Source organism: Camelus ferus, chromosome 10, assembly GCF_009834535.1.
Source record: "Camelus ferus isolate YT-003-E chromosome 10, BCGSAC_Cfer_1.0, whole genome shotgun sequence".
In the NCBI taxonomy this organism is placed as follows: domain Eukaryota; kingdom Metazoa; phylum Chordata; class Mammalia; order Artiodactyla; family Camelidae; genus Camelus; species Camelus ferus.
The window spans coordinates 10,862,441-10,934,529 of record NC_045705.1 but is presented as its reverse complement, the minus strand read 5'-3'; the positions used below and the strand labels follow the sequence as shown (position 1 = coordinate 10,934,529).

The 72,089-nt window shown below is 37.1% G+C and overlaps 2 protein-coding genes across 3 annotated transcripts in view; one reads left to right on the top strand and one right to left on the bottom strand.

The window, feature by feature from the left end:
• CHORDC1 (cysteine and histidine rich domain containing 1) overlaps positions 1-17,441 on the top strand; it is a 22,823-nt gene extending 5,382 nt beyond the window's left edge. The window contains exons 3-11 of the mRNA XM_032488367.1: positions 1,286-1,342; positions 2,607-2,764; positions 4,730-4,833; positions 5,572-5,630; positions 9,306-9,376; positions 10,072-10,177; positions 12,129-12,248; positions 12,683-12,745; positions 13,039-17,441. Of these exons, the coding sequence (XP_032344258.1) occupies positions 1,286-1,342; positions 2,607-2,764; positions 4,730-4,833; positions 5,572-5,630; positions 9,306-9,376; positions 10,072-10,177; positions 12,129-12,248; positions 12,683-12,745; positions 13,039-13,185 (885 nt within the window). The 3' untranslated portion in view covers positions 13,186-17,441. The remainder of the gene's footprint in view (positions 1-1,285; positions 1,343-2,606; positions 2,765-4,729; positions 4,834-5,571; positions 5,631-9,305; positions 9,377-10,071; positions 10,178-12,128; positions 12,249-12,682; positions 12,746-13,038) is intronic.
• An 8,034-nt stretch (positions 17,442-25,475) lies between these two features.
• On the bottom strand, positions 25,476-71,366 carry LOC102520257 (N-acetylated-alpha-linked acidic dipeptidase 2). Of its 2 annotated transcripts, none has more exons than XM_032488365.1 (19): positions 70,986-71,366; positions 70,166-70,277; positions 62,209-62,395; positions 59,150-59,251; positions 58,318-58,443; positions 56,223-56,409; positions 53,020-53,113; positions 51,961-52,059; positions 48,109-48,194; positions 47,710-47,829; positions 47,527-47,609; positions 45,253-45,316; positions 43,832-43,899; positions 40,991-41,082; positions 39,686-39,776; positions 38,680-38,944; positions 35,784-35,865; positions 34,515-34,607; positions 25,476-27,882 (listed from the first exon to the last, which is right to left on the bottom strand). In XM_032488365.1, exons 1-19 carry the CDS (start codon positions 71,347-71,349, stop codon positions 27,693-27,695), a joined length of 2,505 nt encoding a protein of 834 aa, XP_032344256.1. In that variant the 5' UTR covers positions 71,350-71,366; the 3' UTR covers positions 25,476-27,692. The 2 variants fall into 2 exon arrangements, with proteins under 2 accessions (XP_032344256.1, XP_032344257.1); XM_032488366.1 differs by having other exon boundaries at positions 70,982-71,196.
• Between the last annotated feature and the right edge of the window lie 723 nt (positions 71,367-72,089).

Here is a 72,089-nt window from a genome sequence, read left to right as displayed (position 1 = left end):
TGTAAATCAGTGTAGTGTCTACTGTTGCCAGTTTTCTGTTTAACCAAGTAAGAAGTTACATTACATTAACAGAAGAAAAACCACTTTAATATTCCAACTAGAAGAGGCAGAAGGAAGAGGACAGTCCTTCTTAAGAAAAGGCAGTTGGCAACCCTGTACTCACATACTTAAATTTATCCTTCCTTTACACATTTTACGGGAACTACCATAGATACCAGAATGGCATTTGGGAACAGCTAGTCTGTATCATGTATGTATCCCAATATTCCTAGAATACCTAATGTAATTCTTCATATAGGATTAAGACAATAAAGCTTTTTTTCCATATAGAATAATTTTTCTAGTGACTATATTCTCAACACCAATTAAACTTTCTATTTAAGTTTATAGTAATTTTCCATCTATATCTTTATTCAGAGTAAAAAAACCTAAATTTTAAAGTAAAGGAAAATTTGAATTACAGAATATTTAACATTTTCTTTTAAAAATTTACATACTGTGAAAAAAGTCCCTACCAAATTCTTCATGCATACATGTATTGAGTAAAACAGTGAAACCCAGATAGACTCATGCAAAGCTGGCTCTTAGACATCGCAAGCCTTGAGACTGCTGCCTTTTTACTTCCTTCTCTATACTCCATTGGGATTGTAGGCAACGACTTAAAGCCATGTTTTGGTTAACCACTTGATACTTTGTTCAGAAACCACACACACTGCAGTACAGTGTCTGTATTTGTGTGCTTCCAACTGAGAAGATCATTTAACCTTGATCTCTAACTGTGCTTAGACTGCTATATTAATTAATCTGTGTTATTCTGAAAATAGAGTACTTATTGTTGAGGAACAGCTATGCTGAGTTTGCTTAGAAACTAAATTATGATGATTACTGTCTCTAACTTACTGAATTTTTTAAGTATAGCACTTTACTTACTCCATAGATCCTTTAAAGTATCTAATGCTTTTAGAAATGATAATATCTTTTTCTTCTAGAATAAAATACTATTCTTGAAAACAGAAGTAGTTTGTTTCCGTATTTTCAAGAGCTTCCTTTCGTGATAGACTATAACACAAATCACTTTTAACATTAGTTAATTTTGTTTTGTTTTAATCAAAGACTAAAAATCATATCACTTGATAAGATGAGTTATTTACAACACTTTAAAACTATGATGTTATATACATGCAGGTCCCTTCGGGATTCAAGGAGATAAGTGCAATACAGTGTTTAGTGGGTTGTGGTTTTCATGTGGATGGTTTTCATTTTTTTTCCCTTTTATGTTTCTTAGGGTTGGTCTTGCTGTAAGAGACGAACAACTGATTTTTCTGATTTTTTAAGCATTGTAGTAAGTATTAATATTTTTTTCTAGATTGTCTCCTAAAAAGTACATATTATGGGGAGCTCCAAATTTGAGGAGACTGATTTTGGACACCTATCGACTAGTCCCTGTTAACTTACAGATAGTAACTTTCTTTTAAAAGCTCTGTTTTATGACCTTTAAAATAAGAAATATCTGTTTTAGAATTTAAAGTTCCAAAATACTAATTAACCACTTGTCAGTTTAGGTTTGTTTTTGGTGTTAGTAGTCAGTCTTAAAAGAACATCAAGAAAAAGGAAGCTATATGCAGCAATTTAAAGCATTTTCAGTTAGGAATAGCAAATTTTATCGTATCTAAGATACCATTGAGATGCACCATTATTTTATATACCGTTAATAAAGAAAACTAAAGTTGTTAATTAAATGACATGCCATTGATCTTAGGATTTCAGGGAAGTTAAAATGTATGTATGACTCAGTGGAATATGGAAAAGGTAGCTAATATTTATTAAATGTTTGCCAACTTCCAGATGTGGGAAATACTCTTGTTTTATTTAATCCTCTAGCTAGCGTAGTAGGAGAACTGAGGCTCAAATTGAGACCCTTTTGTGTAAATAATTTGTGGAATTCTCTCTTTTTTTTTTTAATTGAAGTATAGTCAGTTACAACGTGTCAATTTCTGATATACAACATAATGTCCCAGTCAGTATATATATACGCGCACACACACACATACATATTCGTTTTCATTGAAGGTTATTACAAGATAATGAATATAGTTCCCTGTGCTGTACAGAAGAAATTTGTTTTTTGTCTATTTTTATAGTGGTTAACATTTGCAAATCTCAAACTCCTAAATTTATCCCTTCCCACCCCCTTTCCCCAGTAACCATAAGATTGTTTACTACATCTGCAAGTCTGTTTCTTTTGTAGATGAGTTCATTAGTGTCCTCTTAGAATTCTCTTTGTGAGATCTCCAGAATTTGTTTCCTGTAAACAAGTTTATGCTGTGTGTTTAATAGAATGAGTAAAGTAGATATTTATTAAGTGTAATTCAAAGGCTTTTTTTTTCAAGCATTATTCATATGTAAGAACTCATTTACATATATAGTAAGTTTGGAGTTCTTAGTAAGTTTAGAGTTCTGTGTTTAGTTTCTTAAAATAAGTCAATGTGTTAAAAGTGGAGAAAACATACAATTGAGTTTATTAATAAAGAACTGAAAAACTGTCTGTCATGACATGTGAAATAGATGATAGGATAACTCAGTGAATGAACACCTTTCACTAACAGGGCTGTACGAAGGGGAGGCATAATAGTGAGAAGCCACCGGAGCCTGTCAAACCTGAGGTCAAGACTTCTGAGAAGAAAGAACTATCTGAACTAAAACCCAGATTTCAGGAGCACATCATTCAAGCCCCTAAACCAGTAGAAGCAATAAAAAGGCCAAGGTACACTTTATACAGTCGTATATTTTTGTCACACTTGAATAAAAGCATTTGTTCCTGGTATTTCCTTTTACGATTTTGCATAATACCATTTGTAGCTAACTTTTGAACCATTTGGTTTTTCTTAGATAATACTTTTCCTTTTTATTCCCCCTCAACTTGAGAGCCTGTACACAAAAAACCTTCACTGCAGATTTGTTCACTGTACCATCACAGTTATGCTCAGGGTTGGGCAGCCACGTCTCTTCCTTGTGCCTTGGTTTGTGTCTTCACCATGGCACAGTGGAATTCGAGAAAGGAATTGTCCTATTCAGGGAATGGGTTTGAGCTGAAAAAGAACTTAGAGGTTTTTCTTTCCATTCCGCCACTGTTTCTTGAATATTTTTTAGGACATTCTTGGTCGAAAAATATTTAGTATCCTTTCAGATAATTCTAGTGAAGAACAACTTTATTTAAAGCAGTTTATTTTATCTTTACTAGGTCAGTATATAATTTTTCCTTGTATTATGCCAAATTCTGTCTCTTTTGTCCATATTTTGCCACTTAAAACAAGCTTAGTCCACTCACCTTTTACTTTCAGTTGCTTGAAAACTGTTAATCTCATTACTGATAAATTTTTAATGTATTTGATTTAGATGTCAGATCTGTTTAAGTACTTTTAAAATACCTTTTGTTCATTTTGCAGAACTGGACATTCTTTATACTCACCTTCTGATCTACTAGACTCTGTTTTACATCCCCACACATGCATGTTGGGTTCCACTGTTAGACAAGGTTTTCTTCATGTTGTATTTGAGTATTGAATTATTTTAGAACCAAAATACAGGACATAAAAACCAGATAGTTTTTGGCCTCAAGTACGGCTTTATTCATATTTCTATTCACACTATAGACTCATGGTTTTTCCCACTTTTTCTTTATTGATCTTACTCAAATAAATTTATAGCATATTGAATAATACTGGACCAAGCTAAGAACCCTAAGAAACTTTTCGATGTTTATTTAACAAAACTACTTAGGATGACTTTATTGTTTCCACCTTATTCATAATCATGAGAGGTTTTATCAAGTGTTTTGCTGGCTTATTTGCCAGTGAAACAAAATTATCAGAAAAAGATAACAATTCTGGCATGACTCACTGTTAAATATTACAGTGGAATCTACTATAATTGACAGTATGAGTCAAATTTTTTTAAATAATGAGCTAATTTCACTAAAGAGAAAATGAGAAATTATTTTATCCTAAATTCATTTGTCAGTATTGTAGGGATTATGAGGATATAAGTTTTTATGTACTTTTTTAATGTCTCTTATGTCAGTAGTTATGTTTTCATTAAGGATATAGTATGAGTATATAGTTTTATTGATGCATTTATTAATATTCTTAGTACTTACGGCCTTAAACAAATTGTGCACATAATATTTAACCATTATGAAATGTTAGGGGATATTGTTACTGCTTTTTTAACCCTAGCTAAAATTGCCTTGTGAAGTAACTGATTCTGAATTTTTAGATGCATATACTAGTGTCCACATAAAGGGAACGCTCTCCACCGGTAGGAATGTAGATTCACTTAGTACGTATTTATTGCCTGTTTATTCCATGCTCATTGTTTTACTTAGGCGTGGAATGTAGAGGTACTTCATAGACCCTTCCTTGGAGTTACTTATCTTGACAAATTTGGATTGTTAGTCTTTACTTCCTTCCCATTAACCCTACTGATTTATAATTTAATGTGACAATAGCATGATTATTTGAGACTTAATTATGATATTAATTTTTTCCACTAAAACTTAGAAATGTAGATACATTATAGCAGTTATTTGTAAAATACTTTTTAATGAGAAAAACTTGGTTCACGAGGCATTCAGCTTTTTTCATAAGTAGGCCCTTAAGTATATTTATTTTTAGTACAGAGAAATATTTTGGTACATCAGTAATGGTAATAAAATTTCCAAATTCTCCAGCCCAGATGAACCAATGACAAATTTGGAATTAAAAATATCTGCCTCCCTAAAACAAGCACTTGATAAACTTAAACTGTCATCAGGGAATGAAGAGAGTAAGAAAGGTAAGATTTGTTTTGTATTTTAAAATTTTTTCTATTCAATTAATTATCTAAAAGAGACAGGAGCAGTTTAGTTCACTGTATATAAATATGAAAAAGTAGCATGTTACAGTGAAGATTTTTTTTGTTTATTAAATGCCAGTAATACCACAGAATATGTATGTGATTTATTCCATTATGTCCTCATTAAAAATGAAAATCAAATGTTAATTAAAATTGTTTTTCTTTCCTGACTCATTACTTTTTAACAGTGAGTTAAATTTCTTTGATAATTGTGTATGTTTCATTGTGTGTGATATAAAATATATTCAGTATTCTCTGATCTGTATTTGGTATCATGGGAGAAAAGTCCTCTTTCATGATTTCTTGTACAAGGTTATTTATTGGATGTAATATTACGTTGTAGAATAGAAATGTGTCATATTATGTATCATTCTGAGGCTATAGGGAAGACCTGTTCACAGTAGTTGGTTTCCTGTTAACATTTAAATATGATACCCAGAAGGTCACATGGAAAACTTAGTTACCTGAATTGTTTTAACGTATCAGTGTTTTTTGTGTTTAGATTATTTTTTCTTTTTTTTAGGATGTAGATATGGTTATTTTATTTTATTTTATTTTATTTTAGATTATTTTTTAAATATTTTTTTATGGAAAAGTTACCTTTTAAGAATGTCACCTGCAGTAAAGTGTTCTGTTTTAATGTTTCTAATTTGATTTTTTTTTTCTTCTTCGTTTTAGAAGAAGACAGTGATGAAATTAAGATTGGGACTGCATGTAAAAATGGAGGGTGTTCTAAGGTATATATTGTAAAATTTGTGTCATAAAAGTAAAATTTCAATTTTGAGAAAAGAGAGTACAATTTAATGACTCAATTCAACAAACATTTTGGTGCCTATTATGTGTTGGACACTGTGCTGTGGAGCGAGGCTGTGAGTGTGGATGGATAAGAGACACTGTGAGGAGCACCATATCATAGGAATAAGTAATTCTAATTTAGTCAGCATTTATGGAACACTGGCTATGTGCCAGACATTGTTTTAGGGGCTGGGATTATAGTGTTTAATAAAGCAAAAATCTCTCTTCTTGTGGAGCTGTAATTTGAAGTGAGGGAAGGATAACAAATAGGTAATTAAGTGCTAAGAATTCAGGTAAACATGAAGAAAATGAAGCAGACAAGGTGATAGAGTAAAGCTATTTAGATAGGCTTGTCAGGGAAGTCCTTCATGAAGTGATGACACTAAATCAGGAATGTAAGTACTGTCGCAGATCAGTTACGTAAACCTTGCGGTAGATGTGGGGGCAGTATGTGTAGAGGCTTCGGAGCTTGACTACTCAGGGAATTATGAGAAAGGTCAGTGGGCTTGGCCAAGGGTGTGAAAGTAGGGGTAAGAGAAATAGGCAAGATTGTGGAGTCTTTACAAGCCACAGTGAGGGGTTTGGGCTTTATTCTAAGTGTAATAAGCCATTATTTGTTTGAGGGAGGGGTTTTTGAAAGATACCTTTGGCTGATAAGTGGAACTTTTAATGGGGCAGGAGTGGAATCAGGAAGGAAAACCAGCTGGGATGCTGTTGTGGAGGTGCATGCAGTGGGGTATGTTTTTGAGAAGTGGTAAATGTGGGATGTAGTCAGACATGTCCGTGAGGCCTCTCTCTACCTACTCTGTGTAACGTTGCACTCCCTCCAGTGTTTCCACACTCTGGTTTTTGCTCCACAGCAGTAACCACCTTACAACACACTTCTTATTCTGCACATTTATTTTGCTTGCAGTCTGTCCCATCTAACTATCCCTTCCCTTTCTTCACTCATGTAAGGTTTACAAGGAAAGAATTTTGTTTTGCTCTCTGCTAAATCTTGAATGCTTAGAACAGTTCCTGGCACATGACAGACACGTGTGAAACGAATGATACTCAGCAGTATTAGCAGGACTTGCTAATTATGAACTGCAGGTGAAGCATGGAGGTGATTGGTACAGCGTTAACTGAGAAGGAGAAAATGGAGTTGGGGGTGGGGACAAGTTTGTAGTTTCCTACATTTGAGATCACCTTGCTCATTTAGGGATGGACTGAGCAGGTATTCACAGTTGTATGAGGTCGAAGCAGTAGATAAAAGAGTCGTTAATTCTTGGGGTGAGGGAGACGGTGAAAGCGGTAGGTTAGTGGAGGAAGATCAGAGAGCAGGTGTCCCAGGTGAATTTTGAGAAGTAAATGTCAGTTCTATAAAGGACAGAAAGGAGAAGGATATCCCAAGCAAAGGTAATGCAGCAGTAGTATACAGAAGGCAAAAGTATGCAGTAGTCATGGTGCACAGCTTGTTGATGTAAAGTTGAGATTAAAAGAGATGAGTAGGGGTTAGATCCTGAAAGGCTTTTATAGTGCTCAAAGGTTAGACTTCCCTTAGGTCCTGGAGGCTGTTGAAGAAATTTTAAGTTTTTCATTGAAATATAACTTACATGTAAATTAATTTTTATAGCTTAAGGGGGTTTCACAAAGCAGAGCCCTCCTTTTGCCTCCTCTCATTCAACATAGCCTAGTTTTGCCTACTTTTGAACTTAATGCGAATAGAGTAAATAATAGAATAGATACTCTTGTTTTTGTTTTCCTTTGCTTAATAAAATGTTTGTTGGTTATCTTGGTTGCATGTAGCTGTAATTTATGTTCACTACTTTAAAACATGCCGTTGCTTGAATGTGCCAGTTTTCCTTTGTACTGTTCTTTAATCTTTTTTTTTTGATTAATGCTACTATGAACATTTTTGTGCATGACTTTTGGGATACATACACGTATTTCTTTTAGGCATGTGACTAGAAATGAAGTTGGTGGTTCACTGTGTATGTCTGAACTCAGCTTTAGCACATAGTCCCACACAGTTGTACAAAGTAATTGTATTTACACACTCTCACCGGCAGTGAATGAGGCTGATTCCATCTGTTCTATGCCATGGTAACACTTCGTAATATCAGTCATTTATATTGTAGCCATTCTGGTGAAGTGTTCCTATTGTGGTTTTAATTTTCACTTTCCTGATGATGATGTTGACTACCTTTTTGTATGTTTATTAGCCATTTGGATATTCTCTTTTGTGAAAGTCCAAGATCTTTTTTATCTGCTTTTCTATTGACTTTTTAATTTTAGGAATTCTTTATACATTTTAGCTACAAGTCTTTTGTCAGAGATACGCTGTACCTTTTCACTGTCTTAATAATGGCTTTTGATACACAGAGGCTCTTTAATTTTAATGAAATTCAATTTGTCCAGCTTTTCCTTTATGACTAGGGATTTCTGTGTCCTATGTAAGAAATCTGTTTATTTCAGAGCCATGCATATTTTCTCATAATACAGGCACATTTAAAGGTGCAGACTACCTGGAACTGCTTATTGTATAACTGTATATGATGTGAGGTAGATGTAATTAAAAGACTTTAAACAAGAGAGTGATACATATTTTAATTAGCTAGTAGAGTACAGAAATTGAAGGCAGAGAAATTAATTAGAACCAGTTAGCATAGTTTCATTGCCTATCTGCTAGTGATCATGAGGAAGTTTAGCTGACATTTTTAAGTCAAATTGACAGGATTTTGTGATAAGTACATATGGGTAGAGGGTAAAGAGAAACTGAAGAGGACTTAGAGAATTTTTGCTTAGACAGTGGATATGGTGCCATCAAATAAGATGGGAAGAAGAGTAGAAGGTTTGGGGGCAATAATGATAAGTTCAGAATTTAACATACTGAGTTTTGTGTGCTTATGAAATATCTTTAAGAGATATACATACCCAGTAGCTTGAACTTACGAAAAGTAAACATGCAGAGTTTTTATTTTCTGTACTTTTAGGTGGTTGCTATAAATGCCAAAATAGACAGAAAATATACTACTGGCTGCATCTGTGTTTTATTAACATAACTTTTTGTGAATTCATCTGTAGAGCCTTCATCTACAGCAGCAATGGGGCCCGGATCTTCCAGACAAACCCTGGATATATATATAGGTCTGCAGCTCATTTTTCCCTTCGTAGGGATAAGAAATGACCACTGTAGAGCTTTCAGAATTGCATATTAGATTTTCCATATTAATTCATAATGTTCACACAGAGTTTACTGTGCATATAAGTCATGCTATAACTGTGTATCTGTTTAGAGAGCTACCCTGGTTTCAGTATTCTGTAAGTTTATAGAATATACCTGAGTATGTTCAGATGTGTCCTCATAACCAGAAGCCTGAAAGTATCTTAATATATGCTATTGCCTACTTTTCTGTTTGCCTTTTTCACAGGGAACTGAAACTTAAGTATGTCCAAAAAGGAATCATTTTTCATTCCTTATTGGAATGGCCTGGGCTAAATATGTGAATGTTCTAGGAAATTGTTATTATCTCATTGGCATTTTCATAGTTCATAGAGGTCACCAATACTACAGATATGTGTGAAATATAACATTGAGATGTGAAACTAATTTATTTCCTCCTTTTTCTCTTTAGACGTATCAGGGTCCACAGAGTCTAGAAGAAGTCTGTGTATATCATGCTGGAGTGCCTATTTTCCATGAAGGGTAACTTATTCATGACTAATAAAAACTTTATGGTAGAAGTTAGAAATATTAATTTGCCTTTAAACATTACTTGTCATGCAGCAATATTAAGTATTTTACTTACATGGTCATATAATCTTTAACCTCAAAATGTGGGTGTTGTCTTTTATTACACATGGGAAAACAAACAAGATTACAATTAAGTGGTCATTTTGATTCAAACCTCATGTTTTTCCTTATTCCTTTAATTACTAACAGTGTCATACTCTTTCTGTTTGAGCTGAATAGGTTTTTATTTGAAGAACTGTCCAGGGCATTGTAGGACATCCAGAATTTGGGTTCCTGGGGCACTAAGCCACCAACATTGTGTCATTTGAGAAAACTCATACTTTTCCACAGCTCCCAGTTGAGAGCCTCTCAGTATATTACACTGTAGCTTATAGAACCACAGTGCTGTGTTAAAATCGTCCTCTGCCTCCTTTGGACTTTGTGATGGTTGTAGGCATCTTCCTCAGGAACTCCAAAATTGCTATAATAAATGGCATTCTGGTGTTAAAGCTTTTAGTCTTGTAGTTTTAACTGTATAGTAACTTAGATACTTGTAAGATAACTCAAGTTGCACACTTACTGATTTTTCTTAAGTCACTTATCACTATAATACTTTGGACTTAATTTAAGGTGAGATTTTATTTCTCAAACTTTTCTATAATTTAAAGGATGAAATACTGGAGCTGTTGTAGAAGAAAAACTTCTGATTTTAATACATTCTTAGCCCAAGAGGGTTGTACAACAGGAAAACACATGTGGACTAAAAAGGATGCTGTAAGTAGCCTTTTTAAAATAGTGCATTGGAGTGTATATATATGAGTCATTTTGAAGAGATTTGAGATTATTCTGTCTTAATATTTTAAAAACAGTTTTTCTGTCCCTCACATGGTAAAATTTCATGGGCCTGAAAACTTAAAGTTTATCTGAGTCAAGCTCACAAAGCACACTGCTCTTTGATCAAAATCGCCATTGTGTATGTTGATGCAAATATGTAGGGTTTCGTGGAATATCTAAGCCTGCCAAAATTGAAGCGTTTTTTTCTGTAATTCCATAGCCTGTTCCTCCTTTTTGTTTTTTAGAAGTCTCTTTATATATTTGATTAATCTAGACCTCAGATTCTCTTTTGGCTACTTAATATTCAACTATTTACAGATGCACAAATACTTCACCTAGTGGCCAAAGAGGAGGGTTGCAGACTTCTTTCATTGGAATTGTTTTGAAAGCCTCTGCTAGCTACCAGGAAATTTATCAAAAGAAAAGGGAAAGCATCCCTTCCTACTTCCCTGACAGCATTTTTAAAAGCCTTGTAACTATGCAGATAATCCCCCAAAATCTCAGTAAGTTCTAAGAAGGCAAGCAATTTATTGCTAAGTAAGTGTTTGCTAACTATTGTTAATGTATCTTATGTTAAATTAGTTGTATGTGCTGTATTGATGCTAATAACCCCAGGACAATGAACCTTTTCAGTTTGTGTCTTTATATTTAAATTACTTTGGGAATTCATTTAGTCTACATTTGCATATTTTATAGTTTCTGCTTTTTATAACACATGGGTTGGGTATTATAAATATATCCAGGGGAAGGGTATAGCTCAAGTGGTAGAATGCATGCCTTGCATGCATGAGGTCCTGGGTTCTATCACCTGTATCTCCTCTAAAAATAAATAAACCTAATTACCTCTCCCCCCACCACTGCCAAAACAAAATAAATAATACAGTAATAAATAAATAAAGTATAAATATATGCATTAAGTTACAATAATTTATCTACCACAAAACTTCTAGGATTGTTGTATTAGTAAAAATAAGATCTCTTTGTATTTTCTCCAAAAGTTTGAAAGTTTTGCTTTGAAAAAATAAAATGTTATTTTATTTGCAAAAAGTTTTTAGAGTATGACCCTTGATGAAACTTTTTAAAAAAGTTTTTAATGCATGTAGTTATCAAATATTGAGAGTCTAAGCTAGTAGCTAAGGGCAAAAAATGTAAATGATAGAAGTAATTTAAATTTAGTGTAACTATGAAAATACAAATAATGCTTTTTAAAACAGTAGTATCTCACAGTTTCCTGCATTAAATTCCTCTCAGTTGTAGAATAAATCACAAGTCACCTCTTTAAAATAGTTATCAATGTAGCAGTATACCACTCATAGATAATAATTATTTCCATAATGGTAATCAAAAAATTGCTTCCACAAATTCTCACCTTTTTTAGTATATTATTATAAGAGGAAAGTAATCAATAACAACAGAAGATAGTTATAACTAGTCAGTTTTTTTCCCCCATATTTCAAATTGTAGAAAATAAATAGAAGGTTCCTTTGCATGGGGTTAAGATGTAGTCTGGTTTATCCTGCTAAGCAAATGGATTTCTTACTTCAGTCTTGAGAGAATGTTTTTATGACCCTACTTAGTGGATTGCAGAATGTCAGAATTGGGTAGTAGTTCTTAAGTTGTTTTTTTTCAAGGTGTATTAATACTGTGGCCCTAAAAAAAAGTTGGTGGAAAAAAAATGTTCTCAGATCATAAAACTGTAAAGATTCTTTGTATTGTGATTTATTTTATTGTTTAAACTTCTTGATGGGAGTTTTAGAAGTTGTTTGTGCTTAAAAACATTGAGAGCTCAGTTGTACATGATAATTTTTTCTTCAATTTAGATGGGTCGAATTTCTCTTAAGAAATTAATTATGTGGTACTTTGTAAATTCGTTGTTTCTTTTTCATTACAGGGAAAAAAAGCTGTTCCATGTAGACATGACTGGCATCAGACTGGGGGTGAAGTCACCATTTCAGTATATGCTAAAAATTCACTTCCAGAACTTAGTCAAGTTGTAGCAAATAGTACCTTGGTAAGTATACCAGATGTCTTTGAGTAAAAATTATCTTTATACATTATTCTTAATGTATTATATAATATTGATCTTATCTGAGCTGTTTTTAAGATCTTTTCATCTTTCCCATTTGAAAAAATAGTTTGAAATTACTTCACAGAAACTATTTTAAAGAAAATTTCTATGTAGTAATTTCTGAAGCATTATGGAGATTGTGTAGTAGCTTAGAAGATTTATCAAATAATAATGGTGCTTAGTTCTCACCTATGAAATGCCAAGTTAATTTTTCTTTACTTTTAATGGTTTTGTCAAATAAAAGTGGTTCAGTATTGAGAGTTCCTTAAAACGGTTTAAATGATTTTTATCAGTATCTCCTTATTTTTATTATCAGTGTTTTATATCATAAATGTTTACTTCGGTTTTAATCAATAAATCAACTTTCTCTTTTTTAGTTGAATGTACACATTGTATTTGAAGGAGAGAAGGAATTTCATCACAATGTGAAATTATGGGGTGTAAGTATTAAGAATCCAGCAGAATTTTTCTTAAAATTTAAAATACCATTTGTACAATAAAAGGCAGTACTTTAGTAAGCATTGATGCAACATAAATACATAATTTACCATCATTTCCTACAAAAAAGTTTAAATCTCGGGATAGAAGTGGCCTCAGAAGCTTGGGTTTTGCCTGTTAGCAGAGGCAGTGAGCACAGGCAGAGGCGTGAGGTCTTGTTTGTTGTTTGGGCATACTCGCCTCTGCGCGCTGTAAGTCCGCCTGGCGTACTGTAATTCCCTTCCATATGTCGCAGGTGATCGACGTGAAGCGAAGTTATGTGACTATGACTGCAACAAAGATTGAGATCACCATGAGAAAAGCTGAACCTATGCAGTGGGCGAACCTGGAACTGCCTGCGGCCAAAAAGCAGGAAAAACAGAAAGAAGATACAACAGAATGAGCTGAGAAGGAAAAAAGTTCTTGCCACCTTCAGAATCGTAAACACGCAGGGGAAGTGGTGGCTTGCTGCTGTGCTCTTGCTTTCTTGTTGTTGTTGTTGAATCTGGCATTTCAGGGTCTACAGTAGGTTCTTAAAAGCCAAAGTCAGTTTATCTTTTTGTGCCTCCCACCTTCCTTTTGAGTTACTTAGGATTGATTATTCGTTTCTCCTCATTAATAGAACTGTAGTTGTGTCTTATACTTGAAGCTAGAAAATAGCTCGTAGCAGAGTATTTCGTAGTGTTAACATTAAGCAGAGAAATGTAAAGGAACATGTGTTTTTACATCTCTTTTATTCCATAATTACTAAAGATGGAACATCGAGTTTCCAATTTGTATTTTCATGAGTTTGTGTTCCTATAATACTTGAAAATCTTTACGGGAGAGATGAAGCTCTGCATTGCCTTTTCCGCTCGGGACAACTACGTTTTGTGGGGGTATTAACTTGAGGTAGTGTAGTAAGTAGTTAAAGGGGAATATACGCATTGATTAACAAATTAGAATTCATTTACAACTTAATTGGATTAAAAATTACAGCAGTACTGATATTACTAAGCAGTATGATTTAAGAGTATAGGAAACATTATAATTAAGACTATACAGGTAACAATTTGGTTAAAAGTCACCATTTTATAAGACTAAGCTATAATGTGAAACATCTCTTTCTTGATTATAAGGACTTTGTACAGCGGGCTGAATTGTACCTAGTTTATAGCCTACACCCTCTTAGAATCATCTATTAGTTACAAAGAGAAATTTTATATGTTATTTGGCCTCCCTAATGGAAAATTATATCTGTGAAATTGTAGGCTTAAAAGCTTATGGAAATACATTAGGGTATCAGAAAAGCAAATGTTTAAGCTTTGCTTTATGAGAGCTATCACATGTTAAATGAACAAAATAGCTTAGTCTTTTGGGGTTTTTGTTTGTTTTTAGGCTTTCATGAACAGCTTGACAGTTCTAGGTGATACAGTGATTATATATTGTACAAGATTAAATGTAGGTATCACAGAATTGATGGCTTGTGCTCACTGAACCCATCAAAGGATGGTTACTTTTTGAGGCAGTGCAGAGCTCACAAAGAAAACTAAAATTAAGACGTGTTATGAAGGCCAGAACTCTGGCAAAAGAACTTAATACATTTGGGTATGAATTATGTTTATATAGATTAAAATGATTATTTCTTAAAACTCCTTGAGTGTTTTTTTTTTTTCTTGGTATTAATGGATTTCTTACAAAGACAAGTTTGCAGAAGTACAGTGTTAGTTAATCTCAGTCTACTATGTTTAGCAGTTAACTGTTAGATGTGCTCGTGTAATTATTTAATTGTTTAGCTCTGTAACAAATAAAGACAGAAAAATTGGCAGCCAGCTTTCATAACACTAAAATATCATGGCAAGAAATTTCTGCAGTGAAAATTGGAGCCAAACAGAGTATGTAAGTTTCTAGTGCTTGGGGTTGTGGTTGATGTTTTAAGTTGTCTTTCGTAGTTTAGGACCTGGGTGCATTTGGAGACATGAAATCTTGTTTTTTATTTAGGAGAAAGATTAATACTTTGATTTGATTTGCGGTAATGATGAACAGACCCTTTTTTGATGATTCCTTCGTGTGGCTTGTTTTCCCCTAAACAAGATCTTAATGTTATGTGCCCTTGAACTATTATTTAAAGCAAGTGTGTCATTCGTCTAAGAGTTAGTTACAAAGCACTGACCTTTATTTATACACACACATCCCTTAAGTGTTTAGTCTGGTTACACTAGTGACCGTTCTATTTGCTTTCTTATTCCTATAAACCTCTGAATTTGTTGCCCAAGTAAAAATCTAAATGACAATTATCTTAGAGTCGTACATACAGGGACACAGTTATAATTAAGTAGACTAAGTCTTACTTTATCAAATCTATTAAAAAAAATAAAAAATGCTTGTTACATTTATTAGGCTGTTTCTCTATAAATGCTTTGTCTTTCTGAGCATTCAAAGTGCTATAGCAAAGCAGTCAAAGCTAGAGTTATTGTACACTTGGTAACTAACCTGACAGCTTTCGCAACATGGGAAACAAAATATGATTTTTCTTGCCTAGCACATTTGCTAGTGTAAAGGAGGAAAAGTCCTAAAAAGTTGAACTTTTATTTTTTTAACCTCTTATTTTGAGATAAGTTTAGATTTACAAAAGAGTAACCAAAAAAGTAGAGTTTTTTATATCCTGTATTAATTTTCACCTTATGATAAAATTTCACATAACCATAGAACATTTGCAGAGGTAGCAATTAGCCTTGGTACAATACTGTTAACTAAAGTAGAACATTAATTTTGACCATTTATTTTTAGTGGAACAGTATTTAAGAGTAGTTCTTGAGGCCTACCCTAGTGTTTTGATAATAATTAAAGCCAGTAATTTATAAACCATTAAAAATAGAACTTGAAGTCAACCTATCATAGATAAATGTTTATAGGTCAATAATGTAACTTCTTGTTGTAACTTAACATATACTGGCAAAGTACTGTAATGATCTATTTTATTTAAATTTATATTTTATGCCAGAGATTTTAATTCTTATTAAGTAAAACTTTGGTTTTCTTTAGACAGTTCTTCACCCATCCATGGGTGAAGTGAACCTTAAAGAGTTCCTGCAGATACTCTTAAGGTGTCTTTGGGTTACTGCTCTACCACCCTTGTTTTTTAAAAAACGTCAGTCATTCCCCAGCCTGAAAACGCATGTCATACATCCATCCATATTAAATAAATTACGAAAAGCTCCCTTTTGAGGTATGAGGTCTGGTGTCAATTTTAGAGTGTTTAGGTATGGACTCAACTTTTTTTTTTTTTTTTAAGAGGCCAGGTACTTTTAAGTTATCTGTTAGAAGATTAACAGATTTTTTTTTTTTTTGGTTTGTTTCATTGCAGATTATTTTGATCTGGCATTCATATTTGGTAATTATTTTGATCTGGCATTCATATTTGGTAACTATTTGATTCTTTTACCTATGTCATAATACCCTAGCCTCAGTTCTAAAATGCCAGCTAAGTCCAGCTTGTTTTTAAGTTTTATTAATAGGTGTTTCCTTTCATTTCTTTTAATTGTTTGTTGGGTGAGTAGGAAGCTGGTGTTTTACTTGACTGCCTTCTTACTTACTGCCCAAGTATTTTACAGCCGAAACTCGTCTGGAGTTGTTGCATGGCTTGCTTTTTTATTTAAGTGTAGATGCCTGGTGCTATATACATTTGGTATTATTCCTAAAATACTGAGCTTGCAAAGGTTTTTCTTTTGCATAGTTGTTAATTTTAAGTATTTATAGAGTTCTTAGTTGTGAAGAATTCCTTCAGAAACAGTTTTTCTAAAGAACATGTTTTTATTAAATACTAATTAATGACTTAGTTTTCCAATTTAGTAGTCCACCTTTAATGTCTATTGAAGACATTTTTATGTTGCTTAAAGAGTATGTGTCAAAATAATTTAATTTGCCATTCCTTTTTGACTAAGCAAATACAGTATCCAAATGATTGGATTGTGAAATTATTTTTTTAAGACTGCTAATAGAAGTAAGATAACTGATTAAGCCTGGGAGAGGGAAATCTCCCTGAACTCACAGTACCTTCCCTTCCTGTAAAAATGAGACTAGGTGAGTGTATTAACTTTAAAAAAATACTGTGGTCCTTTTCTTCGTAATGCTCATTTCAGTTTGCAGTTCCATATTTATTAATATTTTATTTGTATGATTAACTTGTTAATGTCTTTGTCCTCTTAAAGATGGCGTGTAACCTTGACTGTGTTTTGGTTGACTGTTACATCCCCATTTTCTAGTACAGCACTTGGCATGTTGGTTGGCTCTTGTAAATATCAAGACATGTGGCACTTGTTTATGGGCCAGTCACTGTTCTAGGGACTTTTATGAATATGGACATGATCCTCACGACAACCCTTTGAGGTAGGTTCTGTTTTTGTATTACAAGGAAGAAACTGAGTAATGGCACAGGTTAAGGAACTTGCCTCGCATCAGAACTATTGAGTACGGAGTAGAGATTTTAAACTCAGGCACCCTGGCCCTGTGTTCTGTGCTCTTAACTATATGCTGCTTATGTCTGTCAGTTGAATTAATGGGTTCCAAAAAACATTGTCACATAGCATGGAAAACTAGTAACACTGTGTTTAGTTATCAGGAACAAGTTTTACTTTGATATGTTTTGTTAGAAAATAAATTTGTAAAATAACGTGTGTAGTTCTTTTGTCTGTATGATTTTGCTTATAATAATACCTGGATTTAAAACTTCACTATTTGTAATTTGACAGCTCTTAGGGTCTCTGGTTTCTTTAAACAGTTTCCAAAGAAGTTTCAGAATCCCCAGGTCAAAAAGAAGTTGCCCATTGCCACTCTGATAGTGACTTCATAGATAGGAATTCATATCTGTGTTAGATTAACTGTAATGAAACAGCATCAGACTTATCTTTTTTTCCCCCATTAATATGAGACATGGTTAAAACAATCTTAAGTCTGCAGCATAAGATATCTGCATAAGAAAGACAGGTAAGATTGTAAACATGGGACAGAGAGCAAAGGATCATTTGAAATTTGGCTTTCATCTTCTAAGCCAGGTCCTTGGTTATCAAAATACCACTTTTAGACCAACACTATCAGCATCTTTGAATCTGTTAAAATGCAAATTCTTTGTCCCCAACCTATAGGACCTACTAAATCAGAAATTCTTGAGAGTGGAGGTCAGAAGTTTGCAGAAGAATTTACATTTTATTCGGTTGTACAATAAACTGAAAAACACTAGCAGCATGGAAGTCTAATTAATTAGGCTTGCATTTTGTTGTCTTTTTTATCACTTTTTTTCAAATTAACTTTTTGTTTCAGAACAGTTTTGGACTTGAAGAAAAATTGTGAAGATAGTACAGAGAGTTGCCATATATTTCACCCCATTTCCACTATTAAGTAGTGAGGTACACTCGTTACAAGTAATAAGCCGGCACTGATAAGTATTATTATCTGAAGTCCATACTTTATTCTGATTTCCTTAGTTTTTACCTAGTGTCTGTTTTCTGTTCCAGGATCCTTCTAGGATACCACATTGCATTTAGTCATATGTCCTTGGTTCCTTCTTGGTTTTGACAGTTTTTCTTAGACTTTCTTCAAAACCCTGAATTTTGAGAAGGACCGGTCAGGTATTTTGTAGAATGTCTCCCAATTAGGATTTGTCTGGTGTTTTTCTTAGAATTAAATTTAGCATGTTTTGAGAAAGAAAACCACAGAGGTACAATGCCGTTCTCATTGGTGGCATTAAGGGTATGTGCAGCCAACACGGCCTACCATTTTGGTCACCCGGCTAAGGTAGTGTTTATGTCAGTTTTTAACTGTAAAGTTACTCTTTGTCCTGCTTTCTAGCCTTCGTTTCCTTCTGTGTGCAGCCCACACTTGAAAAGGAGTGGGAAGTTACGTTCCACCTCTGAAGGGTGGAGTATCTACATAAATTGTTGAGAATTTTTGCGCATGGGAGATTTGCCTCTTGTCCTGATTTATTTATTTGTTTACTTGTTTATACTGATATAGACTCTTTTTTGTACTTTGAAATACAATCCTGTGTTACTTTATTTTGCTTCTCAGATTTGTCCAGCTTTGGTTATTACGGCCTTTTGGTTTGCTCCTGTGCAGTCCTTTGTCATACCCCTGGCCTGTCACTGTGGGTTTGCTTTGGGGTTTTTTGTTTGTTTTTTAGCACTTTGACTTCCTGGCACTTCAAGAGCTTCAGTCATTTCTCCTTGGTTCTTTCTATTAGAGAAAGGTACTAGAAAACCAGTATCTGGATGTTGGGTGTGCATGTTGCTAGCGTATCTTTGTGTCTGGGTGGGCTCAAGCTGATAGCAAGGAAATACATGTGTATATGCTCACCTGTCTATACACGCATCTATAAACATTTCTGTAAGTAACTATTTGTATATATAGTAAGGTAAACATGAGTTCATACTTACGTCTCCAATACTAATTTATTACCACACAGGGTCACTCCAGCCTCCTTTCCTTGCTTATCTGTAACTTCCCACTCTTAACAGTTACACACACACAAAAAAAAATCTGCTGTCCACCGGCTTGCTCAGTTTTAGTACGCATGTGCAGCAGTGTCAGAATTACTAAGCTAATGTCCCATGACAGACAGGTCTGTCACCTGGAGTGGCCTTTAGTCTTACTCATTTCTAGACTACAGACTTAGAGTTAGTTAACACCTTTTCCCCCTCACTTGTTTCGTTAAGATTGTTCCATATATTTGTAATAAGGCTTGCATTTATTTTTAGAAAGGTCAATTTAATGAAAGTTGCGATTAGACATGATGTAAAAAGCAAGACCAGTTAGGATGAGGGCATAGAATATAACAAGCAGTCGGAAGAGAGGGAGGTAAATGTGTTTTGAACTGAAAGGCATTAGGGATAGAGGGTGAGATTTCAAGGGTCAGGTCTACGCTTTGGAACAGAAGACGCACCTAAGCAAGATAGGGAATATATTAAAGAAAAGGGTGTTGGAGGAAGTGATTTTTCATAAAGGACTGTAAGTCTGAGGAATCTTTTTAATATCCAGGTGAAGTAGACCAAGCTGTTGGTAAGTTCTGATGATTATAGTGAGGCCTTACCTGGCTCTCAGGATTTGGAAATCAGAAGTGAATAGGCAGTAATGTAAATACACCACTTGACTAACTGAGGATGCAAAGTTGATAGTGTTCCGAACTTTTGAGGGCATCTTTAATTCCAAAACGGTGACAATCCCTGTTCTTTGCCTCATGCAGTAGGAGTGCACAAGCACTGAGGTTAAGACTGACAAGGACTGTTTTCACTTAGACCCCAAGTGTGCTTACCTAAACCACCTGTAACTGTTGCAGGAAAATGGGGTGTGAGAGGATAGTCATGGGTCAGGTTTTGGGCAAGTCCCGGGACGGGCCCCACCCAGTAAGGGTCCTTGGCTTCATACAGGAAAGAACTCAAGAGCAAGCCATAGTAAAGTGAAAGTAGATTTGTTCAGGGATAGACATTATGCAGACAGAATGTGGTCCATCGCAGAAGGGCGAGTGGCCCCAGGGCGTGGGGTGGTCTGGGAAAGAGAGAGTGGCCCTGGGGTGTGGGGGGGTTTCATTTATATGGACTCAGTAATTTCATACGCTAACAAGTGGGAGGATTATTCCAACTGTTTGGGGGAGGGGGCAGCGGTTCCCAGGAATTGGGCCACTGCCCACTTTTTGGCCTTTTGTGGTCAGCCTCGGAACTGGGGGATAGTGAAAATCAGAATTGAAAGGTATTTAATTAGATGGAATTCTAGTCTCATTTTTCAGGCAGGTGAAAAGTAGTTGTGTAACAGTAGTTTTCATTTTGAAAAGTGAGGGAAGATATGCCATTAAATTACAGGGAAAGATGCCTTTTTAAACCTGGGCTTTAGAGTGTTTTAATGAATCAAGAACCACACATAAAATTATTAAATTGTGAACTATAGGACACTTCTTCCAAAGAGAGATCTGTAGTCTACCATGGTGATCTTTTTACATATTATTATGCTTCACCAGGTAATCTTGAGGCTAGTTGAGCTTCAGGTTTCTTAGCATTTTTTTCTCCCGAAAGGATTGTTCTGAGTTGGTAGGTATGAAATTTTCAGATTGTATTAATGTTTTTGATAAGGTATAGAGGTTTGTGAGCATCTTCAGTATGGTAGCTGTCCCTTTGCTTAATTATTTGATTTCATTCATGAAAACATTTTTTAATTACTTCCTATGTGCTGGGGATAACTGACCAAACACATGGGCCTCTGCTTCCAAGGAAGACAAGAGATCATTAAAACTATACGAAAGATAAACCTGTAAAGGATTGCTGTGAGAGCGTGTTTGGTAGACTTTAGATGGAGTTTTGGAGGGGTAGACACCGGAGTCCTGAAGGAAAATGGGTGGGAGTTAACCAGACAAATAGAGGAGGGGTTCGACCGAGAAAGACAAGGATGTGAGAAGGCCTGGATTGAGAGACGGCAACGGCCTGTTAAGGACCTTAACTCTTGTTAGTTTGCTTAGCCCCCAAGCTTTCGCTCTTACAGTGGCCCTAAGCAGACATCTCAGCCTCGGTTTTAGGCCCCTCTAGATTCCAGTACATCATGGTAGTTCAGCCAGCCAGCAGAAGCTCTGCCGGGCTTCCCCCAGAAACATGCCTTGCCATGCTGATCTCTAGCCCAGGCCTAGAACTGGCAGATGCCCCCAGGGAAGTAAACAGTTGTTGCTCTCAGGTATCCAGGCAGGACTTCCAGTACATTCAGTCTTCACTGCTTCTGCAACTTTTTGGTATCTCCAAAAATACTCTGCGTTTAATCCTTTTATTTTTTTCCTACTTGGCAACTGGAACGATTGCCTGCCAATCCCTACTGTGTCATTCCTGGGAGTGTGGAAGTCCCTACTGAAGAGTTCCTAGAGTAGCAGCGATCGCATGAGCTGAAGTTACTGTAGTTGTGATACAATAGGGGAAAGGAAGTTGGGTGATTTCTAAGGAAATTTTTGCATCATTTAAGTGAAGGATATTATTGGTCTGAATTTAGAATAAATTGCACTTGGGACTGGAAGAACTGAATGGATACCGGAGTCACTGAAAAGAAAGGAAACAGAGCAAATGACTCACTAAACTTAAAGAGCAATGACAAGACAGAGGCTAAAATCTATTACAGTGTTGTCATTATTTCTAACATTTAGTGTTTTGCCAGACTCATTTCTACACCTCAGCAGTTAGGACTGGCGAACTGATTATTTTCTTCTATCTTATCTCCGTGTATAAACTTGAAAGTTTGAAGATCAATGGATAGTTTTGAAATTCTGAGCTCAGTAAGAAGAATGCTAAAATAGCCCATGTATGCATCTGTAAATGAGTGTTACATCCTCAGAATAGAAAGACTAGTAAAATACAAAAACATAAGAAGAGGTTTCTGGTTTTGAACTTACTGCATCTTAAAATTTTCTATACTGTCTTCTCTTCAAAATGAAAACCACCTTACTGTAGTTTTTATTACAAAAGGGATATATTCCAATATAAGAAATTAAATCAATACAGAAAAATACAGAGTGTAAGCCCACCGCCCCAACATAAGCACTGCTGACATTTTGTGGTGTTATTTGTACATTGTTTTATCAACATTTTTTTCTAACTCAACAATAATTCAGACCACTTACTATGAAAATAAAAAATATTTATATCAGTTTTATGATTATTTATTATTCTAAGTTAAGCAGTTCCCCACTGTGGAATATTTAATTTAGTTGTTTTCTGTGATAAAAATGTTTCAGTAAGCACCCTTGTCACATACATTGGCATTCTTTCAAATTTTCTTTAGAGTAAATCTTTAGAATTTCTAAATTAAAGTACATACATATATTTCACATACTTTTTATTGGTTTCCTTTTATATTAGACAAAGTAAGCAACCTGTTTAGATTTTTTTTAATGACTAAATTATTGCATTATATTAGAAATGTATGGCTTATTTAAATTTGATTTGAAAAGTCAGTAATAAAACAGGCAATATACCTTGTGACAAGCAAAACATGTTTTTGCTATTTTACAAGTAGCCTTATGAAAAATAATCTTTCATTCATGATACGGACCAAGGAATGGGATATGCTTAGAGGAAGAAAGTTTTGTTTTGTTTCTTTCTTTTTCTGAGGGATGATTTTTTGAGCTGGGTGCTGGATAAATGGGAGTTTATTGTATGTTCCCTCTGCATTTGTGTAAGTATGATACTTAATGAGACTTAAGGAGGTCCTGTGCTGGGTGTAAAGGACTCAAGATACAAATCAGTCTTCATCCCTCTTGTAGACTGGTGTTCTTTTTTTTTTTTTTAATATACTTGACATGTAACATGTTAATTTGATAATTTATATATTGTAATATGATTGCCATTGCAGTAATAATTAGCATCTCTATCTCCTAACACAGTTACCCGTTTTTTGGTAGTTGGACCAAGTTCTCTTAACAAGTTTGATGATTGTAATATGATACTGTTGTCTGTATTCCCTGTACTGTGCATTATATCTCTAGAGCTGCTTTAACTACTTGTAAATTTGTACCCTTAAACAACAATAGTCTTTTCCCTCACCCCCACCCCCTGATAACCGCTATTTTATTCTCTGTTTCTACAAGTTTGGCTTTTTTAAATTCCAAATATAAGTGATATTATACAGTACTTGTCTTTTTCTGTCTGACTTATGTCACTTAGCATAATGTGCCAAGGCTATCTGTTGTCACAAATGGCAGGATATCTTCCATTTTTTATGGCTGAATAATTATAATATATATGCATCATATTTTCTTTATTCATCCATCAGTGGACACTAAGGTTTTTTCCACATCTTGGCTATTATAAATCATGCTGCAATGAATATTTCGGTACACGTATCTTTTTGACTTAGTTTTTGTTTTCTTCAGGTAAATAACTCAGAAGTGGAATTGCTGGATCAGATGGTATTTCTATTCTTAATTTTCTGAGGAACCTCCATACTGTTTTCCATAGTGGCTGCACCAGTTTACATTCCCACCAACAATGTACCAAGGGTTCCCTTTTCTCCACATCTTCACTAGTACTAGTTGTCTTGTCTGTTTGATGATAGCCATTTTAACAGGTATGAGAGATACCTCACTGTGGTTTTGATTTGCCTTTCCCTGATGATTAGTGATACTGAACATCTTTTCATGTACCTGACGACCATCTGTATCTTCTTTGGAAAAATGTCTACTTAGGTCTTCTGCCCATTTTTAAGTCAAATTGTTTGGGTTTTTGTTACTGAGTTGTATGAATTCTCTCTATATTTTGGATATTAAACCTTGTATATACACAATCTGCAAAAAGTTTCTCGCATTCTGCAGGTTGCCTTTTCACTTTGTTAACTATATCTTTTGCTGTGCAGAAGGTTTTTAATTTGATGTAATCCCATTTGTTTTTTATTTTTGTTGTTATATCCAAAAAATCATCATCAAGACCAATGCTCAGGTCCTTTCCTATGTTTTCTAAGAGTTTTAAAGTATCAGGTCTTAAGTCTTTCTTTTTTCCCCCTGGTCTCTATTTTATGTATTTCCATTCTGATCTTTACTGCTTCCTTCCTCCTCCTAACTTCAGGCTTAATTTCTTCTTTCTCTGTTTCCTTGAGGTGTAAAGGTAGGTTGTTTATGAGATTTTTCTAAATTTCTTAATATATGAACTTATTGCTATAAACTTTCAGAACTGCTTTTTGCTGCATCCCATAAGATTTGATAGGTTGTATTTACATTTTCATTTGTATCAAGAAAATTTTTCATTTCCATTTTTTTCTCTATTGTTTAGAAGTGTCTTGTCTAGTGCCCATATATTTGTAAGATTTCCAGCTTTCTTCCTGTCGTTGATTTATAGTTTTACACCTTTATACCATTACTGTCTAAAAAGATGGTATGATTTCAACATTCTTGAGATGTTTTTATATCATATGACCTATCGTAGAAAATGTCCCTATACACTTGAGAAGAACGTATATTCTGCTGCTCTTGGATGGAATGTTCCATGTCTGTTAAGATCGTTTGCTCTAGAGTGTGGTTTAACTCCAACATTTCTTACTGGTTTTCTGTCTGGATGATTAGTGATCATTGTTGTCAGTGGGGTGTTGAAGTCCTCTACTAAGATTGCATTGTCTGTTTCTGCCTTTACATCTCTCAGTATTTGCTTAATACATTTAAGTTGCAGATGTTGGGTGTGCATATATTTGATTGTTTTATCTTCTTGATGTCTTGACCCTTTTGTCATCATATAATGACCTTTCTGTCTCTCGGTATCATTTTTTTGGCTTGAAGTCTATTTTGTCTAAGTATGGCTCTACCCACTTTGGTTTGGATTTCGGTTGCATATAATAGCCTTATTTTGAATCTTCACCATGAGCCCGTGTGTATCTCTAGAGCTGAAATTATATAGTTAGGTCATTGTTTTCTAATCCAGCCAGCCAATCTGTGACTTCTGATTGGTGAATTCAGTTCATTACTCTCTAGTGATTACTGCTGCCATCTTATTGTTTGCCTTCTGGTTGTTTTATATCCCCTGTTTCCTTTTCCCTGTTTCTCCCTTTGTAAAGGGGTGGTTTTCCATGATGATTTGCTCAGCCTCTTTTTTTCACATTTTGTGACCACTCCAGATTTTTGCTTTGGGTTACCAAGTGGCTTACATAAAGCATCTCCTAGATAAAATAGCCCTAGGGGGAAGACTTTTTAAAAAATAGCTCAAACACATGTTCTGTGTGGTAGTACATATTCTCTGAGTTTATTACACTGCATGACACATAATCACTTGTTCTATTCTCATGATCAACTCTTGATCAAAGATTATTTTTTTAAAATTACCAATTAAACAGTAAGTTGCAAAGGTTACTATTTTTCTCCAGACTCGTGTTTCCAACCCACACATGCCGTTTTAGCTACACACGTCTCTTCTGGAAGGCTGCCACTGGGAAGAACGTAAAAGAGATTCATAAACTTTTGTTGCATCTCCTTTAGAAATGAAATAATAGAGTTGGAGGGAAACTTAACAATCATTACTCATGAGGAAACGGATGCCCCCGAACATGTAGGGATTTCCTCAGCTGGGACAGTAGAGAAGTGTGACTTAGCACCGTAACTCAGTGTTCTCTCTGCAACATAGGGCTCTACCCTAAAATAAAGTGTATGCTAAGGTAATATGGTAATAAAGTTAAGTCTTTACATTTGCTAAAATAAATTATTTTACAAAAGTCTCATTTCATATGCTTTATGAATTTATACTTCATAAATAACATTTTATTGCTCTTTAAAGCAGAATACTCTTGCCTCTTTAAGTTAAACAAATAGAGTATATTAAAACTTACCCTGCTGATTCAGGGTCATTGCTGTCAAGGCCACTTATATATCATGGGGAATCACCACCTATTAATATTGAACATATAGGAAATGTTTGTCCCCAAGGTAGACACTCCCACTCTTGTATTAAATTGTATTGTTGGTCAGCGAACACAGGTAACAAGGGGTAGTTTCTCCTTGCAAATTTTGAGCTGTCACTTCTTATTAATTTTTGATTCTCAACTCTTTAGCTAAGTAACTGAACAACCGTGCTTTTTGAAGCTTTCATCTTATTTTGCCCATTAATTCTGAGTCTTAGGCTCTGCATGAAAGTTTGCACCTGCTGATACACTTTTCTACTCAATAGGAATCAGTACGAAGGTTTGTGGCAACAGTGGACTCGTGAACCACACAGGTTTGAACTGCATGGGTCCCGTTACACGCCGATTTTTTTTTCACCATGTACTACAGTAGTACATGATCCATGGTTGGCTGAATCCATGGATGCAGAACCAAGCGTATGGAGGGCCAGCTATAAAGTTACACACAGGCTTTCGACTGCACAGAGCGCCCCTAACACCCATGTTCTTCAGGGGTCAACTGTATTTTCTTCACCCATCACTTAGACTATTCAATACAGTTGACGTTACCGAAAGTACAGTGTTCAGTTTTTCCTTACCATTTGTATTCCACAGTGGTTTCACAAGAGGTGTGCTATTCCAGTTTCCTTGCCAGACGCCCCCCCCCTTTTTTTGGTAATCAAATTTATTATGGTATAATTTTTACATATTTTAAGTTTACAGTTTGATTAGGATGACAAATGTATATACCTGTGTATTTATCACCCAGATCAAGATGCAGAAGACTCCCATCTTCCCAGAAAGCTTACTTATGCCTCTTTAGCCGCAGGCCTCCTCCCTGCCCCTTACTGGACCCAGGCAATCACTGTTCTAACTTCGGTCACAGATTAGCTTTGCTTCTTCATATAAACAGAATCACATACTAGGCTTTCTTTTGTGTCTGGATTCTTTCCCTCAACAATGTCTGCCAGTGAGATTACACGTATTGGCAATTACTTCATTTTTATGGCTCAGTGGTATTCCACTGTGGCCAGACCACAATCTATCCATTCATCTGTTGATGGGCATCTGTGTTATTTCCACTTGAAGCTGCTATGAACACACATGTAAGAGTCTTTCAGTGACCACGTTTTTTCTTCTCTTTAGAAATTACCTAGAAGTAGAATGTTGGAGTTATATTAAACTTTATAAGAACCTGACCGACTGTTTTCCAAAGTGACTGAACTGTGTTACATTCCTACCAGCCAGGTCTGAGAGCTCGAGTTCCTTGCCGCATTTATTTTAGGGAATTTTCAGTTACTTTATCTCTTTCTACCATATGGTTGAAGTCTTTTTGCTTTGTTTTATTAGATTAGCACTTTGATGATGAAGTTACAGATTTTTAAAAGCCAAAAATCTGTCTGCAGATGAACAAGGTGGAAGTCTAAAATCAAAACATGACATAAAAAGCAAGATTTCTGCATACTCTGGCTTCATGAGTTATCAAAAAGAAAGAAGGATTTTACCCTCAGACTTTCAGCGACACTTTTAATGGATGACCACTTGGCTGACACTTCACTATAACAATTCTTTCAGAGTCCCCGCTGCTGCTTGAATTGTAAAGGTTGCGATAGAAATCTGTTTCTTTACTTCTGCCCAGGCTGAACGAGGGTCTGCTTTATTTTCAATATCAAACATAGCATCAAAGATGCCAGGAAATGACTCTCCAGCATATTTGTTGTGGCTGCTTGGAGCAAAGATGATGTGCCTAGTAGAAAAAAACATAAAGAGGACAGGTTGAGCTAAAGAGAATATACATACTAACATTTCATATGCTTTTTCTTTACTCATTCCCTTTTGTTAGACCACATCTTGCTAAGTATTCAATGTCTGCAGTCATTTACTTCTGTTACTCCAAAATGAAAACACGCATAATTGGTTTGAGATACTTAGGTAGTCGTGTAATTGTAAGCAAAGAAAGGAGTAGACTAAGAAGCATTTCATGAATCATGTTGCCAACCCACACAGTTGGACTAATGTAGATTCTTTCCTGTTAGTTACGTGCATTAGTCCTCTGACTGCCTAGCCAGCCACAGACATCCACAAAACATGTATGTCTCGTGGATATATTTAATAAGGGAGAAGAGACTTAAAAAATTATTTTGTGTTGCTTTTTAGAGATTCAACAAGAATGACAGTTGCTCCCAGTACTCTTTAGACATTAAAAAGCAGTAAAGAAACTTGTATTCCCCAAATATCATAAATGGTAAGTATAATGAAGCCTATTCCACAAAGGTTAAATGGCTGTATCTGGGTTGCCCAGAAGGACACGCTTAGTTTCTGATCTAGCAGGAAAGTTTGCAGTTGATGACCTACTTCATCTCATAAGTAGTTTAAGAGATCAAGCCACTCTCCCCATTATGTGGAATTCTGCCTTCCTGAAAAGGACATTTTATTAAACCCTCTTATCAGGAAGTAGATCCAAAAGTTAAATCCTAGAGCTTCTTCAAGATGTAAATCTACAGTGTGAGACAATTTGGAATTCTATAAATCAGTATTAATGATCAAAGAAATAATCTAGAATTTCCAAAGTATATCAGGACTAACTGCTCTTGGCTTTTAAATTTCAATATGGCCTCAATGGCTCCTTCTTGCTAAAACAAATGTATGTGCTGAGATGGTGATAAACATTTACATTCCAATCTAACTACAAGCTGAGATCTTAGGTCATAGAATTGCTTAGTCTACGTGCCCTCTTCTGGAGAACTGCAAAGGGAGACTTTAGTATAAAATTATAGATCTAGGAATAAAATAAAGCTCGTTTGACTCATTGGCCAGGTATCTAGTACCTCTGTGGCCTTTGACAAATTACCTGACTTCTTGAAACTTGTTCCCTGTGTGTAATGATTCAGGCTTTGCCTAGAGTAGTGACTAGGGTTATGGAACCAGTTTGCCTGTGTTTGAAAATCAGAATGCTGTCATACTTACCTTGTGACCTCACACTGGTTATTTAACCTCCCTGTGCCTGTTTCTTCAACTTTGAAAAGAGGCACAATAATAGTACTGTCTTCAGCTGATTATTGTGAGAATCAAATGATGGACGGAAACCACTCCATATAGACTGACAGCTCATAAATGCTCAATAGATATTAGCTACTGTTCTGAGGCTAAATCCTTTCAATAATTCTCTCAGGTAAGAAGCAGACAGCTATAAAAGAGCTCAGACAACAGACACCACGTAATCAATTCTAACACCCCTTCATGAAAGCTTAAACTATTCTAGCTCTGTAACAACTCAAACTCTGGTCTAGTTTTTTAAGGTTTCAAGTGTATCAGGATAACACATCACTCTCCACAATGAAAATATCTGAAATACCATCTGCATTTAGAGTTGAGATCCCATTTTTTCCAACGGTTCCCTCAGTACATAGTGATTAGTAAGTGCTGCGTTACAATAATGCAAATGTTTTATATTTTCATAATCAAATTCTTTGCAGCTTTTGAAGACTGCTGCGCACCTTATTGGATGCTTACAAGAAAAGTGAGCTTTATTTAATGCTCTTTACATTACATTACAGAATGTTTGTTAGTTTTCTAGTGACCCTGTAAACAACCACCAAAAATGTAGTGGCTTTTTAAACGACATAGCTGTATTATCTTACAGGAAATATTATTTGATTGCCATTGTTGTACCAGTTTTAATGCATTACCCACAATTCAGTTAAGTTTGTGTAAGTTAATTTCAACCGGGTTTTTTAATTCTGTAATAAATACTTGTACTTCTGAACTTTTAAGATGAATGTTTAAAATATACTCCATAGGAGAAACATTTTATCTTAAAATATGTACAAATTTTCCTGATCCATATATTCATTACTAATCTCAACACTATTTATGATTTTATGATAAATACATAGAGTACTGTGGCCAGCTTCACATATTAATGCTTCCATCTCCACGAGCATGGAGTATCTTTCCATTAATTTGCATCTTCTTACAGTTTTCAGCACATGTCCTTTCACATCCTTGGTTAAATTTATTCCTAGGTATTTAATTTTTTTGATGCAATTATAAATGGGGTTTTTTTCCCTTTAATTTCTTCCTGATCATTATTAGTTTATAAAAACATCATAGATGTCTGTGTATTGATTTTGTGTCCTGCACTTCACTGAATTTGTTCATTATTTCTAATAGCTTTTTTTTTGTGGAGTCATTAGGATTTTCTATATGTGGTACCATGTCCTCTGCAGACAGTGGCAGTTTTACTTCTTCCTGATTGGGACGTCTGTTTTCCGCAGTTGCTGTGTCTAGTACTTCCAATACCGTGCTGAACAAAGTGGAGAGAGTGGGCATTCCTTGTTCCTGATCTTAAAGGAAACGCTTTCGGTTTTTCACCACTGAGTAAGATGGTAGCCTTGGGTCTGTCACAAATGGCCTATATTATGCTGAGACACATTGCCTCTATATCCAGCTTGGTGAGGCTTTTTAATCATAAGTGGATGTTTAATTTTGCTAAATATTTTTCTGTGTCTATTGAGATTGTATGATTTTTATTCCTCGTTTTGGTTGGAATTTTTTTTTCTTTCAGCACTTTGAATACATCATGCCACTCCCTTCTGATCGCAAAGTTCCTGCTGAAATATCTGCTAACAGTCTTAAGGGAGTTCTCTGGTACATAAGTTGTTTTTCCTTTGCTGCTGTTAAGATTCTCGCATCTCTACCTTTTTTGACATTTTCATTGTAGTTTGACTTGGGATGGGTGTCTTGTGGAATTGCCTGAGCTTCTTGGATTTGGATGTCTGTTTCCTTCCCCACATTAAGCAAGTTTCCAGCCTGTTCTCTTTCTTCTGGGACCTCTCTAACACGAGTGTTTTGCTTGTTGTCGTCCCACAGGTCCTTTAGGCTGTCTTCACATTCTCAGACACTTTGCACTTTTTGTTGCTCTGTTTGTGTGAGTTCCGCGGCCTGTGTCCCAGGTCATTGATTCTTCTGCTTCATCCTGTCTGCTAGTGAACCCCTCTAGTGTATCTGTCAGTTCAGTCACTGTGTTCTTTCTTTAGCTCTATGACTTCTATTTGGTACATTCTTGCATTTTTCTGTTGTTTGAAGTTCTCACTGTGTTCATCCACTCTCCTCCCACATCTGGCAGCATCTTTACTATTACTTTGAAGACTTTATCAAGTAGATTACTTATCTTTATTTCTAAGGATTTTTCCCTGAGGTTTTATCTTTTTTTAGTGGGGGATACATTCCTGTGTTTTCTCATTTTGCTAGACTCTGGGAGAGGTGGCTGTTTCATCTAATGCACAGAAATGAACACAGTCTTGATGGAGAGCCTCCTGTAGGTAAACCTTACTGTTTGACCTTTCCCAAGCTCTTGATTATCTCTCAGAACTTTGTAATTCTCAAAGCCACCTAATTTTAATAGCTCCCAACAACTGAGTGTGCTCCAGGACCCGTCAGGGCACCACAGGGGAGTATCTCAGATCCGGGCTGCCAGGAAGTCAGGCCCTCAGGCAGCAGCTTTTTAACTATCCAAATATATACCATCCTGTAGGACTGCAAGAGTAAGCCGTGGTGGCCACCAGAGCCAGGTCACGTGGAGATGTCCCCTGGGTGACAGTCACATATGTTCCAGCTCCTTTCTGGTGCGTACTGGCAAGCTGTAGCAAAGCAGAGGGAAGGTACAAAGGGGGCGTTCTCCAGCCTGTGTTCCCTGAGGGGAGCTCCGCAGGCCTCTAGACGTGCACTCGCCTGAAGTTTGCCCCTCAGGCCGAAGTTCCAGGACAAGCACACAGGTCTCGTACAGACAGACAGAGGTGTGTTCCACTCTGCGGTCTATGCAGTGACCTGGAGATGGCACCTGCCAGGCACTGACTCAAACTGCTGTGGCCCGTGGGACTCAGGAAGGCAAGCCCCACTGGCCACCAGAGCCAGGGGATGAAGGGGCAGCCCCTGCAGGGCAGCCATGAAACCTGAGGCATCAGACACGTGTCAGGACTCCCCCAGAGAGATGCTGGTTCTCTGCAGCAGGGCAGAGGAGCATGAAGACAGCACCTGCCGTCCCAGGTCCCTCTCATACCTCTGACATACGTATCCTTAGATGTGCGTTTAACCCAGAATCCGGCCCTGGAAGATGGCTCCTGGGTCCGCTGCCTTGTGCTGCGTCTGTGGGTGGAGCTGTTTAAGGGCTCTCTCCTCACAGGTTCTGGTCCTGAGGGACCCCGAGCAAAGCCAGGCCATGGAGATGTCCCCGGCCCCAGCTTCAGAAGTTGGGGTGCCAGAGAGGGGTGTAAGCGCCTTTCTGAGACAAGGTCAAGCTGGAGCGAGGCAGAGGGAGAGCGCAGACTGCTTCCACCAGCCTCTGTCCCCGAGAGCAAATAAGCAGGCTTCTAGAAATTGTCAGAACAAAAGCCTGTTCCTCAGGCCAGAGCTCCTGGACAATCACATGAGCCTCTTCCTCAGGAGGATGGGGTGTGTCTCTGTCTGCTCTCTGTGCAGTACCTTGGGGGTGGCAGTCTGCCAAGAACTATCGCCCCGACTCTTACAGCCCCGGCGGACCCAGGATCACAAGCCTCCCATCCCCCACGTCCAGAGCCAAGCCATCAAGGGGTGTCTCCTGGGTGGCAGCTGTAAAACCCAGGACGCCAGATGCAAAAACCAGAGGACCAGACACACATAAACGCCCCCCTCCAGGAGATGCTGGTGCTCTGGAGCTCAGAGAGAGGATGCATGAAGACTGTTACTTGCAGGGAGGAGGAGGGGGAAAAAAGAGGGTGCCCACCAGCTTTAGCAAGGCAGAGAAGAGCGGAAATTGGCACCCACCAGCCTCCATCTCGGAGAGCACCCCAGCAGGGCCCTGCCCCTCCAACCTGCGCCTTAAGATCAACAAGTGAATCTCTCACATAAATCTGGGAGCGTTTTCAAGGGCTGTTCTGGGCTGGGCCCTGCGGCAAGTGAGCCCCTGCAAGCCCTTTCAGGCTGAGCCGTTTCAGTTCACTCAAGCCCTTTGGTCTTACGGATGCAGCTTTGGTTCTCAAAGCCAGAAATCTGGGGGACTCGTCTCTCAGGTGCGGATGCCTGATGTGGGGTACAAAGCCTTTACTCCTTGGGGAGAAGCTCTGGGTCTGTGAGCTCCCTCCTGATTGTGGGGTGGGGTCTGCGGGGAGACTGGGTCTCAGCCTCCCCGCCTACTTCCATACGGCCTCGTTCTCCTCTGCCTGATGTGCAGGAGCTGCACAACTAGCTTTCAGGTCTTTTTCAGAGGCAAATGTTCCGTATGTAGCTGGAGATTCGGTGTGTCTGCCAGAGGTGAGTTCAGGATCTTCCGACATGGCCACCTTGAACCTCCCCTCCCCTGGCTGTAGAATGAGTATTATCATCTTTATGCTTATTTAAAAGTTCCAAACATATTTTTCAAACTGCAGTCTTTCTGGACAGCACTTTGGCAGTTACTTAATCAAATTTAAAATATGCTTATACTTTGACTCTGAAATCCTGGATATCAATAATAGAGATATTGAAATAAATTTTCAAGTAGGACTGAGGGACATCCTATAGAAGTACTTCTCATAACACTAAGTACTTGTGGAAAAAAAAATCTAATTAAAAAGTCAGCAGGGACTAAAACAAAAATCACACGTGTGAGCCATACGATGGCACACTAAGCAGCAGGTGAAAAGAGCTAAAGTTGTACATCCTGACACAGAAAGACCTCTATGATAAACTGTTACCAAAGAAAGGCAGTTGCAAAGTGGTCTATGATCCCATTTATGTAAGCACAAATGAATGAATAAATATATGTGTACGTGTGTATAAATGCAATCAAAATTTAACACTACAGCAACCATCCTCAGAAACCTGAAATGTTATATGGAAATAGGTCTAGACTTATTCTACTTGACTCTGAAGAACAGAACAGACTCAAAGGGAGAAAATGACAGGAAAATACATCTTTATGAAGAAAACTTTCTATTAAGTAGACTTATCCTAAAATGGAGTGAGCCTGCTCATGTGGTAGTAAACTTCGCACCACTGGAGAATTCAAACGGGTGGCTGGTACAACTCTGAGACCCTGCAGAAAAGATCCACACAGAAGGCTAAGCCGCGTGAACTCTGAGCTCCGCTTTAAAACGCTGCGGCCTTTAGATTTTGTTAGAGTTCTTTCTCAACTATGACCTCCCATTTACACCTGCATCAAAGCAATAAATAATATGAAATTGATTTTTCTGATATTACAAATTATAATGTTACGCATAATCTTACCCACATTCTCTCCGGATATATATATCCACTTTCCACTCAGCAGATCACAGGAATTTCAAACAGATTCGGGTATGCTGGTTTTGGTCACAGTGACATATCTGGTGTCCTTCACTGGAACACCTGTTGCTCCCTTACCTGTAGAACGGCCTCCCTGGTAAGCCGAGGGGATCGATGAACGCTCTTTCCAGGAGCATCAGCTGGTCATTCACGATTCTCACTGCAGTGGGGCTTTGAGAATAACAAACAGATGATTAAAACCCTTACCATGGAACTGGATCTTTAAATAAAAAATCTTCTAAAATCATAGTTGTTTTTTTTTTTAAAGAAAATGCGTATTAAACACACAGTAAAGCTCATATGATAAGCTACCTATAACAACAGGGGCATCTTTCTAATTTTTATAACAAGCAGAGGGAACTATTGGAAAATGGTTTGTTTTGTTTTTCAGGACCACAGACTGATCAGAAAGAACTGAAAGGCACTTGTAATTCATTGCAGGAGGAAAGCCAGGCTCCTGCAAAGGCAGACAGGGCAGGGCCATCAAGCTGTTCCTGATACCCCGTTTCGTTCTGCTGTGGAAGAGTGGAGCAGAATAAAGGCTGAACAGCACAGAATGAGGGAAAGACGCAGGAGCCTGCAAGGAAGGAGGGAGACAGCTGCACCTCATGGGCAGGGAGGCCCTTTCCCACTTGGAGTCTGCAAGCTCCCTGGGGGGCTGCATGGGTTCCCGGGGCTGTCCCACAACCCAAGGGGGAGAGAGGCCCCTCCCAGTGACAGACACAGCTTTCTGCCTGTATAGGACGGGGGGAGCTTATTCTGATGGTATCTGAAAAAAGAAAGAAATGTGACAAGGACTATTACATGGAACAACTTATGCTTGTTAAATAATCCCTTCAGTTATACCTTTTAAATTATTTTTCAATGTAAAAGTGGCAAGAGGTTAAATTTAATGCAAAAATAAAGTAATAGGAAAAAAAATGTTCTACACTGTTCACAGGAGTATTGGGACTGGAGTAAAATGTGCTACAAATGCACTTAAACCCACAGACTTAGGAATTAACAGCTCTAGTCAGAATCCTTATCATACAAAGTCCTAAAGACATGTCACTTTGGCCCTTGTCTTGGGGTGAGTTTTTAGTCTGCCATTTAACAGCCATGATCCTCAAACTTTAATGTGAATACAAACCACCCGGAGTCTTGTTAAAGTGCAGAGTTCTAATTCAGCAGGTCCTGGCGGGGTCTGAGATTCTGCCTTCCTAACAGCTCCCCAGCTAATGCTGGTGCTACTTGACAGACAGACCGTGACCTGAGCAGCAGGGACTCAGCGCTCAGTGCTTCTGCGAGTGTGCACAGTTCATTCCAGTCACCACGCTGCTTTCTAAACAGTAGGGAAACTTAACTTACTTATTAAGATCAACTCCTGCAAGTCTTCTGTGAAAATCTGATGCAGCCTCTGAGAAGTTTCTCACAGCAGAAAATAAGGCATCTTTTTAAAAAAATTAAAAAGTAGAAGGGAAATTAGTAAGTACAAGTGATTTCAAAGGTTCATTTTCCTGCCCTCCCTCCCCGTTCCAGGTTGTTTATGGATGAACAGAGATTGAAGCCACTTTTTTACTGAGTCTTCTTACAGATTCATGGAAATTATTAGAAAGTATTGCAACAAAGATAATGTATAAAACTGAAAATGGCAAAAATTGAAATAATGAATTTCAAGAGTCCAGAACATAAATTCCTTTTAACTCAATTTATCTGAAAACCAGCATTCATTCAATACATATTTATATGAAGACGACATGCCAGCCACTGGATACAGCTATAAATGAGCTATGTTCCTGTAATTATTACAGAGTAAAACAATGCCAATTTCAGTTTTTAAGCAGTATGTTTAAGAGCTTGTTTAAAGCGTAACCTATGACAAGCTGATACATTGAAACTCTGAGAACTAGAACCCAGTTTGGTCTAGGCAATCTTTTTTTTTTTTTAAAGAGCTGATTTCTTTTTCTTTCCAGTTTTATTAAGGCACAATTGACATTAGCACTGTATACTTTTTTTTAAGAGGGAGGTGATTAGGTTTTATTTATATTTTTAATGGAAACTGGGGCTTGAACCCAGGACCACATGCTTGCTAGGCACACGCTCTACCACGGAGCTATTCCCTCCTCCCTAGTCAATCTTCAGTTTACAAAATTTCTAAGGAAAAGGATTAGGTTCTCAGTATATCATATTTTTTTTATTACAACAAACTGTTTATCATTTTCATTCTTTTCTAAACTGAACATTACCATATGATATTGATTTGTTCCTTGCATTAATCCTGTGATGCAGGAGATACAATATTCATTTTGTAGATGAAGCATCATGGCTCCAGACATGGGATTTCTATCAGGTCACAAAGCAAGGAAGTAGTGCGTTCAGCCTAAGTACATTCAGTGTACGAAACAAGATCTCTTGGGGTCTAGAGATTCTTTGAGATACAGTCATAGTTGTTTTTTAAATCACGTACAAATCAAACAATCTAATAGTAGATATTATGGAAGCTAAGGGAAAAGAGTGTTGAAGGAATTTTAAATTTCAAATGAAGCACCGAAGTCAAAATAGAGAAGAATCAAAGCACGTCCCTGGGATTTAGTGACACGAGTAAATGACAGCTTTGGAAAGGGCACTTGCAGTAGTGAGCAGGGACACAAGACCGTGCAGTGCATGGTGGTGCCAGGTAAAGAAGTGGAGGCAGGAAGTGGGGACTGGATATCCATCTATCCATCCTTCCGTTCCTCATTCCTCCTTCAATACAATGTCTGAGGGACTGCTGGCTGACGTTAGATGAAGGTTTTGGCTGTGAAGGAAGCAGGGCACGTTGGGTAGGAGAAATGTTTCTAAGATGGAAAAGATATGAGAAGGTTTAATGCTGACGGACAGTCAGCAACAGAGATGGAGAGTCTGAGACTATGAGGGAGAAACAAGAGCAGCCTCGGTCGCTCAGAAAGTCTGCAAGGACTCCTGCACCAGGGGAGTCCTGCACTGTAACTGTCATCTGTCTCTTGACTGGACTCTGACTTGCACAAATTGATAAAAGCTAATTCACCAAAAATACACGGGGCACTTAGGAAAAGAACTGGGTGCTGGCCGGCACGGGACTGTGAAGCCCGCCTGCGGCAGGCTCTGCTGAGGGCTCCATCTCTCTTCATTTCCCCCGTCCCCGGGCGATTCTCCGATCATATCGACGTAAGCACAATTTCCTTTGCTTCATTTTATGTCTTGATCTTATGGCCTGCTGCTCATCCTAACTTTCCAAAATCACCAATTCTTATGCAATTATGCTCAAAGGCCGTTACTGAGCCCCTGTGTGACTCCCGGTGCTCCTGTGCGCTCCCTGTGCGCCAGTGACCAGCGCACCCCTGGCATTCTGGCTTCTCCTTCCTCCCGTGAGATGTCAGGCTCTTTGAGGATAGTGATTCTTTCTTAAACTTCCTTATGCCTCCCAGGACATGACACAGCACTTGGTACACAGTAGGCACTCAGTACACATTTGATAATTTTGGCACATACTAAGATTATATACTCCCAGAACAATAAAAGAAAATGGTTATAATAAAACAGTAGTAATAGCTAACATTATGAGCACTGTCAGTCAACAAATATATATATTTACTATTTCACTCATCATAAAACTGACACACAGAGGGGTTAAGTAACTTTCCCAAGGTCACACAGTGACTACATATTAGAGCCAGGATTTGAACCAGGAAACTGCTTCCAGACCCAATGCTCCAACTCTTTCCTACCCTACACTACACTCTGTTTCATCTCTGCTTTGTAGGAGATCCATGATGTGGAACAGCAGCCACAAAACGGCTGAACACAAAAGAAAGAATGCTTAAAACTGTGGAAAGTCCTCCACGTAGATAAACGCTAAGATACATGCAGTAAAAATAATGGTAATTCTAATACATATATGCATGGAATTGATTTTCTCTACTTTTCAATCTTTGTGTAATATTGTTATATTTTTACAGTATTGTTCTTATAACAATAAATATATTTTTAAAGGCAGCAATATAAGGAAAATATTTACCAACCCAATGTTTGTAGCAGCAACTTAGCAAAATGGATCATCCTACAGATATCAAACTAAATCACATTTTTAATAGGTGTTTAAGGTTTTTGTTTTCTAGAAGTCAGGATTAATAAATGAGGCATGGATGCATTCTAGGACGAAATACTATGTATTAGTGACAATAGGAGATATTATCTTAAAGCTCTAACTTAATGATTATAAGATATCTGCCCCACCACTTCTTACCAAATGATACTCCATGGTCTCTCAATTCTTGGTCATGTTTCTTAGCTAAATTGTAGATACTTGTTGCATAGTTTTGCAAAGCTTTTGCATAGTCTTGAACATTGAAAGGAATGATCTGAGAGTCTGCAAGCTCATACACCAGTGCTCCTCGTAACTGTGCCACAGCAAGCTGTTTGCTAAACGTGGGGTCATAAAACTTCTCTACCAATTCAAACGTCTCGTAAATTGTATGGTACATTGGATAGCTGCTGTAAGTGTCTGTTTTCTTAAAAAAGGGAGGGGGGGACAAGTACAGACAAACATTAAATATTCAAATGATAATATCTGATAGAATCATAAAATGAATGCATTAAAAATACAACCACATGGCGCCAAGTTTCTTACAATGGAGTAAAAAAAGTTAAGTCTAATTAACTAAAACCCTATCACCAAATGTACGCCAAGTTAAAATTTTACCATCATTCACTTTACAATTCACATAATCTTCATTCATATTACTGCTTCTTGAAATTTTTTCTTATTGTTTATCTGATAACTAAAATTAAGGAGCACATACTCAAACTGCATATCAACACAGTTTTAAATTATCAATTGACTGGGAATGAAAAGTTCTGGGCAGCTAAGTATCGACGTAGCTGAAGGATTATTCAGTTGACACTTGAGCAATATGGGTTAGAACTGCAGGGGTTCACCTACACGCAGATTTTTTTTTTCAGTAAACACATACTACACTCCTACACAATCCTGACCGTAAAGTCAGCTGAGGACCTCACACCACCCTGTCAACCACCACTTCACTGAACACCCTGGCAGTGAAAATTCACAAAACAATCCAAATTATTGCCCAGCCCATGTACAGCGGGCCCTGCAGTCTATCTCTATCCCTGAAATTCTTCCCAGGACACATATCCACCCAGTGTCTCGTGCCAAACGACTAAATGACAGGATTCCTAGCAAAATCACTGTGGACGAGGTGCTGTGTGTCCAAAATGGCAAAGTGGCTTACCCTGTTCTTAGTGTAACGGGCTCTGCCTGAAGCAATTCCAAGCCTCTGAAAATAAGCTTCAAAATCACTTCCGGATCCCAGCTTGCTGATTCTAAATGTAAAATATAACACACACACACACGCACAGGAAGAAACAAATGCATGAATAAAGTTAAACAGATGGGGCAATGAATCCTGTCCCAAGAATTGCAGGGAATTGCATGGCATGTTTATAAAAATTAGGAAAAGGTATATTCCACACCCTCAAGACACTTTCCTATCATCTCCTGGACACGGGTGTGATAAACCCACAAATCGGCAATGACTACAGCCAGAGCTGGGCAGTGACACCAAATGTGGCAGCCTGGTAGCCACGCTCTCTTCCGGCAGCATCTGTGGCACTTGTTTCCAGGGAAAAACAATTAAGATATGATCTGCCTTCAGAGAACTACTGTCTATTAAGAAAATTGCCATGAGAAAGCCTATATTTAAGATTATGAAGAATCTAAATGTGCCTCAGTTTATTTCACTAATAAATTTAATTACAATATATTTCTTTACCTATAATTAAAAAGCCACAACGTACATATATACATTATATACATATATATAAATACAACGTAATGACACAGAAAATTTTCATTCAGAAATGGTAAGTCAGAAAAAAAAAACGGTAAGTCAGTAAGACAGAATATAAAATTACATATACAGTAAGAACCTAACTATATACTTCCAAACTATTAGACATGTTTTTGAGATTGAGATCTTGGATGTTTTTAAACCTTTTTTCTACTCGGGTATTTTTTTGACTAAGCATTTAAAACTTTTATAATGGAAATATGTTTAAACTTTCACAAGACTTAATATGAAATTAAGCTATCAACTGCTACTGTCAACTGCTGGATTTAGAAACAGTATTGTAGTAGAAAACAAATACAAATCCAAGAACATTGCTGTTGTATAAATTAGAACTAAAAAAATAAATTAATATTTGCATAAAATCTAAACTAATTACAGGTAGACATAATTTGATGGCTACTGATAATGCCCCTTAGTAAATTTAGAAATTATCCATCATTTGTCTTTTTAATTTATCAGTATCATTTGAAGTTATATTTATTCATGCATTTAATACATATCTGAATGTAATTTTATGCAAGAATGCAAAATAACGCCTAATCTTTTTATTAAAAACTTGCAATACGAGACGTATCTGCTCTCTCAAATTATTGAGACATCTGAGAATTGCATGTCTGGAGAAAGAAGGGGCAAAGGAAAACTCAAAAATTGCTCCTCTGGTAGAAAATATACATACAAGTAATTTACCTGGGCAAAGTTTTATTTTCCGGTGAAGGGTCCTTTTCCAACCAGCTTTCATAAAGTGATTTACTCTCAAAACCATCATCGGGGCTGGAGATCTGGAAGCGTAAGTCAAACACTGGGAATGAGAGGCAGAACCACCGAACTTACGCCAATGTAAAACCACACGTTAGCTAATATCGCCCTCTACTTTTACCTATATGTACATTTGAGTATCATATTCTTTATAGAGAAATATGCTCTTACAAATGGCAAGGAAAAAAATCCAGCCCAGATTCTTGTTCATTTATTTCTAATTCTGCCATGTCCCTAGGAAAAAAAAACTCCTGCTTATTCTGGTAAACTTTTTAATAGCGTTTCAGATTTTTAACACGTGTCATCACTTTAATGTTTAGCACCTCAGATGTCTTTTACTGGGAAGTCACTGGGGGAAATCCTCAGATACAGAATATTTACTTTAGTAAACTGCTTTTGTCCAAGATGACCTACAATGAGGCCTTGGGGCAATCGACAGATATTAAGAAGCTAAGCTTGAAACTGTCAATATAAATCCTGGTTTTTCGGTCAAGCGGGGTGAGAAGAAATCTTTTTCTTTTCAGTTTTATCAGGTAGAATTATCACAATTTGACTGCACACACATATTCTGCATGGTAATACATGTACACAGTATACTGCATATTTTTTTTTTTTTGTAGTTTATATGTATGTACTTATCAGTGTTTTCTCGGTGTTCTGCTTCCCCTTTAAGCCCCAGTTTCTCACACATGGAAATGAGGATAAAGGCGCCCATCGTAACACTAACATCATCTCCCCCGACACCATCTCAGGCCTTTCACAGAGCTGGCTGGTTATTCCCTCATCATCGCACACCAGGTCCTCAGCTTAAAATCAGTCTTGATGCTCCACCGAGGCCTCCCCTTCCCCACCAGCTTGTTGGAGCTGCTGGGATGTTCTGCCCACTTCCAGCCAGATGACTGGGCTCTGCTCTCTCCTCTGCTCCTGCCCACTTGGAATAGCTGAGACCCGGCTCCAATGCCTCCATCCTGCTTAGACTGAATTACCTGCAAAATCCTCCTCACTTTCTGGATTCACACTCTGGCGGTTCCAGCACCAGCCAGAGCTGTGTGTCTTTGGCTTGGGCAGCCTGGATCAGCTCGTCTGTCTCAGCCATCCACACGGTCACAACTGCTGGTCCTCCCCCATTATTCCCACCCTCACGTTCCTTTCTTGCTTCTCTCAGGCAGCTGCCTTTCCCTCTAAGCTCAGCCCTCTTCACCACCCCCACCCTCTCCCCAGGTCACCAGCATGGTTTGTGCCAACACACTCAGGGTGATAAAATTATAATCATCTGTTTACAGGCGGATAAGGCTCCTTTTTCTACTGGGTTTTGGTATGGCCACAGATAAGCATCTGCCTTTGTACAAAGGGGACAGACCTAAACTTCTCCATCTTGGCCTTAAATTCTTACTACCCCTCCGATCAAAGGCAGGAGCCTCCTCTATAGGACAGAGATTAAATGCATCTCCTGAGAAGGATTCTCCCATATGGATTGTCTTTACAGTTTGCTTTTAGATAAGATGTTTTTAATAGGACATTCCAATGAGAGGATGCTCACTTGGGAGAAGGAGATGTTAAAGACACTGACAGTGAAAAGGACAGGGCAAGACGAAGGGCGACTGGGAAACAGGACCCACAGAGAGGGGATGCCTACTTCCCACTGTCATCCAAGTGATACCTACTTGAAAGAAACGTTTCTATAGTTAAATTCTGTAACAGGGGACTGTTTAAATAAAGCACATAGATACTCAACGAATAGATTACATAATTTTTAGTGATTCAGAGTGCATTAGAGTTTTCAGAGTACTTTTAACATCAATAACTAACAGTTATAAAATCCCTGTATGCCAAATAAGCATGCAGAATCATTTCCATCTTGCTTTTAGACTTACTACAGCTTAACCTGTTCACCGCATTGACACAGAGTAATCTTTGTAACGAACAAATATGATAACGTACAAGCTTGTTAGAGATTCTTTAGTTTCTCCATCACCAGATTTATGAACATTTGGGCCTGTCTGTCGGGCCCCATTTCTTACCAGCTTTTTCACCAATACGTTATGCTTAGGTCATATTGCGTTACCTAACAGGTCAGGAAATACGTTCTTTCACACAACCACATCTTTTTTAGGTCCTGTGTCCTCTGCTGGGAAACCTGCTCCCCTACTTTCACATCCTTCCATTTTACAGCCAACCACTAATTTTTCCGTGAACACCCTCTAATGCTTCCCAACCTCCCCAGCTACCCCAGGGTTTTAGCTTCTCTCTTCCATAATTATTCTCCATTGTATACAGTATCCATGTTCTAGGGAAGTATGATTCCTCATTTACAGGTCTGTCTCCTCCCTATATTACAAAGTATTTGGATTAAGCAACTGTATCCTTTTATCACTAGAATTCATTTCATAGGGCCTGACCTATAGTAACCACATGATGAATACTTGCTGAATGAATGAATGAACAGCCAAGGCAATCTTCACAGCCAAGGCTTTCCCATCCCAGCTCAGTGTTCTTCCTGTTAGATCAAAATGACTCTGCCACGTGAAACCATAGACCCTACACATTACAACAAACGTTCACGATTATTAAGAACTATTATTAGAACAGAGACTAGCACTACTATTTTCATAGTTAGGTCACATAAGTAGTGTATTAAAGATTTTGTTCTGATTTGTTATTTATACAAACCAGCTATGTCTGTCAATAGTTTAAATATCAGTAAATTTAGAAAACAAGAGGTATTCATTTATGTACTCATCAGAAAACATTAAGGCAGATCTATTTACATACCTCTTTTGTCAGCTTATACACCAGCTGGAAAAGAAGGGGTGTACAGTCAACTCTGAGAGTATAATTGCCTGAAAAATAAACAAAGCAGAGTATTTTAATACTTCCAAATGAATTTCCAACCTATATTTAATTCTAACTTTATTCTCTAATTATAAACAAGATATAACAGACTTCAAATTGAAGGCATCATTCCTGGAGAATTAAAAACAGGGTGGAACCTAGAGATTTATCACATTAAGTGAAATAAGTCAGATAGAAAGACAAATATCAGATGATATCATTTATATGTGAAATCTTAAAAAAAAAGAAAAGATCAAATGAACTTATTTACAAACCAGAAATAGACTCACAGACATGGAAAACAAACTATGGTTACCCAAGGGAAAAGGGGTGAGGGGAGGGATAAATTAGGAGTTTGGGATTAACATATACACACTACTATATATAAAATAGATAAACAAGTTCATACTGTAGAGCACAGGGAACTATATTCAATATCTTGTAATAACCTATAATAGAGAAGAATCTGAAAAAGAATATATATATGTGTATATATATGTGTGTGTACACACACCCACACACAACTGAATAACTTTGCTGTACACCTGAAACTAACAAACATTATAAATCAAATATACTTCAATAAAAACAAATACATTTTTAAAATAGATACCTAAGTAGGTAGGTAGGTAGATAGACAGTCTGGCTAAAACTTAAAAAAAAAAAAAAAAAAGGTGGAAATAATTCTTCAGGAGTAAGAGAGGCTTATGTACACACTCAGGATGGAAGACGGCAGAGGCAGACTTTGCTGCTAAGGCAGCGGCTCCCACAGTCCTAGTAAGGGTCGTTGTTCATCACAGCCGTAGCACTTAGGGGGTCTTTGGCAAAAGAAATGGTAAGGCCACAATGTTCATTTCTCATTCATTCATTCAACTCAGTATCAAGACATTAGATTAGAGCAGGTCAGAAACTACTAAGTGTCCTGGGACACTCGTCTAGAAATAATCAAAATACAATGGAAGCCTAGGGATACACACGCCACGTGTCAGGGTCAAAAGGAAGTCTATAGTCTTGGCTTACTTCAAAGTTGTTCCAGTACATACAGGAAGTATTTCTGTATGAAACATTGCTAGCCCAAATTTTAAAAATATCTCCACAGGAAGAATGTGATTAAATACTAGTTTTAAGTAGTAGACCAAGATAGGCAAACGGTAAATGTACTAAGGAAATTAGGACCAACAGCTTAGTTATGAATCATATTGATTCATTTGAATCATTAATGATTTTCTCTCTGGTAAAATGGAAAATGGAGATATTGAGGCATCTTACAGAAAGAGGATAATCTTAGATAGTTTACAAGTTGGAGTCGATAGACTTAAATGCTGGTATACTATTTAATAACAATCTGAAATAAAATTTACCTTCTATGGATGAATCTGCGTTGATATAGGCAACCCCTCTCTCCTGAAGTGTTTTCACATTCTCCTGTGGTTGAAGCAAAGCTGTCACTTAACTCACACCATTTACAATTGTGGAAATATCAACAACATAAACAAATTAATTCAGTAAAAGGATGGTCTGCAAATACCATTATAAATCAAATACCTATGCTTTTCACCATTAATTTCTAAAAAAATGCTATTAACTGGTTGGCTGACAATATTAATGCAATTAAAACAAGAAAGAAAAACATTAGTGATGCTGTAGCTACTGTTCATAGCAAAAGCTGGGAGACCCAGGGGAAAACTATTTTCACAGTGTGGTGCCTGATCCCCTGCACCAGAGCATGAAGAGGGAAGGCTCGGGGATTCTCAGCATCACCCTGGATCTACTGGATAAGAACTGCTCAAAGTAAGCCTGGAAATCCATATTTTTTAAAAGGCAATCCTTACATACACTGAAGTATGAGACCCCCTTGACGTTGGGGACCCATGCAAATTTATCATTTTAAAAGACAGAAGCTGGAGATTTCGATGTATCCAAATTTTTTTTGAAAGAAAAGATATTGATGCAGAAAAATAACAAAAAAAAAAGGAGGGGAGGACAGGGAAAAAACCAGAAGGAGAGAAGGATGGATATTGGGAAAGAGACAAAATTATTTCTGTATCGCTCACGAACACGCACACACACACACACACATCCTAGAAAGATACAGCAGAGAAAGACGAATGTCATCACACACAGATGGGAATATGCAGAAAGAACTCTTTTCTTCTCTCTCTCTCTAGCTTGCGACCTTATAAGAACATGCTACAGTAAAAACATCTAAAGCTGTGAGTGGTTATCCCACAAATGAGGGTTCTCGCCTCTGCACCTGCCCACAGGGGCCAGATGACAGCTGACTCTGCTATAAACAGAGGCAGAGTTTCCATTACAACAGAGTTACAGTAGAAATAAAGAAGATTCCTTAACTATATGTGAAGAAGGTAAATATGCTGCTGAATATGATCAAGAAGCTGGCAGAAAATGGGAAACAATACTGAAATTGTCTTTCAACCCACATGTATTAAAATTAATGCAAGGCATATTATCTTATCTCTTAGATTTATTTTATCTGTATTGTAAGCTGCTTAAATTCTAGAAACAGAGACATGTACTTATATATACATGTATTCACAAGAAATTACATATTTCTAAAAGTAAATGAGCTTAATGAATGAGATCTGATTCATCTAAATAACTCTATTCCAAAATGCATATTCATAACACCAATGTAGTAATAAGACTTTGCAATATAAATGGAATCAAAGGTAATACAAGTAACTGTGTGATTTTATTCCCATACTTATTTGATTCATATTATTATTTTAAAGTATGAGGAAATGAGTCAGAAGGAAAGTATTTTAAAAACCAGACACAATGGCAAGAAATACATGACATTCTTTAAATCAATTCTATAAAATCTGGACTTAGATGAACAAAACAGAGGGTGGTCAAAGGAAGGTGCTTTTTGGTGCAGCTGCCTTTAAAAAAGTACACAAGCTTACCTTGCACATTTAAGAACTTAGAGTTACTGGACAGAGAGCCTAAGGGAAGAAGATGAAAGAAGGGAGCCTAGGAGAGACACTTAAAGTTAAAGCATTAACAGCCAGTGACAAGTGAAAATTAATCATAACTAAAGAGAAAATAAATCCCTGAAATTGTAAAGTAATTCAATTTACAGAATCACTGCATTATACTCAACACGCAGGCCCTTTTGTAGACGGTAGACTATACCTATGGTTACAATTTTATATGGAATCCGTAAAGGTGAAACTATAATCAAAGTATAGTCATCTTAAAAGAGTATCTTCTGTTTTCCTAGATAGAAGAAATCCAAGGAAGCTTCAGAAGCTTGAAAATTAACCAAAAGGATCTGTACAGTTTTTAGATCAGTTAATTCACTTGTCAGAAACAGCTTCCTAGGCTTGACTATTTTCTGAGCTTACAGATTTTATTTATTTTTCACAAAACAAATACAAATAGAAACTAAAATATTTCAACAATAATGAAAAAACTGGTTTGTGCCCAGTAATTAAGAGATTATTGTTTTGCCAAACTGATGTAAAAGCAAAAACAAACTCTGTTTCTTAAATTCTCTTGAGTATTTATCCAAATTAAAGCCATATTAGATAATGGAACCCATTTGTGATTATCCTGAGACACATATATTTGCTCCCCATTGACCAAGAAAGTAAGTTCTCCATCTTATTTACCTCAGCCCATTCTGTAGAACCCAGAAGTCCAAATTCTTCTGCATCCCAGCTGGCAAAAATGATAGTTCTCCTAGGTCTCCAGCCTGTAATCATTGTTAACATATAGTTAGGTACACACCTGACTAAAAGGAAAAATCACTGAGTCTCTATTTGTTATCATTTTCCAAAAAAAACATTATTTACCTCTACTCATCAGCTTTCCAAAACTCTGGACAACTTCTTGCAAACCTGCAGCCCCACTAGTTGGGTCAATACCTCCAAATACCCAGGCATCCCGATGACCTCCCAGAATAACGTACCTGTCTGGAAAAGAAGGTGTCCAAAAGAACTATGACTTAGAACGCATTATAAAGAGTAGTAACTTATGTTTTTAAATTAAACTTCCTCTTGCTTGAGTTTCCTCCATGGAAAACCATCAACACCATAAGGTAGAGTCTTCTTTTAGAATTTACCATTGTTTATTTTCCAATTTAATTATTTCATATCAACCAGGATAATCAAGAGTTGACTAAAATTTACCTTCTCTCTTGTAATCTTTGTAAAAAAATGTTTAAAAAAATTTTTTTTAATTCACCAACTCACCAGGTTCCACAGATCCTCGGATAGTTCCAATTACATCGTAAATTCTTGTGATTTTATTGATGTTATGAACATGCATTTTAACCTTCCTAGAATTTCACAAAGGGAACAAATTACTTCACAGAGCATTATGCCTAACAGATTCCTTCCAATGTTTTATTATGAGAAATCTCAAAAGTACAGAAAACTACTTAATAGGATGATAAATTCCCATATAACCACCACCTAAATTCAGTCATTGTTAATACTGTTGAACCATTTGCAAGTGAGTTGCACACATTGTAACATTTTATTCCTACGTATTTAAGCATGCACCTTAAGGTCAAATTTTAAAAACCCTATGTCAAAATTTTATATTTTTCCTTCCTCAAAGCTCTATGGTTGGTATTTAAAGTTCAAAATATTCTATATTCAACATCTTGGGTATTTACTCGACAACTTTTATACCCTACATAATTACAAAAATAAAGCAGAGAGACCATTATCTATTAAAGGACAAAGAAGACTGTTTTTCATGTGTTTTGTAGTTACATTAATCCTGCTACTCAGTATCTTTTTCCAACATTACTTAAGTGGTCTATAAGTACAGTGTTAAAGAGCTGACTGAGCGATGCCTATACGAAACATGATAAATTCTATTGTTAAAGGCAATTTGGAAAGCGCCTGCTAAAATGTACGAGACAACAATACGATGAAAGTTTTCCAGGCCATCACTGCTGTGGTTCAGATTTGGGCCTACCTTTTAAATATTCATCACAAATTACAATTAACCAAATTAGAATTATTGGGAAAGTACAATAAAGCTCAGAAAGACAGGGAAAAAAAATGTCATTCACATTTCATAAATCCAAAATGACATGAGAAAATGTTGGGCCTCTTTTTCACAAGGGAACAAAGTAAGTTTTTACCTCTGGTGGGGTCACAGGAGGCGGGCAGGGAATCCCCGAATTTTCTAATTTGTGGTTCATTTTTGAATGGAAGAACTAACAAGTCAAAACCTATATATTGTGAAGTTGCAGATTCTGGTTTTTCCCTCCAAAAGTATGTTGTTCTTCTGAATGTATATTTAATTCATGTCCAATATTCAACTAATGCCTTTGGGGAAAAATTAATCAGGGTGGGGTTTTTTTTGGGGGGGCCGCATTTTAAGACATTAAATAAAGGGTCTATTTTTGCTACTGAGAGATAAATTTAACAGCAAAAAGCAGAAATATTACATGTACGCATATGCATGACTGGGACATTGTGCTGTATACCAGAAATTGACACACTGTAACTGACTATATACTTCAATTAAAAAAAAATATTGTTTAGCATGTGTTTCTAAATATACAGACCTAAGAGCTACCAATTTCATTGATATTAATTCACTAAATGAAGAAAATTAAGAAAAGAATAATATAATAATGAGGAATGAGGAAAAATACGTTTTAATCTAAACATGAAAATAAATATGGGCCATCTGTTCAGACTCTCCAAGAAGTTCATCCACACCTTTAACCCTTACATCTTCCTAGTTTTCAGTGTCAGACTCCAGAAGTACTGGAAGGCGTATCTACAGTTGACCCTTGAACAGCACAGGTCTGAGCTGCGTGAGTCCAGTCACTCGAGGATTTTTTTCACTAAAAGTGCACTATGGTACTATGATCCGCAGGTGGCTGAACACATAGATGTGAAACCTCAGGTACAGAGGGCTGCTGACTGTACAGTAATCGCAGATTTTCAACACAGGCAGGAGGCCGGTGCCCCCAACCGCTGCGTTGTTCAAGGGTCAACTGTATTTGTTTGCCCTGTTATCACATTTCAAATAAACTGAACTCCAGAATGCAGGCTCCACTGGGCAGAGGTATTTGCCTGTTTGGTTCACTGCTGAACCTCCAGTACCCAGAATGGTGCCAGGGGTATAGTAAATGCTCAATAAACCATTGTGAAATGAATGAATATACTCCTGCATGGAAAAATTGAAAAAAACCTTCACTCATACATCAGAGTTACCTCTGCCTATCACTGTCTTTGACTAGACTATTTTACAACTCTGTAGAGACAGAACTTCACTTGCAGAAATGTAGTGATACAAATACTTCATGTCCACTGAAATGCACAATTCGTCTAATGAACGTTCAATTGACTCCCCGCACCCAGTGTGGAAGAAATCAGTTTTTTTGCTATGCACCACCCTCATTTCTACATTCTTAACAAGTTCATTTTTGCTATCATTGAATTGAGTACCTCCTATCCAGCTCCCTTACTAATACATTAAATAAAATGTTTACATATGTTCATTTTATATTTGTATGAGAATTATGGTTTTACTTTAAAAAAAATCATAGTTTATCATTTTTGGAAGGCCCACTGAGCTGTACAATGGATTCACCTTGAAGAACCAGGAACGGGCAGCTTAAACCCAGACGAGTCTTCTTTCGGTTCTCAGATGTAAACCCCAAGCCGCAACAGAACTGCATCTTGGCTGAATCTCTGTATCTCTAATTTAATTTTTTCCTTATTTTGGGTTTTGTTTATGTTTCTAGTTTGCATATGGCAGGTAAGTTATTCCCCATTTGTGGTGGTAATGTTTGGGAATTTGGTTATCTCTGTAAATGGATTAATTGATTATCAAGATCTCTTTTGGGTGAGAAATGAATCTTGTTTTTAGCAATTTTTTAAAACTCTGTGTATTTATCCACTTAGAGCATAAATCAAATTAAGGGATCTGTGCCCAAGGTGCATGTGAACAGCTTTTTGATATCTTTACCAGGGAAATTTTCTGTTTCTGAGTTTACTTTTGAACTGTGACTGAAGCTACATGTTCTTTGTTTTCTCTGTGTCTGTATGTGCCTGTCTGTAAGTCAGAAAGGCCTATACTTTTCATTGTGGTGTCCCTCTAGAGGGTATTAATAAATCAGATAATAAAGTCTCTTATGTTAAAATAACTCCATTCTGAGTTACAAAGTTAAATAAGCACTTACATAAAATATTTCTAAAATTCCTATGAAATAAATTTGAACTAATACCTTAAAAGTCGTGAAATTAAAAACAAATTTTTATAGAACTTAAAAAATACTCTAAGAATCCAAATTCACATTGTTAAGGTGAATCGTTAGCAAACAAGACCGATCTAATGATTCTAGTTCAACAAAAACAGCTACATCTTCTCTGACTCATCAGTGTGAATTTCCATTTCCCTCTACATTCCAAGCAAATCGAACTCCTCAGAGTTCTGATTGCACCATGCTGGTTCCCAACTCTGCACAAGCTGTTCTCTGCAGCTGGCGCTTCCTGCCGATCTTGATCCAGTGGAAATCTTACTGTTTCTGTAAAATTAAGCTCAGTGAACACATATTCTGTGATTATTCCTCCTCCACAACAGTGCTGTCCTGGGTTAATAACAATAATAACTATAATGATAAGTGCATCGAGCCTTATCACAGTTAAGAGCTCACCCATTCCAACCATTTACCCCACCCCCACAGGAAGTGATCAGCAAAGTTCGGCTCCTTTCTCTCTTCTCTTCTATTCCTTCCCTTAAGTTAACCTAGCGTTTTGCATGCATAGCTTTCTGACAGTTACCTGAAACACTGTTTTAAAATGTTAGTTGAAAAGGAAAGTTAAAATGTTAAACGTGTTACTCAAATGGAGTAATTTTTAAGATCCACGAAACAAATGTGCTATCGCTGTTGGAAGAAGAATTTAATACATCCATCCATAAGTACTTTTTAAGTGATACAAAAGATCAATTGTTTATTATGAAAAATGAGAAAAAGAAGATAAACAAAATACATTGGGCAGAAGAACTATCTAGGTATTGTTTCATTAAACATAAAACTTTTCCAGGATACTGAAGTGATGTGACATTACCTGAAAGAACCATGCCCTGTAAAGCCAGGTCCGATATTGTAATCCACATCAAGGCTTCCCTTCCAGCTCGCATCTGGTGGAGCAGCGCCTCCCAGGTAGCTGTCAAGGGAAAATGAAAATCACAGAAAAAAGCTGAGCACCACGACAGAAGGAATCATAAAGTGTGACGATGAGGTATTTCACTCATTTAACACGTGTCTACTGAGGATTTAGTAGGTGCCGAGTACTGTAAAATTCCCTTCCCTCGTGGAGCTTACATGGGGGCAAGAGCGATAGCTGAGATAAAATAAGGAAAACACTTCCTGTGTTAGTGACAAGAGCTAAGGAAAAAACAAAACAGAGAGGGGCAACGGGAAGCATCAGCCTCTTTCCATGAGGTCCAGGAAATTCCAAACAGACGAATTTCATGACTGCGTTAAGGAAAAGAAATTACTTTCTAGAGAAGCTGCTGATTACACAGTAGCCACTCATAAAGCAATTATTAAGTTGTATTGGGACATACATTAAAAAGTAGAAGTTAGGAAATCTGAAAAGGAACAACAGTTTTGAATACAATAAGAGCAAACTTTACTTGAATGTGTATCATATTATAGATATTGACACACATGACCTCATCTACTTACACTAACTCTATCAGGGAGAAGCTATTTCTTCCTTTTATGGAGAAGGAAACTGAATCACAGAAAGACTGAGTAGCCAGTACAAGGTCACATATCCAGTAAATGGTGGGCATGATCACATTTGTAAAATGCAGGTCAAATACAAGTATCAAATCTAAGAAAATCTAACTATTTGGAAAACCTCAAATCTGTACTTTTATCTTTGGACATAGTTTTGCTTTGGAGACTTTCATTTGTAGCAAACACAGCAATGTTTTCTTATTATTTCTTAGTCACTAAACTGACTGCTCTTCTTAGAGAATAAAAAGATGTGCTCTGCAGGGGTAATTCTGGTACAAGATGTTACTTTTAACATAATTAGGTTACACTGGCTTTAGAAGAGAAAATGGACGTATTAATGTAAAGTATTTCATTCTCAAATCCAATGAGAAAACCGTACCGTAGTAATACTTCTGCATCATTATATCCAATGGGATGCACAGGGATCTGGGGGATTCCCACTCCGTCTTCAACATCAAGTCTAAACGTATACTCTAAAAAAGACAACAGCATAAAATGAAACCAAAGGAAGAATATGAGCAAGGGGGATAAAGGAATTTCTTTTATTACCATTGCAGATCTGCTATATGTTTGAAGTTATATTAAAAATTTAAAGTTCTCCAAAGTCAATGATTATTTTACCTAATATGGTCTATTCAATTCAACAGTAAGAAATTAAATCATTTACATTTTAATGTAAAATCAATTACAGGAATTATATATTACAAACTTGTTTGACATTTCATATAATTCTCTTAAATTTTACAAGAATATTTTATTTCTTCAAGGATATCTAGAGAAGCTTCAGTTGACCAGATGCCTGGAAAATATGTTGCAGATTCTGAAACTAGAGATAACTGAAAAAAAAATTTTAAAGAATTTATGAGATATTGGGAGTAAGTTATAAAGATGTCATTCAAACAGTAATACAATAATCTCCTTAAAGGAAGACTGAAAAGTATTGTCAGGCTTAAAACCTAATGCGAACATTGGCTTTCAGCCAAAATTGAATTGTATAGAGCATTAAAATACCTATCTTAGAAAAAAAGAGAGATATCAAACAAATGACATCAGATTCCACCTTAAGAAACTAGAAAAAGAGCAAATAAAGCAAAAATAAGCAGGAGAAAGGATATACTAAAAATCAGAGCAGAAATCTAAGCGACAGGAAACAGAAAAATGATAAAGATTATCAATGAAATCCAAAGGTGGTTCTCTGAGAGGATTAATAACATTGATAAATCCCCAGCAAGACAGATCAGGAAAAGAATAAAAAATGTAGAAATTGTCAATATCAGGAATAAAAACAGAATATTATAAACTGTATGCCCATAAATTCGACAACTTAGATGAAAAGGACAAAACCTTTGAAAGAGACAAACTACCAAAGCTCACTCAAAAGTAGATAACCTTGGAGTGGGAAGGGATTAATGGGAATTCAAGATGTGCAAATACTACTACTATATGTAAAATCAAGAAGCTACAAATTTCTTCTGTATAGCACAGGGAGCTATATTCAATATTTTACAGTAACCTATAATTAAAAAGAATATGAAAAGGAATATGTATGTGTATATGCATGACTAAACTATGCTGTTGGTATTTTTCTATTTTCTTTCTGGCTTACTTCACTTAGAATGACAATCTTTAGGTCCATCCATGTTGCTGCAAATGGCATTATTTTATTATTTTTTATGGCTGAGTAGTATTCCATTGTACAGGGGCGGGAAGGGAGTGGGTAAGAATAAACTGGGAGTTCGAGATTTGCAGATACTAACTACTATATATGAAGTAGATAAATAGCAAGTTTATACTGTATAGCACAGTCAACTATATTAAACATCTTGTAGTAACCTATAATGAAAAAGAACATGGAAATGAATATATGTATGTCTCTGTATGACTGAAACACTATGCTGTACACCAGAAATTGACACATTGTAACTGATGATACTTCAATTAAAACAAACAAAGAATAAATAGATAACCTAAACAGCCACATCTATTAAAGAAATTGAATTGGTAGTTTAAAACATTCTGACCAACAAAATGTCAGACCCACCCATATGAATTCACTGAAGAATTCTACCAACATAACAGACAAAATCAAACCCATTCTATATAAACACTTACAGAAAAATGAAGATGAAATAGTTTCTAACTCATTCCCTGAGGCCAATGGTACGCTGATGCCAAAATGAGACAGAGATATTACAAGAAAATAAACTTATAGAATATCCCTTATGACTAAAGACAGATTCTTAATAAAATTTTAGCACTAATCCCACAATATACCAACAATATATAAAAGAATAATACATTGTGACCAAGTAAGGTTTATCCTAGGTTGTTTTGGTTTAATATTCAAAAATCAATCTGTATAATTGAACAAAAGTAAATAATAACAACTTAAGCATCATTTTAGTAGATGCAGTAAAAGCATCTGACAAAATCCAGTATGTACTGATAAATGTGCTAAGATAAAAACCTGTAGCACTTTAGAACAGAAGCAGATTTCCTCAATTTGACAAAAAGAATCTACTTAAAAACCTACAGCTAACGGAAAAAGACTGGAACAATCTTTGGGACAGGATCAAGGTAAGAATATCTACTCTAACAACTTTTTTCAACAATATTCTAGAGGCACTAGCCATTACAATAAGAAAAGAAAATCCAGACTGGAAATAAAGAAATAAAACTGTCTTTATTTGCAGATGACATGACTATCTATGCAAAACTGATGCACAGATGCAAAAAAAAACTATTAAAAACCTACAGCTACTTAACAGAGAAAGATTACATTTAATTTCTTAAAAAGTTATACATCTCTCATTATCCAGCCATTCCATTTCCATGTATTTACTCAAGAGAAATAAAAGCATACATATACAAAATGACTTGCATACAACTGCCCATAACAGCTTAATGTGTAATATCCCCAAAACTAAAAGCAATCCAAGCTTCCAACAAGTAAATGAATAAACAAACTGTAGATTATCCATCCAATGGAATATTATGCAGCAAAAAAAAGAAATGAAATACCGATACAGATGTCAACATACATAAATCTCAAAATAATTATGCTGACAGAAAGCAAATCAATGAGTGCCTAGGGACTGGCAAGGAAGTAGGTAGGAAGGGTTTAAAGGAAAGCTTTACAGAGATGAGAGGAAACTTCTGGGTAATGGATATGTTCTTTTCTTAACCTTGGAAGTGATTACACTAATGTCAAAACTTTTCACATTCTACATATTAAATAACACACACAATAAAAACTCATCGGTATTTTTTAAAATACAACTGTGTGATCTAGAGAAGAATAAAACCACTGGGCAATTCAGGAATCCTAAGTTCTAGTTTGGTTAAGAGTAGTATTACTTTGGACATGAGGATCTGTGTTTCTGAACCTTTACTAAAGGTAGAGAACTGAACTGACCCCTCTCCTCTCCATGTCCACACCTCAGGAAAATTTAAAACTAAAGTCATACAAGAGAAAGGCTTTTGAACTCCTAGCCACAGCAATCCCAAATATAATTGCACAAAGTTTTGATGTCATTCTATAGATGCTTATTTATATGCCTTCTAAAAGGGCTCATCCCTTACCTTTAGCTGGATAGCCTGGAGTGAGCGGGTCACCAGCACCATTCAAATTTAGCACATTCCCCCTCTGGGCTGTTGTTCCAGGAAGGTTCCATCCTTTGGGATACGGCTGCACCCCAGGGGCAGAGTAGTCAGCTGGATCTGAGTACAAGATGATTCCGATGGCTCCTGCTAGCATGGCATTTTTAACCTGTGGGGGTAACGTGCAATTTATAGTGTAGAAAGGTCAGATGACTGACTTACCTGTCTAATAGAAAATCGGTTTAATAATGTAAGGAAACCTACACGCTGCTTTTTTATCATGCTGTTACACATTCATTTCTCTTTGCCTTGAATATGATTTCTCTCTTGGTAGACCTAACAACTCTCATTTATTCAACATAACTCCAAACAAATTACTGCCTTTTCTGTGAAACATTCCTTTTGTCCCTAAAACTGCAAAATTAATGTTTCCCTTCTTTACATGTCTTTTTTATTTTGTATATATTTCTGTTATAGGATAAGATCAAAGCATTGTAAAATATCTTTTAAATATCTTTCTCCTCTGCTACACTGAGGGTGTTTTTGAGAACAGGGGCCATGTCTTATTCACTTTTACTATCCACCCTCCAACATCTGGCAAATAGAGGAAGCACTCTACAAATATTTGTGGAGATAATTTACAGTTCTACATAGAACAGTTGTAGTGTGTGAAACATTGCCCAAAGTGTTTTGCAAACACTTTTCTAACAATCCAAACTGACCACAAATAGGAAAATCAATCCTGTAAGATACTGAATTCTTCATTACCAGAAGTATTGTAGCAAATGATAGCTAACCATCAGTCCCAATCAACTCAAACACTTTCCAATCCTCAGAAAGCACTCTTGTATTATCAGAGTACAATCTGTCACAAATTTTTGAAGCGCAATTTGATGATGCCTATTAAACTTTTGAAATAATATACAATTAAACCCTTGAACAATGCAGAGGTTAATGTGAGTATAACTTACAGCCGCCCCTCCATATCTGCCATTCCTCTGCATGTATAGATTCAACCAACCAACAGCCATGTAGTACTGCAGTGTTTACTTTTCAAAAATGTCTGTATTTATCAGTGGACCAAGGCAGTTTAAACTCGTGTCGTTCAAGGGTCAACTGTACACTATGATTTAGCCATTCAACCCCTAGGAGCAAATCTATACTACAAAACTCTTCACACAAAGGTTCAAGTACACAGGGACAAAGATGTTCACAACAGAATTACTCATAATAGTAACAAATTTAAGACAAGCCAGGCATCTGTCAACAGAGGAATGATTAAATAAACTGCTTATCAATTCTGTGAAATATTATGCTGCCATCTAAAATAACAAAGTATTTACTCAATAAGCAGTTATCAAGAAATTACCAAGCACCAGTAACTATGTTAAGTGCTTTCAGACATAATGTCGATTAATTCTAATGAGGATTCTGAGATTAGTGCTATCATGACCATTCCTAGTTCATACATGAGGAAACACTGGCAAAGAAGTAATTTGTTCACAGTAAAAGTTGTAGAGAATAGGGACACCAGACCAGCCCAGAACCCAGGTTGCATGCATCTAGACACCCACGCACTCCACCATGTCATTGCGCAGCTCTCAACGTGTGGGTGTGGAAGAATGCCCTTGAATTACTGCTGAGTGAAAAAATGAAGCTATGCAGCATATAGTGCCTGATGCTCTCTTTGTAAAAAAAAAAAAAAAAAAAAATAAGTTATTCACAGAATGAGTAAGTAGACACATATTTAAATTCATATTTCATAGAACTAGGTCTGGAAAGAATTGTTAAAATTGATTACGTGTGGGCAATGAAATTGAGCAATGCAGGGGTAATTTTCACTTTTTACTTTATATAAAACTCCTTCCATTAAATTAAACAAATATTGCTTTGGTAATAAAATTATTAAAAATAATTTTCCTTTATAGGTATGTGACAGGATTTTTTGTGCCAACAAAAAAAACAGCAAATTTATATACATCTAAAGCAATTTTGGAAACTGTAATGCAAGCTGATCATTTATATTTATAGCTTATATCTTATCTTCTTCTCTCTATAAAAGTAAATAACACAATACTTTATTTCCTCTGAAGATTTTCCCATATCTTGCAATAACAATCTTTCCAGTACAGCTGATGTTCATCTCCCTTTCTAGCTTGAAAAAATCTTCAGTACGAGCATAGTTCACATATACAAGCTCTCCCTGTAGGAAAACAAAAATTAAACTAAACAAAAAATATATAATACTGCTATAATTAAAGAGAAAACCAAAGAATAAGTTTGTTCCACAATACTGCATCATCAAAAGTTATCTTCCCTGTCTTGGGCTTAATAAATAGATACATGCTAATTCTGTGTTAAGTCTTTAAAAAATATTTCAGTATCCTCAAAGTTTAAAAAACAAAAAAGGACAATATATAAAACATTTTAAACAGTGTGTTCTGTTATGAAGAAATTATCAGTGTACACTGAACCACAGAAACCGGATAAATAAAAGTAATTTAAAAAATTCTAACTATGTTTAATTTCCAACCATGGTATTGACTTAAGAACTTCTGTAATATGATCTATAAAATCAGACCTATAAATCTGTAACAAAGACTATGAACAAAGAAAAAAACCTTGTAAAAGTATCTGTTGCCCTTACTGAATTAAAGGCATGTTCAGCAGTTTCTCTGTTACTTCAAAGAGTGGCATCTGTTTCATCAGGGTCTGATTTTTATGTATTTATTTTATTTTTTTCTTTTTATTTTTTTTTAATTATTTTTATGGACAGTACATACATCACTGAACAAAGTATGAGTCAGCATGTATGATCCAATTAATCTCCTCGGTTTTGGTCTTCTACTTAGGTTTTATATAACAAAGCAAGGTTTAAAGAGTTGAATAAAAAATGTCTTTTATTTTACCTCTGGCACACCTTGGGGTGAGAAAGCGTTATATGGCGGTACAATATTGGTAACATTCTCATATCCCTCTGGTGGTGGCTCAAGGTATGATGTTTTGAAAATCTAGCAAGAATTGAAACACATCAAGTTAGAAGTAGTCCAGATCATTTTTAAAGAATAACACATTTTGTGGGCAGGAGACCTAAATAGACATTTCTCCAAAGAAAACATACAGTTGGCAAACAGGCACGTGAAAAGATGCTCACCACCACTAATCAGGGAAATGCAAATCAAAACCACAATGAGGTATCATCTCACACCAGTCAGAAGGGCCATCATCAAAAAGGCTGCAAATAACAAATGCTAGAGAGACTATGGAGAAAAGGGAACCCTCCTACACTGTTGGTGAGAATGTAAACCAGTACAGCCACTATGGAAAACAGTATGGAGTTTCCTCAAAAAAATAAAAATAGAGCTACTATATGATCCAGCAAGCCCACTCCTGGCTGCATATCTGGAAAAGACAAAAACTCTAACTTGAAAAGATACATGCACCCCAATGTTCACAGCAGCACTAGTTACAATAGCTGAGACATGGAAGCAACCTAAGTGTCCATCAACAGATGACTGGGTAAAGAAGATGAGGTATATACATATACACACACAATGAAATATATGTACCTACATGCAATGGAATATTATTCAGCCATAAAAAAGAATAAAATAATGCCATTTGCAGCAGCAGCATGGATGGCTGGACCTAGAGAATATCATTCTAAGTGAAGTAAGTCAGACAGAGAAAGACAAATATTACACAATATCACTTCTATGTGGAATCTAAAAAATAATACAAATGAATCTGTATACAAGACAGAAGCAGACTCATAAACATAGAAAACAAATTTATGGTTACCAAAGGGAAAAAGGTGGGAAGGGGGTTAAATTAAGAGCATGGTATTAATAGATACACACTATTATATATAAAATAGATACACAATAAGGATTTACTGTATAACACAGGTAACAATATTCAATATCTAATAATAACCTATAACGGAAAACACTCTGAAGTATGTGTGTATATATATATATATACATATATATATATATAACTGAATCACTATGCTGTACACCTGAAACTAACATATTGTAAATCAACTATTACTTCAATTAAAAAAAAAGAATAATGCACTTTGCCCGCAAGTATCCTGAAATGAGGTTCTATAATTAAATAGATAAATTCCATTGGCAATGATGAGAATGAGGTTTATCATTATTATTGTCTTCAAAGTAGTAGAAACGTCTATAAGTGCATGCAATCTCATGTAACTAGAAGTTCCCCTCTTAAGTATAAAAACAGGGCTTCAAAGGTGGCACTGTCATGATTCCCCTCCTTCTCCAACTTTTTTTTTCAGCTTTCTTTGTGGGCCCCTTTTATTTCAAATGCATTCAAATCCCCAGTCCACTGCTTGGCTCATTTTAAACTTCCTGAGATTTCACTGACTCTCAGAATATTATTCATAGCTAACATACTTATGAAGCCCCAGTTCCAGACTTGTATGTTTAAGGGCCTGAGACACTTCAGTTTGCATGTCCAAACTCAATACATCTAAATTTGAATTTATCTTCTGTCACCCCAGGTGCTTCTGGGTCTGCATTCCCTACCACTATGAACAGCATCACCGCCAGCCACCCACGCCGGACACCCGGGAGTCATCCTGAACTCTGTCTTCACCTCCTTCCTCCAGTCCATCGCTCATCAAGTCCCGCTAACACTGCTTCCTAGCTATGTCTCAGATCCATCCCTCTTCCTCATTCCTGCTAACATCCCAACTCAGTGCTTTATCATCTTTTACTGGTCTATTGTCTTAAGACTCCAACTTCAGCCCCTTGCGTAGTCCAGGTCTAACCTGCATACGGTCCAAACTACCTACAATGCCTCCCTGCCACATCCTTCCATTGCTTAGGATTTGTCAATGGTTCCCATTGACTGATGTTGAATTCTAAGCTCCTTAGGACAGAGTATAAGTCCTTCTATGACCCATCCCCAAAACATATATACTGGTTTCTCTCTTATCATAGCCTACTTTGAATTCTTTTTTTTCCAGCTTTACTGAGGTATAATTGACAATGCTATAATATAATTAAAGTGTACAACGTGATGACTTTTTTATTGTAGTATAGTTGATTTACAATATTGTGTTAGTCTCATGTGTACAGAAAAGTGATTCATATATATATATATATATATATATATATATATTCTTTTTTTCAATCATCTTCCATTATAGTTCATTACAAGGTATTGAATGTAGTCTCCTGTGCTGCAGTAAATCCTTGTTTATGTATTTTATACATGGTTGTGTGCATCGGTTAATCTGATACTCCCAATTCATCCCTCCTTTGCCCTTCCCCTTTAGTAACCATAAATTTGTTTCTATGTGTGTAAGTCTGTTTCTGTTTTAGAAATAAATTCATTTCTACTACTTAGATCCCACATATAAGTGGGATCTTTGACTTACCTCACTTAGTATGATAATCTCTAGGCCTACTTTGTGTATTTTACTCTCTTGAAATACAGAAAACCTTTTTAAGTTCCCCCAACAATACTGAACAGTATGTCTCTAAGCGTTTGCCAATATTTTCTCTTCTGCCTGGAATGCTCTTACCTTTGCTTTTTCATGTGGCTTAGGATCTCTCATGACTCACCTATCAGCTCTTCCAGGAAGCCTTCTCTAACTCCCAGGCTGCGCTGAGCGACCTTTTTCTGCGTAGAGAACCCTAGTCACCCTCTTCACTAGCACTTACCATATTGATCTGAAATGTGTTCCAATGTCTGCCTGACTTTATCTAAGCAAAGAAACCATGTCCTAGTCTTCATTCTGGCCTCACGACTAGTCCTGTGCCTAACACATAGCAAACACCAAATAATTCATTTGCACCTTATTAACTTTTGTAAAAAAATAAATAAATAAAAATAAAATAAATTATCAAATTTCTAGTTTTACCTGACCCTAAATCCAATTCACATAAAAAGGTGGAGTTATAAAGTACAAGAAGTACCAACAATTCTGCATCACCTCAATTCCATGCTCATCCATGACTGATATATAGTTGGCATTCGTCATGTTAGGATAAGACAGGAGAACATCATAATGAACCAAATCGGCTGAATCCAGTCCAAACTCCTTCCACTGGGTTTGGATTTTCTTGGCAAGTAGTAAATTTTGTTCTGTCCCTGCCAGATGAGGTAGTGCTGTAAAAGAACTAAGATGAAAATAAAAGTGGGAGGTAAAAGACGACATACATTCAGAAAATTCAGAATAGATCAGGTTTGCCAGGCAGTCTTGTTAACATACATTTCTAGAGCTGTTTTCATCCTATTGCATCCAATTGTTAAAGTCCACGCATTTTTATTTTATATTCTCTGGTGCTCAGCTCTTGCCTGTTCTCCAGGAATTACACCATACAGTTTGGCTGAATTGAATTTGGGCACTGCTCTCTTGGTCCTGGGTCTAAATGACTTGAAACAGTTAAGTGACTTCACATAGTTCTGAATGAAATCCACTTTGCTTGAGGTGAACAACACTTCAACACAAGTTTCCCAAACCCCCTCCCTCCATAAGCATGGCAATAATACATCTGTAAATTGCTTTTTTTGTCAACCACAGGACAGCCAAGTAAGATCAGCAGTAAAAGGAAAATCAGTACTTACTGAAAACTTACTATATGCCAGGATCTTAACCGGGTATATCTCATTTCATCCTCACAACCCTTCTCCCACTGTCCCCATTTTACAAATGAGGAAACAGAGTAGTTAAATAACTTGTTCATTATTTTCTATTAAATTCCAACGCTAGAATCTGAAAGTTGCAGCCATCACACCTTGAGAAATTGCGAGTTTTCTTTTCTTTTTAAATCACTGATCTGATCATATTGATCAATGAATTGCTTAAAACCCTTCTGTGGCTCCCTCCACCCTGCATTATAAAGTTCACACTGAGCGCGGCATCTCAGCCTTTTCTATCTGATCCATCCTTTCAAATGGAGACGCTTCATTTCCCATCACTCACCTTATAAACTTCTCTGCTCTGTATCATTTAATATACCAACACGTCTCCACCTTTTGACCACCTTTTGAGCCTTTGCACAAGGTCTTCTCTCAGATGTAAATATCATCCTATTTACATGAATCTCCCTGTATCACCACTTCTTGTCATTCACCTTTCCCACCTGTAAGCTATTAACCAACCATTAGGACTCCTCAAGCATCTTCTCTTCTGTAAAGCTTTCCACTTCTACATCATTGAATCAAAACTGCAAGTTACTGATATTTAATATCTTGCAATATTTGTAAAAAAAAAAAAAGGTATTAATGTGTTTATAGACAGAAGTTATTTTATAGGTTTAGGAAAGCCAGAGCAGCTAGGGCTATTTAAATTCAACTTTACATAATTCATTATTGTTTTATTTTCTATAATGAGCAAATAGCATTCTCACAATCGGGGGGGGGGGGGGGAGAAGTGTATTTCCTGACATTAAGATGGAAGTAAGAAGTTCTGCCTGTCATCTTACAGGCAATCCACGGAAATGAAATACAGAGGTGCAAAAAAAAAAAAAAAAAAGAGCACCAGGGTATAACTTCACTGAATTTGTCCTTATGGTCCCAAGTTGGACACTGCAGCTCCAGGCATCACATACTCACGCTGTGATGTTCAGGAGAAACAAGTACAAACAAGAACAGCTATTTCCTCTTCTGTTTCTTTTAACAGAGGAAAACAGACCCTTTTTATAGAGGGTCTCAGCTCAATTTTTTTCCCACTTCATCAGGCACAACGGGGCCATATACCTCTTCTCAAACTAACCTTTGCCCGAAGGAAGTCATAATGATTGGATTGTGGACCAGTCAAGAGATTCCCGGGCTGCAAGGAAGGTAACCCTCACTGAACACATGCCTTCCCGGGGGAGGGCGACCACGATCAATGGTGGCCCTGCCAACAAGAAAGTGGCTGCAGAGAAACCAGCTCCCACTCCATTAATCCCTTTAAACCAATCTTGAATCCCTCCTTCCCCTCCAAGACTCTTTCACTGGCCATAAACGTCTACTCTGTCAACAATTATATTGCCTCAGGGCCCTCTCTGAATGTTTGCTTGACTCCGGGCATTAACTGGTTTCCTGAGAGGACCCTGCTCACCAGCAAGCTCTCTTATTCCACATGCTCCCCCGTGTCTCAGGGCCGGATGATCAGCTAGGAGTCCTTCTTCCGCTCCACTGGCTCTTTCAAATGGTTTTCTTTTTTCTTTGTCCAAAAATAACAACTCTTTTAAAGCTCATACCAAAAGCCACCGCCTCCCATGCCTTCTAGGTGCTTTCAAAACTGTGGTCACTCCTTCGTCATTCACTAAAGTCTTGGGCCTCTAATTCAGTGTGTTTCACTCTACCTCTATTCTTGTCATCATTCTTGGTGTGCAATTTCTATCTTCAGTTGGATGTAAAGGAAAGAAAACCCAACTCCAACAAGACAACATCATGCACTATTCATACACAGCTTATCACCTTGTGCTGTATTACACATCAAAGCAGGGCTAAAATAAACAAACATAAATGTTAATCTTAGGTCAAGAGCATCACCACTTGTTGCTTCGGACACCTGATGTAATTTTCTAGGTGACTTCTTTTGGACACATCATGATATGTTGCAGATAGAGTTCAACAGTGTTAAATTTTACCTGCTCTCTTGAACATTTTTAGATATAAGCATTGTCTCATTTAATTAGACAATCTGCCATTTATAATGTATTGCATGAGAAATGAGTGAGTCTTTCTTCAAACGACATCCATCTTACTGCCTACAGATTCTTTCCCTATCTCTCCAAACAAGCAGCTCAAACGAGACATTTTTATTTTGGTTTCCTGATATCTGATGTGCCTCCATCATAAACAAGCTCAGATTTCATAAGAACAGTATAGCTGCTTTCATTCCTCTTTACGAGAGTTCACTCTAGTTCACCCATCGAAAGTAAGACGGAACTTTGTGCTCTCATCAAATCACAGGACAGAGACGGGGAGGAAATACACTATTCTGTATGCAGGTCACCTTGTTCATTTGATTCTTGGATTTGACTAGAGTCTCAGAAGGAGAGAAGAGAAAAAATGCTGCAGAAAATTTTAAGAAATAATGAACACCACCTTCCTAAAAGCAGCGAAAGATGTAAGTTTACACAGTCAAAAAGCTCAGAGAGCCATAAACAGAATAAACTGGAAGAAAACTATGCCTGGCACACAGTAAAGCTGCCGAAAATTAAAGACGTGTGGTATTTAACTTAAAAGACTGTGGACTTTCCGCTGAATGCAAATACCAGCCAGAAAACAGTGAAAGAACATTCAAAGTTCTGAAACAAGGAGAAACAAGGTCATCTTAGAATTCTATATGCAAGAAAAACGTGCTTCAAAAATTAAGGTGAAATGAAGATTTTACAGGTGAAGAAAAACTAAGAGACTTGGTCACCACCAGACCCAGGAAATGCTTAAGAAAATTATTCAGAATAAATAAAAGTACCATAGGATAACCTAAATTGCCAGAAACAAATAGACCACTGGCAATAACAACAACAACAACAACAAAAATAGTGTTTTATATTTCTCAGATATTTAACTCTTAATTGGTTTCCAAGACATATAACTGTTCAAAGAAAAAAATTATAACATTATTTAGTGAGGTTTTATATTGTATGCATATAGGATATTTTTGATAGCTATCACATAAAGGATGGTAGAGAAGAGGGTAAATGGACAAACAGAAATGTGAGTTTTCTGTATTTTATGTTAAACGGTACAACAGTAACTGTAAAACTAGAGTGAAGCATTAGAGAGGTATAATGGAATCTCTAGAAGACTAACTTAAAAAAAAAATCAGTGCAAGAAGGTATAGTCAAAAGATTAACTGAAATGAAATAAAATTTCAAATGCTCTCCTCACTACCAAAAAAAAAAAAAAAGACAGAAAATAAGAAGTAAAGGAACAAAAACAAAGGGAACAGAGAATAAAGTGGCAGACCTAACTTTAACCATATCAATAGTTACATTCTAAGTTAACAGACTAAATGCTCAAATTAAAAGGCACAGACTACCAAAATTAATAAAATAGCATGTGGCAATTACATGCTCTCTACTGAAGGTTTATTTTAAAAGTAAGTGGGTGGAAGAAGATATATCATGCAAATGTAAGTGTAAGGAAGCTGATGTGGCTTAATTTATACAAAATATAATAGACTTAAAGATAGAAATTATTACCAAAGATAAAGAAAGACATTTCACAAATATAAAAGTTAGTCCTGTCTTGAACACATAACAATATTAATGTACGTATGCCTAATAAATAAGTTTCATAATATATAATGCAAAATTTCATGGAATTAATGGGGGAAATAGACGATTTCACATTCCTGGAGCATTTTGTAACACCATTTCTTTACATCAGTAAAGAAATAAAGGTATCAACATATTAACCAGCAAGGAAGAAAAGAAGGACAGTCTTGTGATCATATAAATTAATGCAGAAAAACCACCTGACAACCGCCAACTAGAGTGTCCCTCACCATCCAGCACTCCAAGGGCTAGGTCATTAGCCACTGCAGTAGCCTAGCTCCAACACACCCGAAAGGAATTCAGGGTAGAGAGCAGGAATGAGGAACTCTATGCTCTGGGAAAAATGGTAGACCAGGCCTAACAATCCTTAGATGTTTTCAGGAGAAAATTTTATGAACCCAATTTTTTGCATCTTCTCATAGCTGGAGAAGCACTAAAATCCTTAATGGAGACATCTGCTCCTCATGACCAGCAGCAGCCTCCCCATGACCAGCAGTCACTGTCTGCCGAGATGTGTGCTTGATTGTACGTACCCCCTTCACCAAAACCACATGTGTACCAACTTCCACCCACCCCCTCTTCGGAGCAGCTCCACAGAGCTATCTGAGGCCATCTCCTGGGCTACAGTCATCAGTAAGCCCCAAATAAAACAGAACTCACAGCTCTCATGTTTTTCATTTTTTCCCACTGGACACAATATTAATACCTGTGGGAGCCCATGATTGGGTTAACAAGTTGTAACAGACCCCAGCCGCTTGTCTCCTTAAAGAAGAACAAATGTGCTCAGTAACTGCCTTGCAAGCAGGCGCCTGTGCATCCGCACTCCCGTCTTCTTGCCGTAAAAAGCAGAGAGGATGCCTTGCTCGCATAGGTGAGGTTTTAGATAGCACTCTGCTCATTGCAACCCAGGCCCTCAGCTATAAACACTGGGCGTGCCTGCTGTTAGACAGTCTTCTGTCCCAGGATGGGACCTGGCCGGTCTGGAGGTCTGCTCTAAGGTATCTATAAGAATGTACCTCGTTCCCCTCTCCCCGTGACTTCCCTAAAGATAAACAAAGCCTTTGTACTCTTAGTGACTTCTACAATCTCCATCCCACCCTGTCTTTCCCTAAATTCCTGCATTCCATTACACAACTGTTAGTGATTTCTCCTTTGATTGCACACAATAAATGTGGGAGCATTTGAGAGGCTCGTGGAGTTGGCTCCCAACTCCCTCTAGCTCTCTTGACTTTTTCCACAGTCTCGAGTAATTCTGTCTCGGTGGGACTTCTGCTGGCCAGAACCCACAAATACCCATTCATGATTAAAATAAAACCCTTTTAGCAATCCTGCAATAGAGGCGCATTTCCTTAACCTGATAAAGAGTTTCTACCAAAAAAACTACAGATAACATCAGACTTAATGGTGAAACTCTGATTGCTTCTCGCTAAGATTAGAAACAGGGAAAGAATGTTTGCTCTCATCATTTTTATTCAACACAGTATCGGAATTACAATCAGCACAACAGGGACAAATGCATATACATATGGCATACAGTTTGGAAACAGAGAAATAAAACTGAAGATGGCCTGATTTCTTACACAGAAAATAAATCCTAATGAATCTACAAAAACTCCTAGAACTAGGACATGAGTTTAGGCAGGTCACAGGACGCAAAATCAACAGTGTTTCTATATACTAACAACAAACATATGAAATCTGAAATTAAACACAGTATGATTTACATTTGCTGCAAAGAAAATGACATAGTTTGATATAAATATAACAATACGTGTATAGGATCTGCATCCTGAAAATTGCAAAATGTTGATAAAGGAAGACCTAAATAATTGGAGAGACTTACCACGTTCATGGATTAAAAGACTAGACATAGTAAAAATGCCAAGCACTCCTAAATTGCTCTATAAAATTAATGCAATTATTATCGAAATCCCAGCAAGAATTTTTCCAGACATATACATATTTATTATATATTTTATATTAAAAGGCAAATGATATAGAATAGCTAAAACAATTGTTTAAAAGAACACAGTGGGAGGAATCAGTCAATGCCTTGTTACGGCTTACCACGTAGCTTCAATAATCAAGACAGTGTGGTGCTGCAGAGAGAAGACACAAAGATCAGTAGAGCATCGGAGAGCCCAGAAACAGACTCCCACAAATATGCCCAACTGATTATTGACACAGGAGCAGAAGCAATTAAGTGGAAGAAGGACAGCCTTTCAACAAACGGGGCGAGAGCGGCTGGACATCCACAGGTAGAAGAATGACCCTCAGCCAAACATGACACCTTATGCAAAAATTAGCTCTATAAAGAATCATACACTGTAATGTAAAACGTAAACTATAAAATGTGGCGATGGGAAAAAAGAGGAGAAAAGGGATCTAGGACGCGTCACAGAGTTCTCAGACCTGAACCCAAAGCATGATCCATAGAAGGGAAAACTGATAAATTAAACCTCATTAAAATTAAACACTTCTGACCTGCAAATGACCCTGTTAAGATGTGAAAAGACAAATAACAGACTGGGAAAAATATCTGTACATCACAAGGCCAACAAAAGACTTGTATCTAGGAAATACAAAGAACTCTCAAAGCTCGATAGGACAAGAGGAAAAAACAAAATAGAAAGGAACTATCCAAATAGAGAACAGGTCAAAGACGGGAACAGGAATTTCACTGAAGATGGTTTTCAGACAGTGAATAAGCCCTGGAAAAAGATGTTCAGTATCATTAGCCACAAGGGGAACGTACATTAAAACCATAATAAGGTATCATGAAACTTAATTACCTCCCTCCCTCAAAAAAAATTTTTTTAAAGAAAGAAGACACAAAATAGCACATACTGTATGATTCTGTTTATATAAAATTCTAGAAAATGCAAAGGAGTCCATGGTAAGGGAGGGAATGGAAAAATAAACTGCAAAGGGCATGTTGTAAATTTTCTGTATTCTGATTGAGGAGGTGTTCTGATGAGTATATTACACATCTGTCAATACTCCCAAATTGTAGGATTTATATGCAGTTTATTTTATGTAAATTATACTTCAATAAAACTTTTTATGATACTCCTCTGAAAGAGTCTGAATATAAAAATAAATGTCATGGTAACTGCCTTTAAGGAGTTCATAATTACTCCCCTGAAAGTTATTTTTTCTCTTGTTAGGAGACTGGCAGATTTCCACTGATTCTTTTGTTTTCATTTTGTCCTATTTGTGTTACTTATGTTTGCAACATGGGATAAAGGTTTAATTTGTGGCAGACAGAATATGAAGCTTTAATCTCCTTTCCTCTAAATCAGAGTTTACAACCATCTTAATCTTCCTGACAGAGTATGACTTTTAAATAAAATCACAGATTAAACCCTGGCACGGTGAACAAAGAATAACATTCAGTTGCAGTCCAAAGTTACATGAAGTTGAAACATCTCTTAATAAAGCAACCAGATAATTTTTCTGCACATTAAGTTAGGGAAGACTTACTCTTGCAACATTCAAATAGATTTTACCTAAAGAGTGATATAAAGGAACATTTTCAACAACCATGAATTTATGTATTATCATGTAATTTCACACAAACAAGATTACTCACATGAATATAGTCAGTTTTGATACAGTTCTCTGCAATATTTTAAACACTTTAACATCAAATATGCAAAATAAACTTACCGAAGAAATGATTTAATATTTTCAGCTTTCATCTCAGACAGCAGTTCGCCCCTTACATTTTGGTGAGGGCCCACTGAAGTGGCTGTTTCTTTGAGAGGCTTACTAAGCCAGCCTGGAGGGAGAATACAAACACGTATGCACACTACAGACACACATAACTGCTTTTGACTTTACAAAACTAGAAGCCCCCCCCCCCCCAAACAGCCCTTATCCGAGAAATACATCATGGTGAGCTTGACAACAATAACAAAAAAAAAGTCACACAGATGCAGAAAACCTTACAATTCTGCTGCTAATTCTGAGCCGGTTAAAGGAGTCTGGAGGAGGGGTATCTTTTCGCTTCCCCACGTGTCACGCATCACACGGGCCTCTGGCTTTCCTGTTCCCCCCCCGGGGTCTGGGTCAGAGCGCAGCGCCTCACACACAGGGAGCATTCCACAAACATTTACGTGATAAATGATTACGGAAGGGCAGCTTTTTGCAGCGCTGCCCATATTCGCTACAAGTTTTGCCTCCTTAACGATGCTTGGAAGTGAAATCACCTTTTTCACCCCTGCGGATAGTGGCAACTCTAAACTGCCCTTGCAGCCGCCCTTAACAGTACCGTGCAGGCGGTGCGCATTTAACACACTTGAACTTCGGCCACCCTCTACTAGGAAGGCTGAAGCGGCGGAGCTCGCCGGGCCGGGCGCTCGGCCGGCCAGGGCGCCCCGCGCGCAGCCCAGCCCCGCAGCCCCGGCTCCCGGCTCCTCCGCGGAGGGGCGGCTGCGGGCGGCGGCGCCGGCCCCGGCCCCGGCCCCGGGTCGGTACACTTACCCACCAGAAATCCGCCCAGGAAAGAGGCCAGCGCTGCAGCCAAGCACATCCACAGGTGCGGACGACCCCTGGACTTGGCCATGGCTTCGGCGGGGCTGAGCGGGAGACGCCGGCCGCCGGTGCGAGGTTCGGGAGCGCGGGAGAGCGGAAAGCGCGCGCCCGGTGACGCGGGGGACGCCCAGGTCGCCGCCCACCTCGGCCGCCGCCGACCGGGCGCAAAGCCCCGCCCCTGCCCTCCAGCTCCGTCCAGAAGCGAGTGGAAATCGGCCCCAAACTCCTGGCCCCTGTGAGCCCCGGGGGTTTTGGAGGGGAGAGAGGAAGCCCTGCAAGGGGAGGAGACAATCTTCCTGTTGGCCGGCAACGTCCATTCTGTTGCTCCTGGACAAAGTCGGCCTGGGGTGGGAAGGAGCAGCTAAACATGTCCCGAAGTGTTCCCTGAAAAACTCTGCTTACCAGCCTCTTTCCAGGAACTGCTCAATTTCGGCAGCAAATGCATTTAACTACTGCTTTTCCTTCCGTGTTGATTACCTTCCTGCCAGATTCTGGCTAATTTCTAACTGCTCACACTTGGGGAGCATTTCTGGTCCTGGCTGCTTCACGTGCTGCTTAACCAGGTACAACATCCGAACTGATGGGATTGGGTTCTTTTGTTTTCCTTTCCCTGAACAAGCCTCCAAATTTCTGTAATTGTCAGTTTCTTCTTCTGTAACTGGGCTTTTCCCCTACCTCACTGGAATCTTGTAGGTTCAAATTAATATTAACCATGAAAGTGCCTTGCACCATAACTGATGGTAGGTATTCAACAAATGTCACACTCCCTGCTTCCCCCTGCTATCTATCATGTTTATCCCAGACTTTTTCTTTAAAAGATAAGAAGGTTTATAAGATGGTGGCCCCCCAAAACAGGACACCTTCTTCATTCAGCCATTTCAGCCTAGAGGAAGTCTTTAGCATCCACTAACGGATTCCCCATATCTGACTGAAAGCAGTTTCGCGGCCAGAGCAAAGCTGTCTGCCGAGGGGACTATGAAGAGGATAGTGCATCTCTGGTAATACCCCCAACTACACTGCGTTGTCTGAAGCCATACTGACCTTACTTAAGGTGTTA

What these genes read in the sequence shown, in the direction of transcription:
- LOC102520257 (XM_032488365.1), bottom strand. Translation starts at nt 71,349, where the DNA reads ATGGACGTTGCCGGCCAACAGGAAGATTGTCTCCTCCCCTTGCAGGGC. An exon ending in TGGATGAGCATGGAATTGAG is followed by an intron (nt 59,252 to 62,208) that starts GTGATGCAGAAT and finishes AATTCTTGCTAG; the next exon opens with ATTTTCAAAACATCATACCT. An exon ending in GCAGGAGTTGATCTTAATAA is followed by an intron (nt 34,608 to 35,783) that starts GTAAGTTAAGTT and finishes TTATTCTCAAAG; the next exon opens with CCCCACTGCAGTGAGAATCG.